Raw genomic sequence first — 54120 nt, 5'->3', positions numbered from 1 at the left:
ATTAAATCGGGATGCAAAAACCTATGATTTTGAGACCGGAAGTGACCTTCTGTAAAACTGAAGTAGCAAATGGTCTCTCTTATATCCGGCATTAGTATATCGAAACCATTTTTTTGGAACCAGTTTGAAAAAAGCTATCTTATGCGACCGGAAGTGACATGGTCTTAACTGGAAGTAGCAAATTATCTCCCTTATTTCAGACAGAAGTTCATAGAAACCATATACATTTGAAATCGGTATGAAAAAACCCATGATTTGACACCAGTAGTAACTTTGAGTTAACCGGAAGTGATTACTTATCAATGATTTAGAAATTCAATGATGAAAACACCTATAACTGTTCTCTGAAGAATTGGTTTTTTAATTATCATTATTTATTACATCATCTAATAATTTTAAATTCCTCTCTTTTATATAAATATATTTCTTTCAGTTTTTCAATGAACAAAATAGAAAATAGCAACGTTTAAATTTTGTTATTAGTTCCATTTTGAGATATTATAGCCAAAGATCAACTGTATTTGGTGCATGGAATGAAGCCAGATTGAAAAGTGTACACGCCATTCTGACGGTTTTCAGATGATCTTAAAGTATGGGTTGCCAATTGATTTGTCATAAATTATTGTTTTGCGTTGACATTTTTGAAATCTATGAATATTACTTCTACTATAAAAATATAATCTGTGTAATGCCTCTTTTACGATAATAGGGGTATTTTGATTTTAATTTCTATGTTCACCAAAAAAATATTCAAATTATTAGAAATAAAAGTTTTTTTGCAGCTTACCTAATGCATTTGTTTTAGCTGTACAGATAGACTTTCAAGTATTTAATATCAAAATATAAAAATGTTTGTTTATTGGTACCCTTAATCGACACTGTGTCTTTTCACAGTATTAGTATGAAAAAAATATTTATCCATAAGAAACATTATTGATAAACCATTTGTAGTTAATTAAGGTTTGCCCTATTACTATCAATTGAAAATTTCGCAACAAATACTTAACGTTTCTGTAGCGGAACCGTATAATTGCTAACTTCTACGTCATTTGTTTGGTCTTCGGTGGACATTTGTCTCCATGGCAATCATGCCACATCTGCTTATTCTTATATTAATAATTCCAAAAATCTATATTTAACATGTTGGATAACCAAGAATGTAAATATTAGTTTTATGATGCGAGGTTATTTTGGCAAGATAATCTGTGTTCTTAAAAGGGAGTGGGGTGGCTATGGTTTTAGATTCGCGGACGAGATGTTCATTTCCTTCTGATATAAGGCATGCATATAAGACTAAGACCATTGGATTTTTTATAGGGGGCATGATGATTATGAAAATGAATACTCGGTACTGGTAAAAAATGTAAAACTAAATTTTGCTTAAGACAGGATTAAAAAGTTCAACAAAATCCAAGATACAATTGTGAATATTTCCCAAAACAAAATTCACCAACTTCCCTCCCCAAATACAAGGAAAAAAACCACTATCCTTTATTTCTGTCGTTAAAAATTCACCTTTCGAATTATACACAATTGAGTTTTGAATTTTGTCAATGATTCTAGCGAAAATATTCATAGTCAACATATAGTATTTATTTTTTGTTGGTGCTTTCCAGGCAAGCAAGTGATTTCCAACATTCTACCAGCGCCTTCTCCCGAAAAGTAGATTGTCGGTCGTCTCCATAAATGCTTTTACTGTGCACACTATTCATTAGTTGGACGAGCGCAATCGCCATGTTTCGTTTGGCCTTTATAGTTTCTTCGTTGTGTTTATATATAGAGTCTACTGCTTTTAATTACACTCAATATTTCAGCATGAGAGACATACAAGTAAGGAAAGACTTGGAAGAGAATCACGAGATTAAGTTATACTGAAAGTATCAAAAGACACTACCTTCAACCCCAGTATTACGATGCAACAAAGGATACAACCATAAGCAAATAAAAAAGAGTAAATGAGATAATTGTGAACAATGTGGAATCTCAGTTTATCGGAGAACAGAACTGCGCTTAAATCACCATTATATTCAGAGGAAAAATATAACTATTTGAAAATTCATTGGTTATTGACTACAATTTCTCCAAGGGCTGTACGTGTATTATTTGATAAAGAAATTCCTCCATCTTGCTTACAAACTTACATTATGAACGCTTATGAAAAACTGGTTGAATTAAAAAGGCAGCGTTTAATTAATGCAGAGCAGTGGAATATACTCTTTCCCAGTTATCATGGTATGTATACTTTATATGTACTAGTAGTTTAAGTCTTGTTGACGCAAGGTCCTGAATTGGACCATGTGTAAGTTGTGGGATATAATTTCTTTAATTCTTAGGCTATTTATACTTACCCCGACCATTTGATTATGTTTGGTAATAATCAACATGTGGTTGGTTTGGTCTTAGTTCTTTATTTGTTTTTTTTTTAACAAAATTTGATTATTATGTCAAATTTACTTGATTTCAAGTCAGATTTGATATTGTGACGACCATGCTAGATGATGTCACATAGAAAAAGATTGAAAAAGAAAGATAACATTTGCCAAAAAAATCATTACAGAAACAGATTCCACTACCAAGTGTCGTACAGATTTCTCCAATCTCGTAAATCAAATTTTAAATATTAGAAAACGTTCAATAGCCTTGCTTTTTGCATTGGAAAAAAAGCTGTCTCAAATAGATAATATATATAAATATCGCATCACACTCAATGCAGCGGTAGAACTCTATACATCAATGATACAGCTGTCTAAATCAAATTGAAGATGTGCATCTCAACTTTTGAACCAATTGAATGATTTCTTCTTAGGCTTACCATGCATGGTACTTCTTCATTTGAGCTGTTGAATGTTGTAGAGGGCTAAATAATTTTGACATCTGTAACTCCAACTGCTTTCCATTATATAACTTTTACAGATATTTCATTCTTATTACAAAGCAATTCTGAGTAGATAATACCTGTTTTACAAAACGTTAATACAGATATGTTCTCGCTATTACAAGCCGAAACGCGGGAACATTCATATGCAGGAGGCACGTGGTAGTGTATGTTTTATACGATAGCAATTGTTGTTTGCGACCGTATTATGTAATGGCGATGTCTGACTCGGTGTCCGAAGACATTTTGGTTCGCAGACAATAACTTGAGTATAAGTGTATCGATTTATATAACATTTTAGCACGAGGTTCCATACCATTTAAGGATGAGGGGGTTACTGTCGTAGCGGTTTTGTAATAAGGGGCCAAAAAAGTTTAGTTTTACTGGTTCATAGAAAATAAATTTGTTTGCAGACAATAACTTTAGTATAAGTGTATGGATCTGTATGAAACTTTAGCACAAGGTTCCACACCACAGTAGGAAGGTTGGGATTAATTTTGGGGTCAATATCATAGCTGTTTAGGAATAAGGGGCCAACAATTATTTGCCTGGTTTACAGACATTAAACTAAGAATAAGTGTATGGATCTCTATTAGATTCCATACTACAATAGAAAGGTTTGGATTTATTTCAAGGGTAATTGTCGTAGCTGTTTAGTAATAAGGGGCCCAAAAGAGACCAACAACAAGCATTTTTCATGTTCCAGGACAATGATTTGTGTATAAGAGTACAGATTTATATGAAATTTTACCACAAGATTCCATACTTCAAAGGGAAAATTGGGATTGAATATTTGGGGGTCATGGCCCAAACCGTTTAATATTTAGGGCTCAAAAAGGGGCCAAAACAACTATTTTTCTGGTTTGCAATAAATTGAGTATAACTGCATGAATCTCTATTTAATTTTGCCACAAGGTGTTATACCAGAAAATGAAGGTTGGGATTGAGTTTGGGGGTTATTATAGTAGCTGTTAAGTAATGAGAGGCCACAAAAGGGATGAAAACAAACATTTTTCATGTTAATTTCAGGACAATTCTTTGTGTGAAAGAGTATGGATTCATATGAAATTTTTCCACAAGGTTCCATACTTCAAAATGAAAGTTGGGATTGATTTTAGTGGTCATTGCCCAAACCGTTTAGGAATACGAGCCAAAAATGTGCCAAGCAACTAGGATTTCCTAGTGTCTGTACAATAACTTGAGTATAAGTCTATGGATTGCTAATTGATTGTACCACATAGTGCTATACCAGAAAAGGAAGGTTGGGATAGATTTTGAGTGTTATGACCCTAACGGTTTAGGAAAAAGGGACCAAAAGCAATACGTTTTTGCTACTTTGTATAAATTGCATATTGCTTGACCAATTTCAAGGGAGTTTAATTCATAGTTTTGAATTCGTGTGGTTCTTTAATATGCTGAAATTAACTAGGTATTTAGATTTCTTAATTTTGGGGCCTGTCTTCTAATTGGTCCACATTAAGGTTCAAAGAGCCCAAAACTAAACTTTGTTTGATTAAAAAAAAAGAATGAATTCTTTGGGTTCTTTGATATGTTGAATCTAAGCGTGTATTTAGAATTTTGATTTTGGGCTCAGTGTTCAAGTTGGTCCAAATTAGGTTCAAAATTTAAATTTGTTTGATTTCATAAAAAATGAATTGTTGGTGATCTGTCCAATCCTACAGTGTTTTAGATTATTGATTTTGGGCACAATTTTTAAATTGGTTCAAATCGGGTTTCAAAATTGATTTTAACAAAAAAAAAAAAAATATATGCTGAATTTAAGTGTGTATTTATATTTCGGATTTTGGGCTCTTTTATCAAATTGGTCCACGTTGAGGTCCAAAGGGTTCAAAATTAAAGTTTGTAGGATTTCTTCAAAAATGTAATTCTTAGGAATATTTGATATGCTGATTCCAACCATGTATTTAGAATTTGGATATTGGATCATAATTGGTAAATGTCCAATTTAAAATTATTTAAGTTCTTAGACCACAATCTTTCTGTGCTAAAAACTATGATTTATCAAGTATTTAATCAGAATCTAAACTTCGGAGCTGTATTGTCCTCAATGCTCTTCAACTTCGTGCTTTATTTGGCCTTTTTAACTTTTGTGGATCCGAGCGTCACTGATGAGTCTTTTGTAGACGAAACGCGCGTCTGGCGTAAATACAAAATTTAATCTTGGTATCTATGATGAGTTTATTTGCACAATTGTTAAATATTTTAAACACTAGTTAAAAGTAGACATAGCATCATATTTAATAGGTAAAATCCAATATCAAATTTTTCAGTTCTTTGCCACATTCATTCTGTGACAGAAACCTGTGATTTGTCAAATATCTAATCACAATCCAAATTAAGGGGGTACACAACACCTAAGAAAGATAGCTCTAACTCATGGTCTGTTTCATTGCAGCTTTTTAAAATCACATGCAATATGCAAAAACTTAAAAGATCCTGATCAGAACGTTTACTTTGTTGCTAAGAGCAGATGAACACCTATTGTTATTTATTTAATCTTTTAATCAATTTATAGTTACACATTTTCCATAAATGAATCTTCAAAGAGACAAAATAGGACAATTTCAAAGTAAAATAAATTTAAAAAGAAAACAAGGAGGTCAGAATTTTTCAAAGTGGCAAATGAAGGGAAACGCACAGGACAATAACTGTTTTCGTTTTTTATCCAGATAATAAAGTATAAAGTATAAAAAGTAAAAAGCCAAACAATTAAATTATAACCAAATAAATAAATAAACCAAGGACAATTATGCTTCTATTTGTACCAAATTGATTAAAATCAAATCAGAATTGACTCCACGATACTTTTTTTTTGAAAACCGCAGTTTTGAATGAAATACACCTCATAGTGTGAAATTGTAGGTTATAAATAATGTAAACATGACATGTGTATTTGTGTGTTAAAAAAAACCGCCGGCATGTTTTTATATGCAATTGAAAATTTTAATACATGATTTATATTTATATAAAAAGTCAGAAGATACCAAGGGGACCCAAGGGGATAATCAACCACAAGTGCATCATTTACAAGTCAAGGAACAAAGACAACAACAAGAAAAAAACCCTATCAGATTCAGTCCACGAAACATTACACTATATCATTCAACTCTCTGTTTTCGACCTTTAACCTGGCAGGTGTAGAAAATAAACAGGTGTCTTCTATTCCTTCCGCAATTTTTGTGGAAAGTAAATTCTAAATTTAGAACCATGGTTGAAACAGAAACTACACATGTATGATAAAAGTAGAACATGTAAGTTTTGCTTTATCAAATTTTAATTTCAAAGGGATAGCGAAATTTGTTTTCTTTTGTTGTGCTTTTGTGTATCTTTCCGAATTAGTGAATGCAATTTTGAAGTAAATATAAAAAAAGATGAGGTATGATTGCCAATAAGACAACTCTCCAGAAGAGACCAAAATGACACAGACATTAACAGCTATAGGTCACCGTACGGCCTTCAACAATGAACAAAGCCCATACTGTAGAGTCAGCTATGAAAGGCCCCGAAATATCAAATGTAAAACAATTCAAACGAGAAAACCTTACGGTCTAGTTAATGTACAAAAAATGAACGAAAAACAAATATGTAACACAGCAACAAACGATAACCATTGAATTACAAGCTCCTGACCTGGGACAGGCACATACATAAAGAACGTGGCGGGGTTAAACATATTAGCGGGATCCCAACCCTTTCCTTCCCCTAACCTGGGACAGTGGTGTAACAGTACAACATAGGAACGAACTAGAAAAATCAGTTGAAAAAGGCTTAGTTCATCAGATGGATACAAATGGAAATACATATAACAAAAACATAGAGTGGACGTGGCCGGGTACTTGTACATCCCAACAACAAAAAAGACACTTAGTACAGATCTGAGAGTATTCACAGTTACTGACAGCTAGTTCAAACCTAATAACAACTAATACAAAAAATCATGCATCTTAGACTACATAATCAATCAGTACACATCCAACATCAAATGGATTTAGTGTAAAGACGTCATAAACAAAGTTTTCTACTCAATTCAAGATTATGACTGAATAGAGTATAAGGGGGCCAAAAAATAATGTGACACTTGTAACTGCAGTTTGATATTTTGTGGAATGAGAGGTGAAATGAGTTAAGACTCTAACATTTTGATAGCATTTTTAAGACTGATTTAAACCAAAAAAAAGTTGTATCTAATTTTCATAACATCACCAGAAATACTATTAAATTATATGTTTAACGAACTTCATTATACATAAGGATCTTGCACGTTCAGTTCTATTTTATCACCTAGTTTGGATTTTCAGGAGCCGTGGTTCTTTGCACCAATGGATTCGTCGTTCATTTTTGAATCGTTTATCTTTTCTTTTTAAATCTGTAGACCAGCAAAATTGAAAATCTTGTTCATGTAAAATATCTGTCAATTTTTGAGAATTTCCCGATGTATCCTATGTATTTTTGGCGTCTCATGCTGTTATTCTCAACAGCTCGTATCTCAAAAACGAAAAACGGTTACTCCCTTTTTTATTTTATTATCTTTTACACGCAGAATCCGTATGTGAAATTAAAAAAAAAAATTCTGTGGAGTAGTTAAGTACGTACACTTCGCCTCACTAAAAACTATACCTTTTTGAATTTTTTATGTAACTACATGTCCTTTATCTATTCCGTGTGCATGGAATTTGTTGATATATCATAATGTGTGTCTATATTGTTGTATGGTCGATTACAGCTTGTGTAATATGTATTTGTTAACTAAATATTGACTCTAAATAAAACTTTGAATTCAATTGAATTGAATTAACAAGTCAAAAATATCAGGCTTAGGTCAAAAGACAAAAGTCATGGTATGCTCAAGTGTTTCTTGCCAAAAATACAGTTATCGTCCTCGAGGTCGAAGTGCAAAGTCACATGAAGGTCAAAACTGTAAGGGGCACACCACCTCATGATGATACATCCACATGACAAAGATGTAAGGTATAGGTCAAAAGACAAAAAAGTAATTTCCTGGTTGTGTTTCTTGCAAACAAATACATTAAGTTGACCTTGAGGTCAAATTTGAAGGTCACAAGAAGGTATCATGATAAAAGACACTTAACCTCATGACTATACATCTACATGCCAAATATCTAAGACTTAGATCAAAAGACAAAAAAGTTATGGCCCATATGTACTATCAGAATGGAACTTGCTCTAATTTATTGAGAGTGGGGATATATTTTAATCTTGAATCAAAAACAATCTGACGGTTAAATTGTTATAAATTTTTGCGAGAATAACAGACTGAAATAGTACTACAAATGGTTGGTTTAAAAAAAGAATAAACGACACATTTTTTTTAATTAACATTTTTATCTAAAAATATTTGACCAATCATAGTCATTTGTGGTTGCTTCATCTTAGACCCCCCCTTTTTATTTCAGATTAAAATTTAAATTCAGAAACAAAAACTTACAAGTAAAGGGTATCTATCAACTCAAAATTGCCTGATTTATCACTATTATCTATGATTTTGTCAATTTCGGCTTTACTTAAAAAAAATAACATGTGTTCCCCTATACCCATATTTCTGGAACTTCAAAAATCGACCGAAATTTGCATGTGACCCATGCCATATTTGGGTGGGCATATCTTTTTTACCAATGGTTCAAATCTTTAAAAATTTCTACATGATGTTCAGCTTGGCCTAACTTATCAATGAGATAAAAACAAGAAAAACTAAACGACAGTGTTTTTTTTTTGGGGGTAAGGTGTTGGATACCCCTAAAGAGCTGTATAAAGCTTGAATGTATACATATATAAAATATATATGCTAGTCAAATGCGTTTTGTTAAAATATACTTTTTCACTCTTTTGGTCTTTTGGAAAATGTTGTTTGTGCTGTATTTAGACCCCTCTACCAAGAAATTTGTTTTGCATGCACACGTATAAAAATTGCAGTTTTTATCCAACGCAATCATAGGTTTGAACGTTGTTTTCAATTAAGACTTGTATATATATAATAAGTCATTAATTCACTCTTTGCATAGACTCAAAATGAAAACTGTCAGTAAGTTTTGTTTGTCAACAGTGGGAAAGACTGGCATCAGTTCTGTGCCGCCTTCCATATTACGTCACGGACATGATTCCAAGGGCTACACTCGACACATTGACGTAGACAGCGTCAGTATTACGCCATGTCGGTATTTTTTTTACATCGTGTACGTGAGATTTTTCAAGAAGTTTATTATCAAAGACAATTAAACTTGCATAACTTCTTCAACAATAAGTTATAGAGGTAAGTTAAACATGTACAGGTGACCTTCTTATTATGGAATATAAAAATATGGTGGATGTTTACCCCTTCTAAAAATAACTGACACATTTTTATCCTAATTCATGTTTAAATAATTATAAAATAACAAAAAGTGTATCTATGATGATAGGAGTCCCCAAATATTTGCATAATTGCCCATCATTCCGTGTCAAGTTTCAATAGAGGCTGCGAAAAAGAAGCACACCATTCTGCGCCATATTTCAACAGCTGAACAGAAATTAGCTTATAATTATCATTTTAAATAAAGAAAGGTCTCAACAGCATTCCTTATATTATATCATTTTGAATAGATCAGATCAGCATATGGTTAGATATAGACCCCATTTCGAAGATGATATTCAGTGTTTCATCATCGCCCCTATTCAATCGTGATATTTTAATTTTTAAAACAGTTAAACTTTTGCTGTTGATATTTGCATCTATATTTTGATATATTTATTACGGTTGTCTTGAAAAGTAAAAAAGTTAAACACGTAAGCATGCGTTTATAGTTTAATTCTTACCCTTTAGTAAAGCTCTAAAATAAAATTGAGATTGAATACAGGACTAACCCTTTAGTAAAGCGCTAAAATAAAATTGAGATTGAATACAGGAATGTGTAAAAAGAAGTAAAATAACAAAAATACCGAACTCCAAGGGAAATTTAAAACGAAAAGTCCTTTATGAAATGGCAAACACATCTTACGAATGGAAAACAACTGTCGTATTCCTGACATAGTACATGCATTTATAGAAAATGATGGGTTAAACCTGGTTTTACATCTAGCTTAACCTCTCACTCGTATGACAGTCACATATAATTCCATTATATTGACAGTAATGTGTGAGAAAAACAAACAGACTTCTTTTACATGTGTCTGAAGGAACTCCAACTCATATGAAAATAAGAAGAGGTCGGTAAGGAGACATACAGTTAAAGGAACGCAACAACTTGCTGAAAAAGTCTACCTCCAAATTCAACAAATATGTTGTCAATGAGAAACTTCAGCATTCTGATCACTTGTTCCTCTGTGAAGCATGTTTTACCTTTTTGTTCACTTTTTTACAAAATATGCCGTAAATTATCCCAAAGCAATAACATTAAAATAACAAAAATATCGAACTCCAATAAAAATTCTAAACGGAAAGTCCCTAAGCAAATGGCAAAATCAAAAGCTCAAATTCATCAAACTACGGGATAACAACTGTCATATTCCTGACTTGGTACAGGCATTTTCTTATGTAGAAAATGATGGCTTAAACTTGATGTTATAGCTAGCTAAACCTCTCACTTGTATGACAGTCGTATAGTGTATGCTGCCATTTTTTGTATTGAACATAATTGTGGATTATTTCTTTCAGACGATTTTCAATTTCACATGTGGAATGATGATATACAGGGTTTAAAAATCAAAAGCTGTGAAAGAACTAATTTCAGAGAAAGATCGAAATTTAAGATTATCAATAAGTTTTTTAAATCCACTACGCGAGTAAACAGTTTCACAGTATTTCTGACGACCCCTTTTACTGCGGCTATAATTTTTGTCCATCTAATGGACAATTCCTTAGTAGAACATGCAGATGAGCTGGCAATGGACCGTTGTTTGTACATTTTGTGAAGCTGAGATATCCAATACAAACAAGGTAAGTCCGCAGATTTGCTGTTCAATGAAAGTTTCATTGAAGCCTTGAAGGACTCATGACTCGCCAAAATATCATCCTTGTCAAATGTTTTTTATGTGGTATTAACTGAGTACTTATTTATTCCCAATTCATTTTCATGACACTCATAGTTGTGCGATTTACAAACAAAGACAATATAATTTGAAGATTTGTCTGAATGAACAAAAATATTTATCATGAAAAGATGATAGACATTTCACAACTTCTTTGTCTCTAAAAACGGACTTTTGTCGATAATTCACACCGTTTTTCAACTTTTAAGTCGACGTTTTATCAGAGACCAGGTGTTTTGACCCATTCTGACATATGTCCAGTTCAACTTCTACTCGTTTAGCCCAGGCATAGGCTTCAATGGACTCCATTATTATTTTGCAGTTATGGTTCCAATTGATGTGATGGGGTTTTTTTAACTTAGGACCACAAGATATCAACTTTCGGAGATGTTCATGTTGAATTTTGCTTAGATTCCTAGTAATAACATGGCCCGAGGGACTGTAAATATAAGGTGAGTGGGAACAGACACATGCCGGAGGGTATTATTCTAAATCAAGGTCCTGCAATGCTTGTTTATAGTTAAATACTTTAGGTACAATGGTTTTGGTGTAACTGTAGGATACAATCAGAACAGACTGATTTTGAAAATAAATTAGAATTTTATATGTTACCTTTTTGTGATGAAGAACGTTTCTGATTTTGATAGCATCAATTTAATAGACTGAATAGGAAGAAATTTCCCCTTTTCATTACGTAAAGGTTCCGATCTTACTGGTGGAAAAGATGGAAAAGACCTACAACACAAATTATACTGACCAATCTGTATATTGGCGAAAATATATCTAAGCATCCCTTGTCTCGTACATAATCTCTTAAACATTTACGAAAATTAAAAGGCAATGAAAAAAAAAAAGAATAGTTCTTATGTAAAGTATCCCTAGCGGATTATGAAGATGTGACAGAAGGTCATCAAAGCTCTGGATTATGAAGACTTTTAACATTTAGCTGATGGTAATGTTTTTGCCAATGACTACGATGGGTCTTAAGATAGTATTAATATATAAATAACACATAGCTGAGAGGGTGATAGAGCAGATTGTTACCCCGAGAAAACATTGTCAACCGAGGCGAAGCCAAGGTTGACAATGTCTTTTCGAGGGGTAACAATCTGCTCTATCACCCTCTCAGATATGTGTTATCTAATTTATTATACTGAATGTTCTGTTATTACTGTCGATTAAATTTCAAATTCAAAGTAATAAACTATGACGTCTTGTACATGACAACCATCCGTATTTAATAAAGAGCACACTTGATCAAGCGTCTCCGTGAAGGGTAATAGAGTATTTGCCATAGGATAGAGTCGTATTTAATAAAGCGCACACTTGATCAAGCGTCTCCGTGAAGGGTAATAGAGTATTTGCCATAGGATAGAGTCGTATTTAATAAAGCGCACACTTGATCAAGCGTCTCCGTGAAGAATAATAGAGTATTTACCATAGAATAGAGTAAATTAACAACCTCGTATAAGCCAATCAAAATATTGCATTTTTACGTGAAGTATAATAAATAAACGTATTACATTTACATCACTGGAGGCTGGACTTGACAAATTTGCTACTTTTTTATGTTATCCTTGCAACCATATGGCATTGCAGTACCTAGTTCCCAATATCTAGAAATGGTCTCTATCTTTTCGGACAGGAGTACTTAGTATAGGGCTATTGGTGTGGTGATAAATTTTCTCGATCATGCGTACTTTCATAAATAAAGAAGGATCATGGTCCGATTGATTAAAATGGTTACAAAGAACCATGAATCGTGGATCTCTATAATCAGACCCGGTGTTGCTTTGTCTTGTTACGCACATTTGTCTAGTTTCACTAACATAAAGTAGCCCACACAAAGTACATTCAAATTTCGTAAACGCCATTGTCCGATGAACTGTCCAGACGCCCAAAAGATTTTGTATAGTAAGTTTTCCCTGTTAAGTTATGAGTGAATTCTGCCTAAGTGATTAACATATTACATGTCTTACGTGTGCTCTTCTTGCCTTTTAATGTTTCAAGTAGAAATGATAGGAGTTGATTCACTAGTAGCGGGTGTCTTTAAACAGTCAAAAATTTTATTCATTTTTGTTGTATATCAATATATTTGCATTTTAAGCATGTAAACGTGAAACTTGTCATTCTTGGACTACATTGGAATCAAGTTCATCGCTAAAACTCGTTTAATTAGAAAGTGGAAAAAAGTAAATTCACAAAAATACTGAACTTCGTGGAAAATTGAAAAAGGAAAGTCCCTAATCAAATGGCAAAATCAAAAACTCAAACACATCAAACGAATGGATAACAACTGTCATATTCCTGACTTGGTACAGGCATTTTCTTATGTAGAAAATGGTGGATTAATTCTGGTTTTATAGCTAGCTAAACCTATTACGTACTTGGGGGGACATATACTTGTCTCCCCATGCCGCTAAAGTTGTATCTGCTTAAGAGCAACAAAAACACATCTATTTCCATAGCACGTTTATTTCAAAGAGACAGAAAACATCACATGACAAATATGCATCAATAAACAAAGGGACACAACTCTCACGACTTAACATCAAAACACATACGACCATACATATACATAACATCCCACATCCCGCCCCCAAAAAGAAAATTTCCCAAATTTTATTAAAATTGTATATGTGTGAAATGGTTTTTAATTATATATCTTTTATATTTACAGAGAACAATAGGAATGAAGAAGAGCAAAACACATTTCAATTTTAAGGATTTATGGAACCGATGACTTATCGACTTCAGAAGATGTTTGACATAGACTTCTTAACATTTACGCTTCTTATATTTTATGATTTATTTAACAAAGATTTATACCTTTTTTTTCATCAAAAGTTGCAAGTCTTTTTGTTGATTTTATTGAAGCTTATTTACTTTTAATTATTATTCAAAATATTATCTATGTATATTTCATACTTACATTAATTTTTAAATTATGTTTATATTTATTTATCCTCTGATCATGTTAATAAACTTTTTTTTTTCTTAACATATTTATATTTTTAGATATACACACAGCAACATTTATTATTTTCAGCTGAGACATATCTATCTGTTTTCAGTCTATTTGGTGAAACAAGATCATAACATATACACTTAAAGAGTATCAATTCTTGAATTTACTTTTTTCTTTTTGACAGTCAAATGAAACCAACTATGTCAAAATACAAAAAGCAAGTCAAAGTTTAATTTGTACTGTTAAACATTGTAAATGTCTTAATGTCATTGTTGGGTGATTTTTCGTGTTGCTTGTTTTTGGAAGAGACGGCATTGTGCCTTAAGTACCCCTCATATAACCAGACATTATTTTATCACAAGTATGTTGCAAGTTAGAATAGGAATTAAATTTATGATTTGAAATTAACAAAATAAATTATTTGAGAAAAACGCAAAGCAGTTTTAAAATTATTTCCTTTAAATCTTTTGTATTAAGACACCTAACACAGTATTCAAAATGAAATAAAACTCATGATCCATATGAGGTACAACGGCTCCGTGTTGAAGACCGTACTTTGACCTTAATGGTTTACTTTTACAAATGGTTACTTGGATGGAGAGTTGTCTCATTGGCACTAATACCACATCTTCTTATATCTAATCTATTGTCTCATTGGCAATCATACAACATCTGTATTGTAATACATATTGTATGGAATATTGAAAAGGACTTTTACTACTTTTATTATATTTAAATGATAAAAATTGTAAAAGTTTGATAATGAAGCTGGTTTATTTTTTTTTTGGTTTCCATTTGTATCCCTGTTTTCGCTTTTTTCACCGCTACCACTGTATAAAGGGTTAAAAAATGAGAGCAACAGTTATAAATTCCATGTGTCCGAAGCGCTTTTCTGGATTAACATTTACCAGCAACGCCCAAAACCGAATGTTTGAAAGCCAAGAATGTATAATAATCGAAACAATTGAAGAGCTATATAAGGTATAAAACCACTAATTCATAGCCCCATTGCTTTCCATGTTAAATTCTGCAATTTCAAGCATTATTGGTAACCTTGTCGTAAGTTCAAATATAGTGGCCGTTATTTCATGTCAAAACTATGCCTTATCCTGACTTGTGCAGAAAAATTTAACATACCTTTAATTGAATATTAGAGCGTACTGGTTCCCGGAAGTTTGATAGTACAAAAACAGGTACTTCTGTAAATTTGCCCTCCTATTAAAATTTAATATACTTCTTTATTATTCAAGAGAAATTTCCTACAATGTTTCTACAGTGATCCCAAGTCCCCAAGCTTTTATTTGATATCAAATCTACCCAAATATTTCACCTATTGACAAAGATACAGCTATGCGTAGGAACTATTTTGTTTAAAATATGTACTACATTCTTGTATGTTTTTTTTTCGATCGGGCCTGAATTAGTGGTTCTATACCATAACCAACGGACCTAAAAACTAGCCAAACCAATCTAAGGTCAACTTTGCCTAAAGGAGTCGAAACCTTAGTTTCTTTGTAATTTCAAAATTTATAAACGGACAATTTTAAGAAGGTTTGTTATAAATCATGTCAGTACTGACTACTAAACTGTTGATATCCTCGCGGACTGATAGTCAATCAGTAGAGGTATCGACCCAGTGCTGTAAAAAATGAAACCAACTAGTTATAAGTTTCATGCCTCCAAATCATAATCAGGTTGTAGCTAAATTTGTCATAAGGTATCTTTTCATTGTCTATTAAGGGGTAAATTTACCAGGTGATGGATTTAGGTTCGTTAGAGGCTCTAAAAAAGGGTTGTGATGTTTTAAAACCTACTGATAATATATGTAAGTTTTCCGCTAATACATATGAATTCAAACATATATGAAAGATCACCTTGAAGCAGGATTCTCAAAAAAAAAAAACAAAATTGTTAATTCATTATGGATATATGATTTCCTCATCGTGAAATTGTTTTTAGCAATATTTGCCAGATGTTGATGATGATGCTGATGATGGATAGCTGCTGAACGTCCAGCGGCAAATTAACAAGCATGTTCAGGACGATAAAATGTTAATGTAATATGAATATTAAGCCTGCTTTATACTATACCGACTCGCTGAGCCTGATTATAATGTGCTAGTTTACAAGGTAACAGTCCGCAGGAAGATATGTCATCTTATTCGGATACATTATTCTGTTTTCGAGCCGACAAGTCTTTGCTCTTACCCCTAAATACCGCGTGCTTAGCGGAAACGCATCAAATATCAATGTTAAAGTCTTTGGTTTGACCCGGTCGAGGTTCGAACCCACGACCTCCCGCACTCGAGGTGGACACGCTACCACGAGACTACCGAGGCACTTTCATATCTGGTTGACAAATCCTGATTTAACGATTCCTGTCATAATTGAGATTACCCTTATTTCGAAGTCTTTAATTTGATGACTGCGGCTCAAATTTCAAAACAGAGGTACTTAAATAAATTCACAATTCAATAACTGTTTTATGAAAATACATAAAAGATTGATAGTGGGAAATTTATAATTACAGTTCGCGCAAACTCTAAAAATTTTGATAGCACACTAATGGTAGCCTTAATCAGGAAGCTGACAAACTTACCCCCACCAACAGGTGGATATGACAAATTACCAAAGAGGGAAGAAACAACACCCGCAGCTGACTTGGCAAGAATCAAATACTACAGTAACATGTTCCTTAAAGATGATATTAGAGATAGAGAGATCGAGTCTGCATTCTTTACTACTGTCTGGAGGGATATCACTGGGGTAAGAATGTCATTTTAGAATTTAGCTGACCAGCTTAAAATGAAATTTATGGGTTAATAAGATCAAGATAATAGCAATAAACACTTTATATATAAATTGAAATATAATCTAATTGCTTTTGTTTTTATATTCCTGAAATGCCAAAATTGCAACTTCTCTCGGTTATGAAATCTGTCGTAGAATTTTTGTCTACATCTACCCTCATATGTTAGGCTAATCCTAATTAAGTTTACCTTGGTCTTGGACACAGTTCAATAAGAAAAAAACATTAAAAGGAAAGAAGAGAAATTTGAAATGTTTAATTAGGCATTTTCAACAACGATAAACATTTTCGGTATTTTACCGTATAAATTGTAAATGTATATATTATAATTAAAGTCAAATTACTTTTGCGATGCAATAAGTTACAATCCTTATGAAAATTTTATAAACGTTTTCTTGTATTGATTTGGAATACCGTTGCGCCTTTTCGAAAATATAATAGCTCTTCGATGTTTTTCTTAATCTGAATATGAAACTTTACCAATTTGTTACGTCTGAAGCGCACGTCTTGATGTAGTTTATTAAAAAACGCTCATATCTAAATAATTAATAGCAACAACAATAGCTGATCTGAAAGGTACACAATCTACTTGCAATTAAACATCATGTGCTGTGTTTCAACCCTACATAAAGCTGACGAGGAAAGGCATTACATCGACCACCGAAACCGTTATTTTTAAGAAGCATAGCTGGTCGAATTGTCTAGGGCGCTGGACACGGTGTAGGCGGTATTGCCACGATGTCAAAGACACAAGGGTTCGAATCCCACTGAGGAAAGAACAAAAAATTGCGTCGTTTGAAGATCTGACATTGTTGTGCTAAGTTTGAGACGAATTATACATATATATATATATATGGTGTTAGCCATGTATAACTACGTGTTTTCAGATGGAGAATGTCTGTCATAAAGTTGTCACTTGTTTAGACGTGTATATATATATGTATATTTTCTGACTGCATTATTGATTCATTTTTATTCTATTTTGAATTTATACAATAAACATATATAATTTTATGTCACAACAATTTTTAATTTTGTTTATGTGACAATAAAGATTATTTGTTTCAACCTATAGTAAAAGATGTGTTCACGGAGAAATCAGATGCAAAAAATCATTTGATATTTGTTTCAATGAATGTAATAAGAACTTTATAGTATTCATGTATCAAATTTCGGAAATGATATAAACATTTATCAAAAAACATTTTTCGATAAGAAACAAACTTCAAGTATTTCCAAAAAGTTTTGAGTTCATTTTGTGCAGACAAAGCAGCCAATAATGTCGTCGTGATGTAACATAAATACTACACGAAATGTATTAAGAATGAACATTAAATCATTCTACATTCAAGGGGTAAATGCAAATTTTAGACAATTATATCATCATCACCTCCATTTTAGAGGTAAAGGACTACTAATTCAGGCGCGGTCAGAAACAATACTGTTACACAACTGATACAGATTAGGGGAGGGTTGGCGCCATCAAACTATTGTAACCCCGCCACATCCCAGATGTGACTGTCCCAAGTCAGTAACCTGTGAAAATTGAGTGGTTGTCGTTTTTTGCTGTTTCTCATACTTGTATTTGGTTTTCGTGTATTGTTTTCATAGTTATTATGTTGTGCTGTTACACAACTGTCCCAGGTAATGGGGGAGGGTTTGGTGCCAACAAACTTGTTTATCCCCGCCACATTATGCATGTGCGTGTCCTAAGTCAGGAGCCTGTGATTCAGTGGTTGTCGTTTGTTGCTGTGTTACATATTTGTTTTTCGTTCACTATTTTGTACATAAATTATACCGTTAGTTTTTTCGTCTAAATTGTTTTACATTTGTCATTTCGGGGCCTTTTATAGCTGACTATGTGTAATGGGCTTTGCTCATTGTTGAAGGCCGTAATGTGACCTATAGTTGTTAGTTTCTGTTTCATTTGTTCTCTTGTGGAGAGTGGTCTCATTGGCAAACATACCACATCTCCTTTTTTATATACAAGAAAGATGAACATATTTCCTGCGCATAGCTGCAGCTTTGTCAATAAAGTAAAATATTTAAGTAATGTTGGTATCAAATTAAATCTGAAAAGATGGAGGGCACTGTACAGCCAGTATATGAAATTAAAATAGGAAGGTATATATGCCTTGTTTGCTTAAATCAGAAGTGCCTGATTTTGTTCTACCAAATTTCTGGAAACCAGTGCGCTTCAATATGCGAATAAATGTATGTTGAATTTTTCAACACAGTTAATGATAAGGCCTATGGCTAGTTGTAACATGAAATGAATTTCATGAAATTGCTACGAATGCTTGAAATTGCAGAATTTAATCTAGAAGCAATGGGGCTATATATTAGTGGTTGCATTCCTTCTGAACAGTTGAAGGTCCCTACTATGCATCGGGTATCTAACATATATAAAACCCCTTCAAGTATCGTTTAAACTCGGGCTTTTAGTGAGTGTTCTACAATTAGTAATGTTTTTCTTTTAACTAGTTCCCTAATACAATTAACAAATATTATTGTTGTTATTATCCTTTATCATATATTTAGTAATATTATTTATTCGTTTATGTTATCTAATTTGATTCGTTCAGGGAAAGTCATATGTTAAACTATATTTCGAAGGTAGATAGAAAACGGTGGATAGCAACAGTGATATTGCACGGTTATTTTTAGAATATCTAAAAACCGATATACTTTGTGACGTCATGTAATGAATTTCTTGATATTGTTTAAAGTTCTTAAAAAGTGTATATTTATGATCGATTATTGGAAAAAAAATCTTTAAATACATAAGATATACGCACAAAAATAATCAAAAATCATAAAATAACAACTAATATGTTGTTTTGTCAAGGAGACAATATGATATCTATAAAATTCCAACAAAATTAAATGATCAAATATATTACACTGACGATTTTGATACAAATATGGTTGGAAATTAAAAATATAACAATTATAGCCTTTGTTTGAGGTCAATACAGGATATATCGACCAAAAGAAGTATATCGACCTCGGACTTCGTCCTCGGTCCATATACTTCTTTCAGGTCATATTATAAGTTATCTACGTTCATATCCGTAGATATGGATATTTTAACACCCTGAAGTATCCAAGTACACCCCGAGGCGAAGCCGAATGGTATACAGGGTACTGAACGGTGTTAAAATATCCATATCTACGGATATGAACGTAGATAACGAATTTATCCCCGGTCTTAGTCCAAACCTGTCGATTTTTAGAGAAATTCGACTGCAAAGTGTAACGTGAAAGCAACGTTTTTTTCATTATTTATAAAAAGTTTTATTGCAATTTGGTAATTTGACATATTTTTAACGGTGTAGAGAGGTAGTACCCTACAGGTAGTCAAATATAAGACTTTTTTAATCCAAGACAGAGAAACTGGAATGAGTCAAATTTGGCTCTCAATGTTGTAGGAGTTACATCATAGACGGTGTGACGTCAACGTGGGTCATTTACATAGCTAGGTCAGTAGTCCCATTCATTGACAATGTGGCAGCCAAGTGATGCATTTACTAAAATGAGTGCAGATCGGCATAATAGGATAAAATCATTAGTGGATTAAATATTTAATTACAGACATCATGGATAATCTACAGAATTCAAGATAACACAAGGAACAACCATGGAACTAAGGAAAACGCGCGTGAAGTTCCCCGGTTCAATGGTTAGCAACGTCCGGGTATATTGGTTAGCAACAACCCGGGGCTATGGGTTTTGTAACGACGTGCGTTAACCAATCAAAATCCTAGAAATATACTAAGCTGGGGATAAATCCTTGTATCATATCATACAAATGCTATAATTGTATACTAACTACAGAAATATTTAAAGGTTCTTTTCTCCAGTCTGTATCATCTACCCTGTATTGCATATCCCGTATCGGATACCCTGTATCGCATAGCTAGACCCGTATCGCACACCTTTTGGAACATCTCTAGATTGTTTCCGGAACTCCTCAGTGGTTATGCGCTTGAAATTTCAGAAGACGACAATGATGTTAATCCTATTCATGCTACACATGTGTCTATATATTTAATTAATGCAATCACTTATTCATTGCTGTATCTTTTTCAAATAAAACACCGCTGATTATATAAGTCAATCTTTTTTCGAGACTTCGATAGGTCTCCAATGTTACGTCATCAGGGCGTAACGTTTTATATCGAATGACGCCAAAGTTGGACATATAATGTCTAGTTGCCGTATTTCCTGGCATGATACGAAATGTAACCACACTAAATTGGCGCAAGAAAAAGGGTTAAGCAGCAGTCTAGTATTTGACGACCATTTGATATTGAGGGGGCCTAGCAAATTTGATGAGATTGAAATACTTATTTTCCACATAAAGTGGGCCGGATTATTTATGTTCATTCAGACCCGGGCAAGAATATATTTATTTTCTACTCTTTAAAAAATTGACACAAAATTTCACCCTCCTAGCCACCCCTCAGAATCAACTTTTCACCCCATAAAGTTATTTATCTTTTGTGACACAGATCACCTTTTTATAGGATACACATATAACTTCAAAAACAAATTAGAGCAGTCAAAATGGAGTCTTGAATGCATATTCTATTAATATGAAAATAAAATACCTTTACAAACGATGGCCAAAGGAAAGAGGGTGTTTTATCAAAAAAAGTAAAATTTCTGGCGATCTTAGTGAGTCAATTTTATTTTTAAAGAGATTTCACATACACAATCATTTTTTTTTCAGGTCAAAATGGGTTGGGGGGAACGTTCACTGCGTTACCCTCCAAACAACAACTTACAATACTTCTTCCTGGATCTTCTGTAAATATTGGACACCTTTGTAAATGATTATTTGGGAGAGGAATATTTATTTTCAAGTGTGATAAGGCAAGATTATTTGTTGTTACCTAAATGGGGGCAAGAATATCTATTTCCAAAACTTGCCAACCCCACTCTAGAATCAAATAGGTTTCACCTTTGATATGATCATGAACCTTATTCTATTAAAATATATGATAAACAGATCAATTCATGTCAAAATCTGTATTTGATGCTGTATCACCACTCGACTTATAAAGCCCTCGGGACTTTCGTCCCTCGAGACTGATATTGGTTCCTCGTGGTGATACAGCATGCGATACGGATTTTGACATCTATTATTCCATATGTATTGTCATGAATCACAGCTGATGGCCTAACTCAGATGATATTTTGCTTATCAGTTATGCTCTTATCATAATGCGAAATTAACTCAAATTGAATACAATAAAAACAGCAATAATTGTCCTTTTTTCTAGATTTGGAAATTTCAGTATCAAATCGTTTGTTTGTGTCTCTCATTTTCATTTGTTTATTGTTTTATCATCCCTCAGGCCGATGTTTTTCTTTTTGTTTACGTTTTGTCTTGTTAGGGCCTTTTCACACTGGTATAATATGGGAAGACAGCAACCTTTGATTTATATGAATTAAGTAAAAACAGACGATGAATATCGTTAATGTTTTTCATAAATTTGACCTCTGTTTCAGAAGTCGTTGACTTTTGATTTCCTTCAAATAACAGAACAAGCCTTCATTTTTTTGAAGTACATTATTTGTTGTTCTCTCTTATTTTGTAGTGTTGCATATTCAATATGTATAAACGGTTCAATGCTAGTAATATATGTTTATAGTCTGTATATTAATTGACTTCGCAGGCTATAGGAAGACTAGGGGGCCCAGAAATGATTATGGAGTGTGAAGAGCTTAAAACTAAATATGTAAACCATACCCGATACCAACAATCGTACATAAAAGGTAAGAACAAAACTTTGAAGCTTTTCACTAGCAAATGAATTTTATTCCAAGACGGTCATTTTGATCTTAGCATCATCTGAACAGCTCGAACAATAATTTATTCAGTCATATTCAATCTTTCAGTCGATTTTAAGAATTGAGATAAATTCGGTACTGTTCAGGTATTTAGCTTGAAGTAAATTCAGTACTGTTCAGAAGCTTTTCAGACAATTTAGTATGCTGTTGATATGTACAGTTTATTATTAACTACCAAACAGTCTGAACATAGACTAAACATATCTTATTTGAAGGAAAGCGAATTTGCGGAAAGTCATTATAGAAAAAAACTGTCAAAATATGAAAGTGGAGCAAGATAAGATCTATAAAAAAAATAAATAAAACGATTGTCAATCGTCTCCTTACGGATAGATGCCGTCAGAACCTGTACAGAAGTGAACTCAGAGTCCTTATGACTGTTCTCTCAGTTAACTTCAGAAAGTTCAAGTAGACCTGCAAGTGAAAAGTGTCCTTATCAGACCAGACCTAGATCTGTTTTTTTAGGATTGCTGCATACCAACCTGAGTACAGACCTGTCCTCAGGAAAATTGAACTTGACCAGACCAAACCTGACATGCTGAGGACAGGTCAGCCTAACTAGACCAAACCAGACCTATGGACAGGTCAGCATGACCAGAACAGACCAAATGAACAGGTTTGCTGTTGTTCTGTCTTTTGGATAAGTCTGCTATTTGACAGACCATTACATTCTGTCATGGAGACATGTCTGCTTTTGAAACGGTGCTATATATTCCTTAATCGGTAATCGATACTCAGTTCAAATTCATCAATCAAAGCGGTCCTGTTAACTTTGGATCATGTTAACTACATCTTGGAGCTTACCAGACCAAATTTAACTTTTATTAGATCAGGTCTGGTTCTAGTAGAGCAGCTGATATCAATGACTACTCTTGATAGTAAACCTGGCCTTGCAGTCATAAAAATCTTGAGTACGATTATCGTACTCCATGTACTCAGACTCAAAATTCAACCATTAAGATTACTGTATTTTGTGTTTCGAGCACAAATTTTGTACTCCGAGTACTAAGTATAGTTTTATTACCGAAAACAATTGCCATTGATTGAATGTGTATGACCGGTTTTTGCATAATTTACTTCGTTCAGAGTTAACTTAATTATAAGACCTGCCATACAGTTAACTTTTCTGGCAGTCATAAAAACAGTCCTTGAACCATGTCTTCTCTTTAAGCTAACATGACATTGTCCTATAACCGGTCGGCGCAGTCATACATCCTGTTCCAAGTAAACTTTCACAAATATTAAAGTCTGGTCATATTTTTCTCCTTACATATCAACTTTATACCACAGCTACAATAGACAGAAAAAAACAGTTAACAGTAAAATGGATAATATTTACATGTAAATCAAGATGTCAAAACATTATCATCTGAGTCCGTGCAAGATATATTTCACTAATACTAACTTTTGGTGACTTTTCCAAGCCATCATATAAAAAAAAAAATGGTAAGCTACACATTATGTACAAATAAGCCAACCGTTACTGAATCAAACTGAATTTATTCGTTAAATGAGTCAGGCTCTTAGGATTCTATTTCAATACAATAATTCGGTTCAGCAAATTATTTTGGATAAGCTGGAGGATCGAAATCAATTTTCATTTATGCCTGACCACAAGTTTATATTTTGCAGGTAAATAAGCATTTTTTTATTTAATTAACAAAAATCATGTGTATTGCCTTGAAAAAATCCCTCTAAAGGAATAAAACTATTCTATTGAAACAAGGACCTACATGTAAAAATAAAAAAAATAAGATGATGTGGTATGATTTCCAATGAGACACTCTGCACCAGAGACCAACAGACATAGAGATTAACAGCTATAGGTCATCGTACGGCCTTCCGCAATTAGCAAATTCAATATCGCATAGTCAACTAAGAAGGCCCCGATATCATAAATATGCCAAATGTAAAACATTATCCCCAACATTCATACATTTATATAAATTAGAATCAATGGATTTGTTATCAGATTTGTCCCGTTACCACCAATTTTTACAGTACCATGAAGAGCCAAAAGGGCCAAGTGAGCCTTTCTCTTCACTTGGCATCCGTCGTCCATCATCCATGGTCCGTCTTATCCGTTCTCGTCGGCGTCGTCCGTCGGGTCCGTTAACTTGTACAACAAATCTTTTCACCTGAAACTAATAGGCCAAACGGAACCAAACTTGACCACAATCATCACTGAGATATCTTGTATACAAAAATTTGTCCGATGTACCCGCATGCTGACCGACATTACCAACAAGGCTAAAAATAGAAAAAAGGAGTAAAATGCTATGTTTGGCAATTATCTTGAAAACCGTTACAGATAGAGAAAATATGCCTCAGCAAAAATGTTTGAATGATGAAATCTACATAATGTCTTTTGAAACGAAAACTGTCTAACGACTTCTTACAGGAGCTTTGTCCCTAAAAAAAGGAGTTTTACCAAATTTTAAAAAATTTTGCTCATTATCTCAAAAATTGTATTTGATAGAAAAAAACTTTAAATAACAACAGTGATTTGCAAAACAAGATGTACAAACATGATTGAAATTGTTGGTCAACACCTTATTGAACTTACTGCCCATTAATGATGGTTTTGCTTATTATATTATTATAGGAGATGGATAAAAATTTTGAATGCAAAAATGCTCTTCAAGACAAGATCTACAAATAAGTCAGACGACCGAAGTCGTTAGTCGACTCCTAATTGAAGTTGTTGCCCTTTTGTGACTATTTTCAAAATTTTAATGTTTTGCCTATTATCTTGAAAACTTTAATAGACAGATAGAAACTGTAGGTTGCACTCTGTAAATACAGCTGTTTCTCAAACCACGCCTCTTTTGGGGAGATATAGAATATTCATATATTATTAATTTTGTTTACATACTGGTTCACAGTTATGATCTCTATGTTTCATCTCATAGAGACATAACTTGGGAATGTTACCAGTAAATATACATATGCATATTGTTTATATTGAAATCTGTGGTAATCCTACAGTCAAGGTAGAGATAGTTCAGAAATTTAGTGTTAGTTTAAACTCTTAGAAGTTTGGGGCATATAAACGTTGAAAATATGCCGCACAGCCCTATATTTTTACCTTTGAAAAAAATTGTAGTGCATATGAACTTTCCATTCTAGTATATGATTTTTTTTCAAAACTTCATAGTAAAAGTGGTACAGTTTTAGCCGTAAAAGGAGTTTCTATGGGAAATTGCATTGTCAATATTTACAGAAATGCAACCTGTAAAATGCAAAAATGACCAGCAAGACAAGATATAAAAATAAGTCTCATGGTCGACATCCTCAGTTGGATCCTCATTGAAGTGATTGCCCTTTAATAATAATTTCTACCAACTTTGTGGCATTTTTTGCCTATTATCTTGAAAACTAAAATAGACAAATAGAAACTTTAAAAAAAAAGAAAAATGATCAGTAGCATAAAATCTACAAAAACTTTGATATGGCTGAAATTGTCAGTTAACACTTAATACTGTTATTCCCCTTTAATGGCGATTTTTACAAAAAAGTGACAATCGTTGAAGATGCAGGTGAGCGACACATGCTCTTTAGAGCCTCTGGTTCAAATATGTTTAACGTCTTGGTCTTGAACGAAATTGAGGTCCCACTTAATAACATGGTCATATGGATCACCTCTAAAATTCTACGATTCACAGTCTCAAGTTAGAAGAGAATTATATTTTAAAACTCACGTCTGCTGTTACTGACGTATTATTAAAAATAAACTTCTGCTAGGGTTATGGTGTGGACGAAATAATAGGTGGTTCTGTGTTTTCAAAATATGATAGTATACAGTTTTGAATGGAAGACCATTAAATATGCTTGATAATTATAAGTTGATAAAATCAATACCTCTGTTAACATATTTAATTTCTACAGACATTACCATTGATGATCGTCAGGTTTATCGAAACGCGTAAACAGCCTATGGTGACGAAAAACTGTAATTATACCCGTATATTCATAGATGGGGCTAAACAACATATTGTGTCACACTCATTGAATATATCTTGAAATTTACTAATTGGTATTTGACCCAGTTTACATAAATATTGATGCCTACCGTTGTTTTTATATATAGATAGGAGACCGTCGATATTTAATTCGTTGATTTAGATTGCCGCTAGACCTATTCTTACGTTGTCTTTTATTAACAATATTCATGATATACATAGAAGAAGTTTTAGATATTTTCCCTTGTCCCATTATGTTGTCATCTAGACCAAGGGTATATGTTGTCTGCTGTCGTTTCATCCCAGACAGTTCGATATTTTTTTACGGAATTATCAAATTGTTTATGCGCATTGCCTTGTTGTTTCTGGATCGTTTCGAGTGGTTGGAAATTTGATATTGTGATTGCACTTTCATAAACGTTAGTGAATTACTTTTGAATATCACTTTTGAATAGGTCATAGGAAGCGCTATAGATTCCCTTGTTTGTATAACAAAATCCCGCCCTGTTTGGCCTATATATTGTGTACCGCCCTTTGACTTTGACTTTGTTCAAGTAACCAGATAAATGAGGCTATGAGTTCTTCGTGTAATGTTTTTTTTGTGATTTTTCTTTTTGATGTTAATTTTTTTTATGACTCATCTCAGACTTTTTGGTACTTGGATAAAAACCAGATAGTCGCCACGAAAATGTATATTTCTTTAGAGACTCGTTGGTTAATGTCAAGTTATGTTTAAAATATACTAGAATTTTACAATTGATTTTGGCAAAAACATGAAATTACCTAACTGCATTTATATGGCAAGAAATGCTACGTTATTTGTGTTGTTGAGTATATTTGAAGTCCGTCTGAAATACTTATGCTTTAAAAAGTTCTGTTATGTTTTCGATAATTATCCATATCAATACATAATTTGTATCTGAAACCCTTATTTATATTTTAAAGGAGTTGACAAACAACCGGCATTATCTGCTACAGTTCCATCTTTAGAGCGGTTGACAAGTTTTCAACATGAAGGAAAAGTTAAAGATAGTCAAACGGTGTTCCCATACAAAGAATTACTTGATTTATCAATTTCATCGCCTTCACCTCAAATTCTGATTGGTCCGCCTAGTAGAAAGATATCAAATCTGGACCACCAGAAGATATTGAATGGTATGATTACCTATTTTCAAATATTTTCATTTAAACTTGTGTATACTTCCTGATGAAATTAAACGATCAAAGGTAGAAAAAAACTGTTGTAGTTTCTTTGGCACATTCCTCGTTTCTTTTCTCTATTCTATATATAATACGATGCATGTTATGGTGTTAGGAATATTGTTTATTGTTTGAATAAACAATATTTGAATGCTAAAACCGATGCTACATACAAAAAGGAATTAAAAAAGATTTAACATTAATATATCAAACTAAAATATCTTCAAACGCTGCTTGATGAAAAAAAAACAAAACTATATAAGCAGCTTTGGTCCTCCCAGTGATTATTTATTGCAGTAATAGAACGCGACAAAATACAGGCTTTATTTACTATAATGAAAACAAAAACAAAAAAAAACAAGAAAAGAAATGTACATGGCAAACCGCGCTCAAGAATGGAAACCTCACATTTTTGGCTATTTGTACATTTTTTTGGTTTCTATTTTCAAAAAGCTATAAACTATAATATAAAACCATACCCCATAAAAATATGCTGTTTAATCTGTTCTGGAACGTAATGTATTACAATCTACTAATAAGAACAATAATTGCATTTAAATATCTAACAAATATAACAAGCTTTTTTACAGCAGCAATTGAAAGTGACGATCAAGCGATAGATCTTGATTTGACATGTGATCTGAATGATATAAACAATTTATAAAAAACAGCAGCAACAAGTGCACTTATATCGATTTCTGATAATTGGTACAACTGGTAAATAATTTTTTTTTTATTATCAAACAACGTTTAATAGATAAATCACCAAATTTAACTTTGAATTGCAATTGTATTGTTATACATCTTAGTATTAATTTTTGGAATACACCATGGCAAATGGACTGCACCGTGTTTCTCGTACAAACTAGCATTTGTGTGATATATTTAAGCTATTCGGATTCGTATTAATATGGCATTAAACGATATCATTTCATAACAACTACAGCTTTTTTGTAACATCAACTACTAGTGTTTTATTATGCGATATTTATATTGTAATGAATAGTTTTGTGTTATTTTTATCAATTGATATTTAATTTCAATAGAAACATGCCGACTGCAAATAGTAAATATTGGAAAAAAAGAAGCGAAAGATACCAAAGGGACATTTAAAATCACAAGTCGAAAATAAACTGAGAACGCCTTGGTACAAAATGAAAAGGACCAAAAGACAATTAACAGTATAGAAAACACAACATAGAAAACATAACTGAGCAACACGGACCCCAAATAAAACCAGGGAGGGTATGTGGTGCCCCAGAAGAGTGAGCGGTTTCTGCCCTACACGTGGAGCTTCAAGCTGACAATTCTTTCCGAAACATCATCGACGCTGTTTCTTCCATTATTAGGCGTTATTCTACTTCTCAATCTAGCTAATTTGGTTGTATTTTGTGTGAATTTTTGAACTGTTTTTAGATGGATAGAAATATACATGTCAAAAACCAGACAACAATGGAACTGCAATTGTACTGCTAATCATCATTTATCAGAAAGGTTTGAGCGGAAATTTAAAATTCCAAACATTCAGTGGCATTATTAACTATGGCTTGATCGAACCTTTTTTATTTTTACCGATAGAAACAATAAAAGTTTTGGAATAAGAGCAATAGCCTTACTCACAGGTAAGGAGTAATAGGAGATTGCATTAGGAATTTGTAATTAATTAAAGATTTATCAATTTAACTCTTTCGAAATTGGTCCAGAAATACGCAATTTATACAAAGCAATTTGAAAAGTTGTTTTTTGTTCGTTTTTCCCAAACTGTCAAGGCAATAACCCCCTAAATCAATCCTGACCTTTCTTTCATGGTATGAATACTTATGGTACAATGTTATAAACATCCATTGAAAAAGAAAGGTCGGGATTGATTTTTGGGGGTTACTGATTTAGCAGTTTAGGAAAAAGACACAAAAAAACAACTGTTCTATTATTTTGTATCAATCGCTTATTTCTTGACCAATTTTGAAGGAGTTATATTGTTAAATCTTTAATTAACTGAAAATTCCTAATTCAATATCGGATACTTTCGACTTTACTCCTTACCTGTTTGTACCTGTTAAATCTCCTTTGATTGGTTGATATACAAAATTTGTCTACTTCAGGTAAATGTTATATTCCCTTATCATTTGAATTAGTTTACTGGTTGGTTAAACATGTTTTATTTATGGTTTGGTTTGCATCTATGTTTGTTAATACTGTATGCATTGTGTTGTAAAATTGAGAATGGAAATGGGGAATGTGTCAAAGAGACAACAACCCGACCTTAGATACATGCTGATATCTATACAGTTGGATGTTGATAGAAGAAATGAAGGTTCTTTCTCTCAACCTTTATGAAGCTGTTATAATGCCATTCGATACAACAAATGTAAAGCAAATTAATTATTATACTTTGTACACTACTGGTAACTCTTGTTTTCCAGATTCTTCGTCGGAAGAAGATCTGCATGGTTCTGGGCTGTTTTCTCCATTAGTTTCTCAAGCGAAAGTAAGAAGTTTAAAGCCGTCTAGTTTGTTAACGTCTGCATATTTTCCGGCAGACGGCGACATAAATGAAGATAAAGAAATTGTGTCCAGTGGTCTCGATTCGTTTGACGAGAAGGAAAAAGAGAAATATGCCTTGACCGTTTTGGAAAAAGGTGTCAAAATAACTTTTCTATTACTTTGTATAAATTGCTTATTTTTTACCAATTTCGAAGGGGTTAAATTCAAAATCTTGATTGTTTGGATTATTTGATATGCTGAATCTAAACGACCACTTAGATTTTGGTATTTGGGCCCTTTGTTTATATAAGTCTATATTGAGGTCAAAAGGTTACAAAATTAAACTTCTAACCGTGTATTTAGATTTTGAATTTTGGACTGATTTGTTTTTAATTGGTCCACACAAAGGTCTAAAGTGTCCAAACTTACACTTAGTTTGATTTTAACAAAAAATGATTTTCAGGGGTTCCTTGATATGCTGCATCTAAACATCTTTTTACTTTTTTATTTTTGGTTCAGTAACAAGTTGGGCCAAATCCAGGTCCCATTATTAAGCTTTGTTTGATTTAAACAAAAATTAAAATTATCGGGTTCTTTGATATGCTGAATCTAACCATGTATTTGTAATTTGGATGTTGGGCCCCGTTATCAAATTTGGTGCATGTTGGAGTCCAAAGGGTTTAAAATAAAACTTTGTTTGATTTTATCTATAAATCAATTCCTTGTATGCTGAATTTAACCATTATTTGGATTTTAGATATTGGATCATAATCATGATAATAGGTAGATGTCCAATTTCAATTTTTTAAGTTTTTACACCACATTCTTTGTTTGTCAGAGATGCATGCTATACTGAATATTTAATCACAATCCAAATTCAATAGAAATTGCTAGTAGATTTATAATTAGATATAATTAGATATATATATATATATATAGCATCAAATTCTAATTTTGGAAATTATGTATAAATATAGTCTAAAATTTACTGTTCATTATTAGATATTTTGAAAGATTTAAAATAAAAGGTAAGTTTCATAGATTTGTTTAGACATTGTATTAATGATGAAACTGTTTTTTAATTTTTTTTCCCGTCTGAATATTTGGCAGAACTTCGTGGAAGGTGTTTTTCTTTTTATTTTTTTATGAAGCGATCACCCTTTAAAAACTACGCTAACATTGTCAATTTAAAAATCAATAAATTAAATTCCTAGTGTACTTGAACATTTTGAATGTAGCCGTGCATTTTGTTTTGGATATTTGACCATTCCTCATTTTTTTTTATCATATTCATTCAAACATCTATGCTGTGTTAAATATTTAATCATAATCAAAAGTCAGAGCTGTACCAATCTTAAATGTAGTGTCCATACTTGTCCAAACTGTTCATTGTTCGAACTCATTGGTCGTATTAAGCCGTGCCCATCGGAGCATTTTATTAGTTTAGAAACTCTTAAATTTCTGAGATTTTTAATTATGTTGGCATCGAGCATCACTGAAGAGACATTCAAGGTTAAAGCAAAAATTTGTATCGTTAATGTTATTATTATTTTTATCAAACTAATGATTCCTATGGTGGAAAGGAAAAAATAGAACATTTGACAAAACGTTTACTTCATTTTAACAAAAGTGTTATGAATCAGCATATACATTTATTATGGACATTTTATTAATATTTAAAATGGTTTTTATTTTAATTTAAGGGGTTTTGTTGACAGCTGTAATTGAATGTGATGGTTGTGTGATAGATTGTGATGTGCCCCGTGATATCCCTAGTTCCAAGAGATTTTACAAAAATGCAGCAAAAGGTATACTTAATCATAGTGATATTTGAATTGCATAAATACTTGATAGTTATCACCAAAAGTTGTATATGTACTGTTATAAACTATTATATGTTTTGTTCTGAATCAACAGGTACTTTGGAAATACTTAAGTATCAGATTGCATGGTCAACAACAATTTGAGGATGTTGTCAGTGTTTGTTTTATTCGGTATTCGTATAGTAATAGTTATCAATGACGGATGCCTTAAGTGCCGCATACATTACCTTCTCTCTCTGGGTACCTCAGTTGAGCAAGTTGTGTCTTGCGTCGACCAAAACTACCGAATGCAGGAGGTATGGATGCTAATCCGACATTGTTAGCGTCGTCGTCGTCGTCGTCGTCGTCGTCGTCTAAAGACATTTGGTTTCCAGAATAAATGCATGGATCTCTATGAAATTGTACCACTAGGTTCCCTACTACAAAAGTCAGGTTGGGATTGATTTTCGGGGTTATTGTTTCAACTGTTTAGGAATCAGGGACCAAAATTCACCAACAGCAACCATTTTACATGTTTCAGGACAAAACTTGTGTATAATTGTATGGATCTCTATGAAATTGTACAACAAGGTTCTTTACTTCAAAAGAAAAGTGTGGATTGATTTTAGGAGTTACTGGCCAAACCATTCAGAAATAAAAGTATTGGTCCACATTGAGGTCCAAGTAGTACAAACTTTAACTTTGTTTGATTTCATCAAAAAATTAAATCTTGGGGTTCGTTGATATGCTGAGTCTAACTGTGGGTTAAGATTTTTGATTTTGGCCTGGTTTTTAAATTGGTCCACATTAAGGTCAAAAGGGTCCAAAATTAAACTTAGTTTGATTTTAACAAAAAACATTACAAGGGATTCTTTGATATGCGGATTCTAAATATATATGTACATTTTTGATTTTGGGCCCATTTTTCAAGTCGGTCCAAATGAAGGTCCAAAATTAAGCTTTGTTTGATTTAGTCAAAGACTAAATTTATGCTATTCTATGATATTTTGAATTTAACAATGTATTTGGATTTCTGATTTTGGACCCCGTTATCAGTTTGGTGCACATTGAGGTCCAAAGGGTCAAAATAATACTTTGTTTGATTTCATCAAACAATGAATTGGGTTTCTTTGTTTGCTGAATCTAACCATGTATTTAGATTTTGGATATTGGACCATAAAAGGTAAATGTCCAATTTTTAATTCTCCATAAAGAAATGCAGATGGATTTTGATTTTAATAATATTACATTCTTTTGATTTCCTTTAACGTATACATCATTGATGCGTTTTGTTTTAATCTGTGTTATAAAGGCGTTTATCATAACATAATAGGTGTTTGCACATAACGTAACAGGTGTTTGCCTCTAACATGTCTAACGTAATAGGTGTTTGCACGTAACGTAATAAGTGTTTGCACATAATGTAATAGGTGTTTGCACATAACGTAATAAGTGTTTGCACATAATGTAGTAGGTGTTTGCACATAATGTAAAAGGTGTTTGCACATAACGTAATAGGTGTTTGCACATAATCTAATAGGTATTTGCTCATAACGTAATATGTGTTGGCACATAATGTAAAAGGCATTTGCTCATAACGTATTAGGTGTTTGCACATAATGTAATAGGTATTTGCTCATAACGTAATATGTGTTGGCACATAATGTAAAAGGCATTTTCTCATAACGTATTAGGTGTTTGCACATAATGTAATAGGTATTTGCTCATAACGTAATATGTGTTGGCACATAATGTAAAAGGCATTTGCTCATAACGTATTAGGTGTTTGCACATAATGGAATAGGTTTTTGCTCATAACGTAATATGTGTTGGCACATAATGTAAAAGGCATTTTCTCATAACGTATTAGGTGTTTGCCTATAATGTAATAGGTATTTGCTCATAACGTAATATGTGTTGGCACATAATGTAAAAGGCATTTGCTCATAACGTATTAGGTGTTTGCATATAATGTAATACATGTTTGTACATAACGTACTAGTAGATTCACATGATATCTTGAATGTTAACATAAAATGTCAATGGTTTGGCAAAACACAAATAAGCTATACCATGATGTATTTTATTTTTCACAGAAGATATATATATATAAACACAACATAAAGCCATTGAAATATTATATCATGAGGTTTTCATAGAACAAAGATGCATCAAAACAAAACGTTAAGAACATTCAACATAACAATCACATTTGAGACATGACGAAATTATTAACTGACTAACTTAAAGGAAGAATAGACACAACATAGAGGAAATGTGAAAGGTGAAAGATGATTGATCATAAAGTTTAGAGGTATTCATAGAATATACAGTAGTTACAACATAATGTAATGCCTATTGCACATAACAAATAATAGCAACGATATATAATACAATTGTTTGACAAAACAAATAATTAATTTGACATTATACAGAGATGCAGTGTCAGGAAATAAAGGTACTTACACATAACATGAAGAAGAAATGACAGGACGTAAAAACAAAGCGACTAAACACACATTGGATGTTTACACTATAAGACAGTCACGGCGTTCCATACTATATCGTTAATGTTTTTATTATATATATCAAATTAATGATTCCGATGGCGCAAAGGAAAAATTAGAACATTTGACAAAACGTTTTATTTCATTTTAACAAGTGTTATGAATCAGCATATGCATTTGTTATGGACATTTTATCAATATTTGAAATGTTTTTTTATTTTAATTTAAGGGGTTTTGTTGACAGCTGTAATCGAATGTGATGGTCATGTGATAGATTGTGATGTACCCCGTGATCTTCCTAGTTCCAAGAGATTTTACAAAAATGCAGCAAAAGGTATTCTTAGGCAAACTGATATTTAAATTTCCTAAATACTTAATATTTATCACTAAAAGTTGTATATGTATATGTAAAGCTATCATGTGTTTCGTTCTAAATCAAAAAAGTAAAATCACAAAAATACTGAACTCCGAGGAAAAATCAAAACGGAAAGTCCGAAATCAAATGGCAAAATCAAAAGCTCAAACACATCAAACGAATGGATAAAAACTGTCATATTTCTGACTTGGTACAGGCATTTTCATATGTAGAAAATGGTGGATTAAACCTGGTTTTATAGCTAGCTAAACCTCTCACTTGTATGACAGTCGCATCAAATTCCATTATATTGATAACGATGTGTGAACAAAACAAACAGACATAATAGGTAAAAATGACAAAAATAAGGGTACAGCAGTCAACATTGTATTCTAATCTTAATCACTATAAAACAAACAAATATGTAACAAAGAAGCACGAAAAGGCATATAAACAAAGCACATTAGCAAAAATGAAAGACAAGAATACAAAAATTTACAATAGCACAATAACATAATGACGGGATGTATAAGTACAGAGCCACGCCATATGTATCAAAGAAACACAAAATGGCATATATTCAAAGCACAATTTAGCAAAAATCAACAGGCAATTTGGAAATAAATAAAGTTTAAGATTGCACACTCAACAACACTTTGCGCATATTGTCTGTTATTGTCAGTGTTTTCTTATTCGGTATTCATGTAGTAATCGTTATTAATGAGGAATGCCTATAGAGGCGCATACATTACCATCTCTTTCGGGGTACCTCAGTTGAGCCTGATTTGTCTCGCGTCGACCGAAACTACCGAATGCAAATGCATTGGATGCTAATTCGACGGCGGTGACGCCCACACTGTCTACTATTTGAATAAAACTTTGAATTTCAGAAAGTAAAGAACTTGAATGGTGCATACCTTGTGTGTTAGCGCCTCATGTTGGGAAGTTTCTTCTGTCATATGTTCATGGTCCTCTTTTTCACGTTACAGCGACTGTTTAGAAAAACTACTTTAGTGTATTTCTCACTAATGAGTGATAGGATAACTATTCGGGATCCTTGTAATTTCTACATGATCTTTTAACAGGATTCACTGACTATGACCTCATTTAAATGATAAGTAGTCAAGGTTAAGTTTCCGTTATCAAGTCATTATCTCAGATACTATATGCAATGGTTCAAAAATATTTTGTGTATGTATTGAATGTAAGATGTTCATGTGTGTCTCACAGATTTCGTCTATCTTTGAACTCAGTTTCATGGTTTATTGGTCAATGTCAGTTACATGGTTTGATCTGCTTCCTAGATATTGTGAACTAGAGGACAACTTTTGTTGGTGAACGGAATGATTAAATACTAGAATTTTATTGTTGACATGAAGCTTAATCCCTTTTTATACTACCGCAAAGTATACTTTGCAGACGTATTTTGGTATAACGGTGTCGTCGTCCACGTCATCGTCGTTGGCCTCGTCTGAAGACATTTTGTTTCTAAACAATAACTTAAGTATAAGTGTATGGATCTCTATGAAATTGTATTGCAAGGTCCAATATAACAAAACAAAGTTTGGAATTCACTCTGTGATTATGGCCCGAACAGTTTAGGAATTAGGGGTCCACAAACAAACAAAAAATATCTAGTTTCCGGACAATAACTTGAATATACGTCTATGTAACTCTATGAAATTGTACCACAAGGTTCCATACCAAGAAAGGAAGGTTGTGATTGATTGTTTGGGTTATGGCCCTAACCGTTTAGGTCAATTTGATACTTTTATCTAAAACTTTTGTATAAATTGATATTTTCTTGACCAATTTCAATGGTGTTTATAATTCTAAAAATTCTTGGAATTCTTTAATATGCTGAATCTAACCGTGTATTTAAATTTTGGATTTTTGGCCCTATTATTTAAGTGGTCCATATTTAGGTCAATATTTTACAAAGTTCAACTTCGCTTGACTTCATCAAAAATTTAATTACTGGGATTCTTTGATATGCCAAAAACTAACTGTGTATTTAGATTTTCAATTGTGGGACCCGTTTTTAAATTGGTCTAAATAGAAGTCCAAAGGAATTTAAATTAAACTTTGTTTGATTTTAACAAAAAAAATCAATTTTTGGCGTTCTTTGACTATAACTGTGTATTTTAGATTTTTAATTTGGGCTCAGTTTTCGAATTGATCCTCATTAAGGTCTTAAGAATCCAAGATTCAACTTTTGTTTATTTGAACAAAATTCAATTCTTGGGGTTCTTTGCTATGCTGAATCTAAACTTCTATTTAGTTTTTTGATATTGGGCCAAGTTTTTTCCGGTTGGTGTAAATCAGGGTTCGAAATTGAACTTTGTTTGAATTAAAAAAATAAAATTGAATATAAGGGATTCTTTGAAAGGCTGTCTCTAACTGTGTTTTAGGAATTTGGATTTTGGGGTCCGTTATCAAACTGGTGTACATTGAGGTCCAAAGGGTCACAAACTAAAGTTTGTTTCATAACAAAATTGAATTATTTGGGATTGTGTGCATGCTGAATCTAACCATGTATTTAGATTTGGAACATAACAGGTTAATTTCCAATTTCCAAGTTAGACCACAATCATACTGTGTAAAATATTTAATCACAATCCCAATTTCAGAGCTTAAATATTTTGTCCATACTTGCAACCACCTTCCGGAGTTCGACCTCTGCTGTCGTATCAAACTGCGCTTTGTAGAGCATTTCATTTAAAATTATAATACGGTTCTCATCTAGTATTCTTTAAAGTGTATGAGTCTTATTTGTAGATAAGCCACAACTCAAAGCTACGAAAGCCTTTCAAAAACTACTCTCATTTCATAAAGAAGGATCAAAACAAACAGACATGAACACAGAGTTCGAAAACAGTATCCTATTAGATGAAAGTATGGTGTGTCGTTATATCTTAGCTAATTTTAAGAATCTTTTCGATGATACGTATACCTTACAGAAAGTATTGCGTCTAGCAATGGAAAATGGAAAACCAAAATGTGCAAAAGCTATTGCATGGGAAATTTGCAAGCGGTATGCAATGACAGTCTCAATCATACAGTACTATGATATTTGGCCAGGTTTTAAATGTAGCTGTAGTACACAAAATACGTCAGATGACATTTTTTTTTGCTCGTGTAATGCAGTTATAGTTGCTGAAGTTCACAAAATGGAGAAGTTATCACCTAAAAGTGAAGCATTTAATGGTATCCCTATTGTGTATAAAGAAGTAAACGGACGTTTTAAGGAAGCGATGTCTGTAATGGAAAAAATTGATAGTACAATCGATGCAGCGAGATCTTATGAGAGTTGCCAAAATGTATCGGCAGAAAATGCCACAAAGTACTTTGCAAAGCATAGTAAATTGACTATGATTTCTAAATCTCATTTGAAATCAAAAGGATTTGGCGAAGAAAATCAAAGATTTAAAAGAGTCACTTGTATCCAATTCTTCTGCAGAGCAAAAGGAATAATACCGATTGGGGAAGCACATTTTCCTTACAATATAGCTTCTGTTCAAACGGATATTTTTGAAGGATATCCAAGACTACAGGCTAAACAGATAAGAATAGGTACCGAATTTTTTGTTCCCACAGAAGAACAAAACAAGTCTGCTAATAGACAAAATGTAGCAGCAATACCTAATAGTGAAGATGAAGAAATGGATATAGATATTGACGTAAACAGACCGTTTAAAGGGAAAGCAGGAACAATAGGTGGGTTTCTTAAATTCCATGGCGAAGATGCATTCTTAACATGCGCACATGTGATACTTTCTCCGGATTTTCTGATATCGCATACATTTGGATCTGAACTTCATGAAAATCCAGTAAAAATATATTGCAAAGATGCAAATGGTTTGAGTGGAGTTATTCCTTGTGGACATTTAGCCAGTTTTACCTTCCCCCCAAATGAGATTAATGGAATAAGCATTGACGCAGCCATTATAAAAATTGATCAGAACCATGCTAAAATTCACATTGATGATGCAGAAAAACGAGGTTAGTAAAATACAATTTAAAATCTAGGGGTAGATTCCCTGTTCTGGTAAAACGTTCGTTAGCAATCATATTTAGTATGAGAACAGCAGTCATATAGGAGAACCAACAATATACATATACCTGTAGGCATTATCTACAGCTTTTTAAACACAAATGTAACAGATGTGTGTCAAATCCATTTATCTTCCTGTTAAGAACAACCAATTTTGATAGGTTAAGGTGTATTTCTTTGTTTATAAAGTATGCTCTTTTTTCAAAATATATGAAAAGGGTTTTTCAGCTGCTCATCCCTACCACAAAAGGGTTGAATTACCCAAGGGGATCTTCACCGTATTACATTTGTATTATCATACATTTTTTATAGTTTGCAGTCTTATATCAATGCTTATCATATAGTCATATAGTAAACAATCATATAATTAACACATCTCAGTTTAAGTATAAAAATGAAGATGTGGTGTGATTACCAATGTGACAACCAAATGGCACAGAAATTAACAACTATAGGTCACCGTTCGGCCTTCAACAAATTGCAGAGCCCTTACTGCATAGTCAGCTGTAAAAGGCCCCGAAATGAAAAATGTAAAACAATTCAAACGAGAAAACTAACGGCCTAATTTATGTACAAAAAAATGAAGAAAAAAAACTAATATGTAACACAGCAACAAACGACAACCACTTGATTATAGGCTCCTAACTTGAGACAGGCACATACATATAGAATGTGGCGGAGTTAAACATGTAAGCGGGATCCCAACTCTCCCCCTAACCAGGGACAGGGGTGTAACAGTACAACATAAGAACGAACTATAAAATCAGTTAAAAAAGGCTTAACTCATCAGATGAATACAAAAAGAAATACATCTAACAAAAACAAGTTAGGGGGTTGGTTTGGCGCCATCAAACATTTTATACCTCGCCACATTCGGTAAGTGTCTGTTCCAAGTCAGGAGCTTCAGTGGTTGTCGTTTTTTGCATTATATATGAACTGTTTTACATTTGTCATTTCGGGGCCATTTATATCTAACTATTCATATGGGTTTGAAGGCCGTACGGTGATCTATAATTCTTATCTTCTATGTAATTTGATCTCTAGTGGAGTGTTTTTTTATTCGCAATTATACCACATTTTCTTATTTTTATATAATGTTTTTATTTTTATAAATACATAAAGCATATTCAAACGGACATTGATTACTCGACGGATGCTATCATCAATGATCAGATGGTCTGTATGGAAATCCTATTTCAGGTTAAACATTTCATACTGAGTTTATATTGTTTTTTGCAGAACTTAAGTCAAACTATTTACAGAAATGTTGCCTTGACTGGCAGGAGGTAGGTGTACATACAAATTTCGAAGTACGAACGTTCGGAGCAGTTTCGTTGGACCAACATATTAAAGATAAAGCTGAAATAATTGAAGGAAAACATGTGGAGTTTGAGACATTATATCAAGCTGTTGCTAATGTTTATCGAGATATTAACCCAGCAAATGTGCAAGACAATATCCATTTCGCTGTCCAAGCTCTCGATATTGTATCAAAGAGACATTCTGACCGTCCACAAAGCGTTTATTTTCGTAATCAGATAGCAATGCAGAAGATTAAATTCCAACAAGGAGATTCTGGAATGTGCATTTACGTACGCCATAACGATGGATTATTTTGGTGCATAGGAATGGCAATTGCAACACATCCTGCCGGAGGATGTATTATTACACCATTAAAGGCAATTCTGAGGCACTTTAATTACTGATTTGATTCACAATTAGATAAATATTTTTCGATACACCCTTTTTACAACGTGCATGCATGTTTTTGTATGTTATAAGACCGAATTAGTACTGTCGGAAATATTTGGAATTATTCTGCCGAATTTTAAAACAAACGTTCATACAAGTTATATGAAATTATTTCTGTTAAGCCTGACATTTTGAGTAGGAGCTTGGCAACGCGATTTTTAATCCCGTCGTCGCCGGCGTTGTCAACATTTAGGTTCAGTTTGTGATAACAGTTTTAATATTCTAATGACTTAAATTCTTGATGGATTTTTAAACAAATGATCGATTTATTATCATCAAAATAAACTATACAGAGAAATATTTCTAAAAGTATGTATTTTTTTTTTAAATTCCGAAAATTTCGGTTAAAAGTACAGTTAATCTAAAGCATATTTGACGAATGTCAATCTAACTGTATCGGGATCTTTACAGAACTCTTTCTTCAATTCAGAGCAAATTGTGAGCCAAATACCACGTATGTCAACAAGTTTTCTGACAAAATAGCAAGATTCCTTACAAGTACTTCGTAATCGTTCATATGTTTTTTTTTTATTCATTTTCACTACAAACTCAATAGAGCTTTTGTTAGAATGTAATGTAAAAATGAGTATGTTTGGAATGAATTAAATCAAAAAATTGAAATAGAGTTAACATATTCAAAATTTCAATTTGAGCGATTGATAATTTCCTTTTGTTGTATACATATAACAATAAGGAGGTGTGGTATGATTTCCAATGAGACAACTATCCATCGCATTCAAGTGGAGTGGATTTAAGCAAGTATACGCAACCGTACTGCCTTCAACAATGAGAAAAACACATAGCATATAGTTTGCTATAAAATGTCCCGACATGAAACAATGAATTCAATTGAGATTACTAATGACCTTATTTATAACAAAACAATTTACGAACAACAATGACAGACATGAACTAACGACAACCACTGGACTACATACGGTTTTAAATATAGTTGAACAGTGACTGTGACATGTTTGGAGAATGTTTGTGTTATTAAAACTCGAAAAGGGCCAACATGTTGTAAATGATCATTCTGGTGTGCAAACTGTACTTTCCTAATTGATTTATGTATTTATATATTTATAGAGTTAAACATGTATTATATATTTATTTGTTATTTATTGCTTTATTTATTTCAAGGCTTATACAAATCATAACTGAGAGGGTTTTGATTATTGAAACTATTATTTGCAAAATGTTTTTTTTGAGACATAAAAACATTTTTCGCAATTGTATTTTGTACTCGTTTGCTTTGAGCATTATATATACCAGTTTTATAAGAACTGCAAGTATAGTGCCTACTTAAGAATTCGAATAGGTTAGATTTTTTCAGAGTTTTTAGCTTAATTCTATTTACATGGCTAATATTTCAAGTTTTTTTTTATCTAAACATTACCGAATCAGATGCGCGTTTGGTCAGACCTTTATTGTATGTTTTAAAGTTTGTTTTGCTCTTCAACTTGTCAATATTCTGAAGTGGAGACAAAAGGGCTAAGCCAGCATTTTGATCTCACCAACTGCCATTTTTCTACCACTTTAAAGGATCTGAGAAAAAAGTAAAATAACAAAAATACCGAACTCCAAGGAAAAATTAAAAACGGAAAGTCCTTTATCAAAACGATCCTTTCTACTTTCTGGTGTGATAATTATCACCTAAACCAAAAGAAAAGAAACCGACGAATTTAATCAGAAATTATAAATGAGCGTTGTCAGATTCAAACACGTATAGTCATATAACTCCTAGATTGAAACATTTTGTTTAAATCAGCAAATCAAATTTGTTTTTTGTTTTTTAAGGATCATGTTTTTTTTTATAAATGTTTAAACCAATAAAATTTGAGCTTTCTACAAATGAACGGGCTTCCATTTTTTTTAATTTAAAGAATGGGTGCTCTCTTTGAAGTCCGCTTTAACAAACATTTTTCAATTTATATTTCTTCATCTGAAATACGTATGAAATGATTCGATAATGCTGACTATCAATATTTATAAATACTTATATAACTGCGTTCACTTGTAGCAATCAAAATATTTCTAAGCATGGATATGTCTTGTGTCTGCATAAAAAATGCGAAAAAGAAAACAACCTTAAGACTCCGAATATACTCTTGTAAAAATAGATTAATTCACAATTCTATCTTTAAACAATGTACACATATCTAAGTTTGTATGCGCAGTATACACCAACTAGTTTTCGAATATGATTATATTTTTAGTTTTGATTGTTTGTTTTTGTCGATAGACATCATAAAAAAGTTCATGAAACGATCTCCACAACATGTCTTATATCAACAGTTTAAATACAACTTGAGAACGTTATATATCAAATTATAGCCGTGATATTCATCTAGTCCTTATATTGTTTGCTATTGCATTCAATTCCATGATACCAGATCAATATATATATACGGAATGTTTCAAAACTCTGACGTCTGATAGTATAAGATCATCACATATTCTTTGAATACCCAGAGCCTCTATTGAATACCTTTTCATTTTGTGTTACTCAATATATATTGCATATATTGCCTCTGTTGATTATCAAATAACGAATACATTAAAGAGAAAAAGTTAGAATACGAGAATACTCCGAGGGGTTATAGGTAAATGAAAATTACAAATATATATATGTAAGACTCAGATCGACGTCTGGTCTCTAATCGACGTCCGTTCCTCAAATCAAAGTTCAAACCTGATGTCATAGTAAAATAATATTGCAAATTGACGGCCAATTATATGCCACTCTAATCAACGTCTTTTATTTTGGTTCTAAAATCGACGTCCAACTTTTTGCTTTTCTAATTAACGTCCTGTTTACGGACTATCCGCAATGACGTCAACACTTTATCTAATGAAAACAACTGTCACATACCTGATTTGATACAAACATTTTTCGAATGCAAATGTCGTTAACAAATGCAATATTTTAAATCTTGCAGAGTCAAAATAATAATACTTTTCAACAATTGACTGTACTTCTTTATCGTTTCAATTGATCGAGACTGTATATTACAACCTTAGATGTCTTTCGGTTATCTTTGTATTTGGGTTTCTGTTTCATTGTCATATATCCACAAGTCATTTATTAATATACATATGAACGGAATAAGACAACATAGACCGAGTGGATTATGTTCGTTCACCAAAACAAGGATTATGCGTGAACACGTAATATGATGTCGGTATCTTCTTAGTGGCATTTACTGATATTTGCTCTTTTATTCCTATTTAGTTGAATATTTAGGACGGGATGCTATCTTCTTTGTTGTTCCTTCTCATAGTCATATCCGTCAAATAAATCATTATGATTTGTTAAGAGTAAAGATATGAGAAATCAATTAGCTTTTTTTTGCAGCTTTAGTCAAGGGCAAAACGATACTGTTAAATACACAGAGATTAAATTCAGAATAAATGAATAAAAAATATTGGACATCGATGAGTGGAGACTACAATCGATTGGACGTCGTTTTTGGTATTATATGAAATCATATTGGAAGTCGGTTAGAGGGTAAAAATATTTGATATTGATTTCACGTCACGTCATATTAAACGTCCATTTAAGGAACGGACGCCAATTAGAGACAGGACGTGGATCTAAGTCTCTAATGTGTAACTGCAAAATATTATAAACCAGTATTACTATTAGTACTTTCTTCACTACCGACATATCATAATATTTTGATATTTGTTTTTGGCATTGCGTATATATTTGTATTGTTCACATGTCTTTAGCCTCATATGTACATGACGCTTTGTTTTATTTGTTTTGTAAACAATATACGTTTTTATATTCTGTAAAAAAGCTCATCAAAGCTTATGTTAATATGTTTTATACTATGCTGAATTGAAATAAAATTTTCTATCCATCTATTCAACCATTCAAGGTATAGTTCTGCATTTCTTAATAAATAAATAAATTTATATGCAATACATTTTTAAGCCTGTTGCGGCAAATTGTTATGTTCTTCATTCTTGTTTGTTTTGACAGGTGTACGTTTTTTTCTCTGTTGTTTATCATTTACGTATTTCCAAAGCTAACCAAAATTCATCAAGCTATCCTGTACTTACATTTATTTTAATGTTTTTATTTAATTCATTTATGTATATAACTTTTGATCAAGTGTCAGTTAAGTTATAATTAATTTATTTAATAATAAATAAAACAATGAAATTTCTATCCAATCTAAACGTTAAGCCTATGAAAACGATATTTTTGTAGATTCGAGCAGAACACAATTAATTCTTATATATAAATACCATATACGCTAGACGAAACGGTGAACCCCATCATAGGTTACGAGGTTCGCTAAACGAATCAATGTACGCAAAACTAAGATGTCACGATTTAACATCGTAATCTAAATCGCTATCTATAGTTCTGTCAGAATTGAGCTTCACTCACAATTGCTGTTCTTGAAATGTTTACCTTTAATAAAATTGAGAATGGAAATGGGGAATGTGTCAAAGAGACAACAACCCGACCATAGAGCAGACAACAGCCGACTATCTAATTGCGTTGTCATTTCATATTGTCTCATTGTGAAATACTTTAATTATAGATTTTTTTTTTCACACAGCACAACCTGTAATGTCAATCATTTTTTTTTTAGCTAATAATGATTTCATTTGTATACATAAAACATGCTATATAGATATTATATCGTTGTCCGTTGTGGCTATACAATAAAGAACATTATTATCTTATATAATGTCAAATTCATATCATGTCGGAATTGTACCATCATAAGAGACATATTTGTTTTATTTTTTTTCAATCAATATCTAGAGATGCTTTTGAGGCAACACTTTTCATATCATCAGAAACTAAAAAACATCTGTCCGTGATTCATACTTGTACATATGTTTTATTTGGGTTAGTAGTTACAAAATATAACTTAAAATTGTGACTTGTCACTGTGTTTGAACAAGATCTATGTGTGGACAATGATGTCATAGTACCACAAAATGAATATCAAACAATAGTCGTTTGTCTTCAATCATTAATGCTTGCTAATATGTGAGAAGAAAAACATTAATCAATGATTACACCGTAGGCCCAATATTTTGGCTGAACAGAATCCAAATATGAATAGTTTGCAGATGTCCAGCTTTTGTTATTCCTGCCACATTGTTTTGCCAATTTGTTTTAACAAAGAACATGTCAGTGTGATGTTTAAAACATAAACTTTGTGTCATCAATGTCATCATATTGGTCAATTTATCAGCATTTAATGAGAAAATAAAAATGCAAAGGAATCCCTATAAACCATCCTTTCGATTTTTGATTCATGTTGCTTTAGACATGTTAGAATGTATATAAAATGTTTTAAGCTTTGCCGATCAGGACAACACACAAGTGTTTCTTTATGTCATGTATTTCATCAAATCGGAACGAAAAAAGGGGATTGTTTATGGATGTTCATTTATAAATCATTCCTACCAATTACTTTTTAAATGGAAACCAGAAAAAAGCGCTTCGGACGCATTAAATTATTTAACGTGTTGTTTTAATTTTTTTAAGCACCCTGATGCCGCAATGTATTACTCCGCATTCAGCGAACCATAGTAACTACAATGAGTTTGTATGGGATCCTCAAATCATCCATCGTATACAATGAAATTAGCACTTAAACATTTGATGAGTCCGATGCGCTTGTTTATAGATAACCATCATCAAGAACATTCAATTCGAAAACTTTTAAGCCAAGGACGCATACATACTTGATTACTAGAGGAGGTACATGATCAAATAGACCTACAATGATAGCTTAATCCAACTTAAAGTCAACCGTGACTGCGAGAGTTGAACCCTTTGTTTTTATACCATTTCTCCATTTGCCAAAAGGAGAAATTTGAGAAGGTATATATAAAGAACAGAACTTATAGCTTAGCAGTATATTCACTAGTAACTACTTATCAATCAGCAACGGTATTGAACTTGTGCTCGAAAATGAAAGTCCGCACTTCATACCTTGCGTTTAAATACTGTTTTCGGTGTTTCTTTACCAGTTTAAAGTAATACAAATATAAATGCTTGAATACTAGGGCAGATAAATGACCAAAAATGACATTCACTAAGTGATAATAATAAAAATAAATGATGTGAGAAGTACATATGTTTTGCTTTGAACATCTACTGTTGTCTAAAATACAGATATAGTTTTGATAAAATGATTGTGTTGTTATCAAATGTTGGAACATTTAAATCAATTGATTTATCTTCTTTGTGCTAAGCTTTGATTCTTTACCGGGTTTGTAGTGTTACTTTTTCTCAATTTTGATATTTATCAGCTAAATAATTTTCTTTTTAAAGCTTAACAACTTTTTTTTATCTACTAGACATTATAGATTTTAAGTGAAATTCAGGAGTTTAAATTTTTTCATGATATATAGCGTTCAGGTCTATCAAAACCCCCAAATATATTGATTTACATAATTTCGTATATAAATACTTTTTTTTTCAAACTGGATAACAATTCTTTAGAACTTATGATTAGTCGATACTTTTTGTTATTTTTCTATACGTATATCTGTACAAAAAACCACGCTAATTACGTTAATATCGTTAAAACCAAAAGGGACATAACAAGCATTGCAAAATCCTTATCAGGTCAACTAGCCTTGATGAATAATATCATAGCTTAATGTATCACCATAAATGAAAATTAAAATTATCGACCAAGCAACTTAATATACCGTATGCTGTTGTTGTGATCAATAATGTTTATTTTTTTTATTTTTATTGGATATCAAACATTCATAACATTAGCTGACATTTTGATAGTTATTTGATCATTAATATTTCCCTACATATTGCAACACACCGATACTTGTATTTGACATTTTCGACAAACATGTTTTGTACATGAACAAATTTATTCAATTACATCTGCTATATCAAGGATTGTAACTTTCTCGTGCCTTGCTTTCTAACTTTGTCCCGGTTTCGTTTCACCTATGGACCTATTTGGTTTCTCTGTTTTGAAACTTTTATTTTGGACGGCTTGTTTTTGCATTCGAACATCACTAGTAGACCTTCGAAATACACATCTTGTGTAGTAAAATATGTGCCGTTAACATGATTAATGTTGTTATCATACATTGTTCCATACAAAAACCAAGCGATATGTTTGTGTATTAATAAAATTATTTTTGATTTTCAGACAAATAAAAAACAATTAAATTAAAATCCTTGAAATAAAATACAAAATGTTCCAAAAGCAGTATATTTTCCTTTGAGTGATACCTGATTATAAAGAATAAATATGTATTAATTTGTCGAAAGGCTCATTGTCATCTTGTTAATTCATTTAATTCAGTTGCAACAACTTTAGATACACGAATAAAATGAAGTAAACACCACACAATAACAAAAGAAGTAAACACCACACAATAACAAAAAAGAACCGGAGAAAAACTAATATGTAGAACATATCATACACATTAAATGGATAGGTTTTATATATTAAGATAAAAAGTAAGACGAGATGTTTGTTGAATATGGCAATTTATGTTACCCTGTTAACATACCAAAATAACTTTAAGTAGATATAAGAAGATGTGGTATGAGTGCCAATGAGACAACTCTCCATCCAAGTCAAAATTTATAAAAGTAAACCATTATAGGTCACAGTACGGTCTTCAACACGGAGCCTTGGCTCACACCGAACAGTAAGCTATAAAGGTCCCCAAAAAATTACTAGTGTAAAACCATTCAAACGGGAAAACCAACGGTTTCTATATAAAAAACGAGAAACGAGAAACACTTATGAACCACATCAACAAACGATAACTACTGAACATCAGATTCCTGACTTAGGACAGGTGCAAACAAACGCAGCGGGTTTAAACGTTTTAATGGTACCAAACCTTCACCCTTTTTCTGAAACAATAGTGTAGCATCACAACATAGAAAGACACACTAAAAAATATCAACTGAAATAGCTTAAGGTATACAATTGTATCATATTTATTCATCCGTAAAAGTGTATCTTTTTTCTTGTTAGTTTTCTCATTGTTCTTTAAAGGCACAAAAAAAAACCCTGCGAAGTTCCGCAACCAACAGGATACCTCTGACTTCAACAAAGAAACAAAAGACGGCTCGTATTTTAGGAAGCAGGGTCAAACTGTTTTGACTACTGGAGAAAATAAGCTAAGTTAGTGACCGTTATTGGTTAAAACTTGTACCCAAGAAAAACAATAAAATATACTATTTTAAGGTTGAGTTAACATATTGATACAACTTAGCTGAAATGGACAGTATTTGGGTGAAAGGCTTGCAAGTAAATAATATCGTCAGACTATCACCAGAGAGAACAATATCAATTGAATTGTTAACTATATTGAATGGGTAGCCCATGCTTTTATAAATAAACGAATTCTCCCGAGTTGTAATATTTCCATTTTTAATGATACAGCTCAATGAACTGCATCAGAATAGAAAGTAGGGTGATACATATTGTAAAATATTAGCTTTTCATGAGCAACACTATATTTACAGATAAGATGCTAGTAGCGACAGAAATTCAAAAGTATGTGGTATCTGTAACTATGTAAAAGTACCTTTTACTGATAAAACAATTTCCTCAGACAAAGCTTTAAAGATTGTTATCTCCAAAGATAAAAAGGAATCCTTTGTATATTAAATAATCATTAGTTTATACACATCATGGACACAATTAAAGGTCGTTGCTAGCTTACTGCTTAAGTTAAACGATCAAGTTTTTTTTATAAATTTTCACTAACTTACAGCTTTTTATAAACAATGAGCAACACGACGGTTGCCACATGTCAAGCAAGATCTGCTTTCCCTACCGGAGCACCTGAGATCACCCCATGCTTTTGTGGGGTTCGTTTTACTCAGATATTAGTTTTCTATGTTGTGTTTTGTGTAGTGTTGTTTGTCTGTTGGTCTTTTTCGTTTTTAGCCATGGTGTTGTCAGTTTATTTTCGACTTATGAGTTTGGTATCTGTTGCCTCTCTTTTGCTTAACAGTGCAGGCAATATGTATTTCTTTTCTGTACTGTCGTCTGATGAACAGATACATAATTTTAATAAAACGCTGACCACAGTTAAGATAGGATATATCCAATTTGAATATGTTTATATCTTAAAAAATACTATTTTTTTTCAAATCCTAAACCTATGTCATAAACCTGACTGGATAAAATTGAATTAAAGTATCAGTTTAATGTAATTCGAAGCGCATTAAAAATATTTGAGGTCATTATGCATTTAAAAATATGTGGTGATGTGGTATTATTTAACATATCATTTAGTGTTTTTCTAGTACATCACAAGAAGTATTATCAACCTCCGATACAGTCGACGCATACCTTTTTGTCACAACATGACAGAGGATGCATGCACTAAAGTTGTAGAGAAATACCTCTCGTTATATCTGATGTACATCATTATTGTGTATGAATATAATAACCAATTAGAAATTTCGTTATTGATAGAAAAACAAAGGATATGGGGTATTAATCCATGACACAAAATCAGTACATGCACAGCAAAAAAACACACAAAAAGCAAAGGAATAGCGCTTTTATTGCTGTTGATGTTAATATTATTGTTTTTGGTTATTCTATGTCCGAACTATGCATTTGTAACCTTAATTGATTTAATTGGACTGACACGCTATGTTTATAAAAAAAGTAATTGATGAGAGTCTGGGGTAGCTGGTAATGTTTTGTTTGAACTTCGAGTAAACTAGTATGCAAGTGTTTGTATGTTTAATGTTTGTCAGTTTCACTTCGTCCATTTGCTTGTAGAATTTAGCGACAACAGTTGTGTGATATCAAACTTACCCACCAGCCTCTACGTCACCTTCAATTGCTTTACGAAGAAGATGTGTCCTTTTTGGATCACGTTATTCAAATATGATAATATTGATGCCAAAACATTAACTTTCCTGAGTAGTTAGGTTGTCATTGTACAGTAACGAGGAATAACTCAGATCTTGATTGCTTAACATTTCTACTTCACGTGTCAGTCTGTTTGAATAAAAAGATGTTGTATGAGTGCCAATGAGACAACTCTCCATCGAAGTCACAATGTATAAAAAGTTAACAATTATAGGCCACCAATATCTACTCTAATGCGATACCACGTGTATATTCATAGACCATATTGCTCGGGAACTGCTTGCTAAAAATACTCAGGGCATATAGACATGGTAGTAGTGGTAATGGGTATTCACACACCCCTATGGTAACGTTTTTCTGTCAGAGACATGCGGTAAGCCCAGGCACAATATTTTAAACTTCGAATTATGCTTAATTATCTGAGAACACACTGTCATGTTATGTACTATAATTTGTATATGATGCGAGTGTTTTATGTCAACTGCGGATGGCAAATGATTTGTTTTTGGTCTTGTTTTTAAATATGACAGAACTTGGTGAGTTATATTCTACGAGAAAAATATTCTCATGCATTCACACAGTTGCCATGCATACTGCTCCGAAAAGTAAGTAAAATTATTTTATTGTTTTGTACTGATAACATGACAGCTTATCATTCATTAACGCCAGTGAGTTTCTGTAACATAACGTGTGCCCTTTTGCCCAAATATTTTTCATAATAAAATTATAATTTTACTTCATGTTTTTTTTTTCAATACTGCAACGACTATAAGTCCTAACTATCTGTGAATTATTTAACACTGGGCATTATATCACTCATTCAATGAAGGACTTTTAATTGGTATAGGGCCTATAAGTCTACAGTTAACTGTAAAATGTAGCATTGAATGAATTTCTTAAAAACTTTTTTATCTGGTTATTTGATTGTTTTAGTGACCTACTGCTAATTAATGGTTAACTTATTACTGTACAACAACACATGTATCTAATACTCGTTTGTAGTGTGTTATTTCCCTTGCATTATCCATCAGCTATTTCTGTCGATTTCAATGATAATGGCATAAAAATGTCTTTTTTGTGACTTAAAATTTAATAATATTAAATGTTTCCAAAAGAAGCTAGCCTCTTTTTTAAGTCAATGAAATGTGCCTTTCGGCGTCTCGTGTAAACAAAGATTTTGAGTGTGCCTAATAGAAGTGCCCGAGTCCCGTACCTGTAATACATTTCAAAAGCAAACATTTTTGCTGATCTTTATAAGTAATGTTAATCTAGAACCTACTGTGATAACTATGTATTTATTAAATCAACTATCCTTCATAGTTTTTACACCTTTATTCTATGGTCCTCTGCTCTCCAAATCAGCACAAATTGTTTATCACAGTCACGTGCAAAATATTGAAACAATAATTCAATAACGACGACGGATGTATTCCAGTTGTTGTAACCACAATCCCGTCCTGTTTTCCTCAATAGATATCACCGTATTTGTACTTGAGTACATGAGTAACACGACGGATGTCACATGAGAAGAAAGATCTGTTTACCCTTAATCGCTCGGTTATGTTCGTATGAGCAGACATTATCAGCCGCGTCACAACCTCCAAGAAGAAGTTACCAGCGATGTCAATATTTGTGTAGAATAGGCGCTCTGTAGGATTTTTTTACGTAATTGCAGTATACTTAAACTATACTTTATTTGATAAGATCAATTCAGCAAAACTGAAAAAAAAAAATAATTAAGCCGGGAAAAAATGTAATTTGGATGGTAAGGGATGAGTTCTAGTCCAGTTGAAATAAACAGTTTATCAGCCACTTAAATGCAGCATTACCATATAAATAAACATGACAAATATCCGCTGAACATTGAATTTAAGTCATATAAGTCTCTAACAAACAACCACTCATACTACATCTGTAATATGTATTCCAAGAAATGGAAAATGACAGCTTTATTTGAAGGAAAATGTTTGGCTAAAAATTGCGTATTCGAATTGCTTGTTTAAAACCACAACACGAACCTATGAGTCGAATTTGTACTCATATTATTTTAGCTGTTCGATATGAAATACTTTATTTATATGGTACATGACATTTTTCTTTTTTACACGACCAGCCAAAAAAATACAAGACTTGTGATACATATTAAATATAATCAGCTTAGTATCGTTTTTTTTTAACGAAGGTTATTTTTATCCAAAATAGCATGCAAAGCAGTATTCACATTTCAAACAACCAAGTATTGCAATACTTGTCACAGACTATTATTCAACTTGCAAGAAATTAATCAATAATGTAGTAATAATATAAACAGCAAGAAATTCAGGTAGACGGAGGAACACATTTTTCTTTATATGATATTTAAGGAAAATACTAAATGGTGGTATAAACTCAACTGTGAGGTACAATAACTCCCTATTGTAGGTGGACATATAAATGATTGTTACAATAACAATTAGCACTTCATTTGTTAGAATAGCAAACAAAAGCTTTGGTTTCTTCTTTGTTAAAAGTTGAAGTTAATATATATGTATTCAATAGTTGACTGTTATGTATTATTATTGAGTTAATTCGATTCTAATAATACAAATACGGTCACAAAAAAAAATGAAGCGAGGCTGGGTATTCTTTGTGTGTGTTGCTGTTCTCTTTTACCCCCTGTAAGATAAATCTAAAAAATTCTAATAAATATGTAGCTTGCATGACTTATTTTTTATTAAATAACCGCTAGAAAAAATGTGTTTATTACTTTTAAATCTCAAACCAGACATTTGCCATTTTTAATTTACATTTTTTTCTCGTAAGCTACCGTCAAATCCACTGTTGACATTTTGCAATTACGGAGCCGCCATGTTGACTTGATGAAATCAGTAAATGTGCGAATAATGCAATAGAAAATAAATAAAACAACACCTACCTCAAAACTCCATTTTAATGCAAAATTATCCGAATTTAGATGGTTAAAGAAACGGAAAAAACCTTCAGCTTTGGCGTTTTCATTCGTATGACGTCATATTTTGAAATGGCTCTTAATGCGCCAAAACATTTAATGGAATTTCGCGGAATTTAATTTAATTTTGAGTTTGTACATTTTCCGAGCTCTAATGAATTATTTCTCTTTGTTATGCCTCAGAATAAGAATAAAGGTTCTGTATTTTTTTTTTCAGTTGCAATTTATTACACAGCGAAATCGGCAAAGCGTTTGCACATAGGTTAAGATACATGTGGATTTACGTGGGAGGTATATTTTAACAGCCATAATAATGTACATCTCGGAGTCTGCGCTAAGCATAGATATATCGATAATTTTTTTCACGGTGTTGTTTACAAAGCGAAAGAAGCACGTCATATTAGAATTCTATTTTTGTCATTGATTGAGTATTCCGTTCATAATAGGTACTATCTCGTGATTTCGATTGTTTTTTTATCATGTGGTTTTTTTTTTGTCAATTAAACAAATGTCAAAGTGTTTCCTACAAATGTTGTGAAATTGTGAAAGTATATTTTATGAAAATTAGATGGTAAACAATTATTTCCGCACCAGTTAAAACTTCCTGTTATCAATGTCCTATTTTTGGCTCGGT

The 54120-nt window shown here is 32.4% G+C and overlaps 2 protein-coding genes across 3 annotated transcripts; both read left to right on the top strand.

Annotated features, from left to right (window-relative positions):
* The first annotated feature begins 16429 nt into the window (after positions 1-16429).
* Positions 16430-30453, top strand: LOC127719302 (uncharacterized). The gene is made up of 4 exons (XM_052225315.1): positions 16430-16652; positions 22380-22479; positions 27462-27671; positions 30140-30453. The coding sequence occupies exons 1-4, from the start codon at positions 16452-16454 to the stop codon at positions 30451-30453; spliced, it is 825 nt and encodes a 274-aa protein (XP_052081275.1). The 5' UTR covers positions 16430-16451.
* Positions 30454-31712: 1259 nt separating this feature from the next.
* LOC127720647 (uncharacterized) lies at positions 31713-44540 on the top strand. 2 transcript variants are annotated; one of them, XM_052227359.1, is made up of 4 exons: positions 31713-32008; positions 34739-34843; positions 37643-38866; positions 40158-44540. In XM_052227359.1, exons 3-4 carry the CDS (start codon positions 37720-37722, stop codon positions 40622-40624), a joined length of 1614 nt encoding a protein of 537 aa, XP_052083319.1. In that variant the 5' UTR covers positions 31713-32008; positions 34739-34843; positions 37643-37719; the 3' UTR covers positions 40625-44540. The 2 variants fall into 2 exon arrangements, with proteins under 2 accessions (XP_052083319.1, XP_052083320.1); XM_052227360.1 differs by lacking the exon at positions 34739-34843.
* Positions 44541-54120: the final 9580 nt, after the last annotated feature.

This window comes from Mytilus californianus, unplaced genomic scaffold (genome assembly GCF_021869535.1).
Source record: "Mytilus californianus isolate M0D057914Y unplaced genomic scaffold, xbMytCali1.0.p SCAF_11, whole genome shotgun sequence".
Taxonomy (NCBI): Eukaryota; Metazoa; Mollusca; class Bivalvia; order Mytilida; family Mytilidae; genus Mytilus; species Mytilus californianus.
The sequence above is the reverse complement of the archived record's forward strand: the minus strand, read 5'-3'. Positions and strand labels throughout refer to the sequence as shown.

What these genes read in the sequence shown, in the direction of transcription:
- LOC127720647 (XM_052227360.1), top strand. Translation starts at nt 37,720, where the DNA reads ATGAACACAGAGTTCGAAAACAGTATCCTATTAGATGAAAGTATGGTG. An exon ending in TGATGATGCAGAAAAACGAG is followed by an intron (nt 38,867 to 40,157) that starts GTTAGTAAAATA and finishes TGTTTTTTGCAG; the next exon opens with AACTTAAGTCAAACTATTTA.
- LOC127719302 (XM_052225315.1), top strand. Translation starts at nt 16,452, where the DNA reads ATGGTAGCCTTAATCAGGAAGCTGACAAACTTACCCCCACCAACAGGT. An exon ending in TCTGGAGGGATATCACTGGG is followed by an intron (nt 16,653 to 22,379) that starts GTAAGAATGTCA and finishes TTGACTTCGCAG; the next exon opens with GCTATAGGAAGACTAGGGGG. An exon ending in CCACCAGAAGATATTGAATG is followed by an intron (nt 27,672 to 30,139) that starts GTATGATTACCT and finishes CTTGTTTTCCAG; the next exon opens with ATTCTTCGTCGGAAGAAGAT.